Genomic DNA, 72089 nt, shown 5'->3' on the forward strand with positions numbered 1-72089 from the left:
AAAGTGGTTTCTGAGAATGATTCTGTCTAGTTTTTATACAAAGATATTTCAATTTCTAAGACTGGCCTCAAATCGCTTGAAATCTCCACTTGCAAATTCCACAAAAAGAGTGTTTCAAAACTGCTCTGTCTCAAGGAAGATTCAATTCTGTGAGTTGAATACACACAACACAAAGAAGTTACTGGGAATTCATCTGTCTAGCATTTAACTGAGAAATCCCGTTTCCAACGAAGGCCTCAAAGGGGTCCAAATATCCTCTTGCAAACTTAACAAACAGAGTGTTTCCAAACTGCTCTATGAAAAGAAAGGTGAAACTCTGTGAGTTGAACGCACACATCACAAAGTAGTTTCTGAGAATGATTCTGTCTGGTTTTTAAATGAAGATATTTCCTTTAATACAATTGGCCTCAAATCGCTTGAAATCTCCACTTGTAAAATCCACAAAAAGAGTGTTTCAAATCTGCTGTGTCTAAAGAAAGGTTCAACTCTGTGAGTTGAATACACACAACACAAAGAAGTTACTGGGAATTCATCTGTCTAGCATTTAAATGAGAAATCCCGTTTCCAACGAAGGCCTCAAAGTGGTCCAAATATCCTCTTGCAAACTTAACAAACAGAGTGTTTCCAAACTGCTCTATGAAAAGAAAGGTGAAACTCTGTGAGTTGAACGCACACATCACAAAGTGGTTTCTGAGAATGATTCTGTCTAGTTTTTATACAAAGATATTTCTATTTCTAAGACCGGCCTCAAATCGCTTGAAATCCCCACTTGCAAATTCCACAAAAAGAGTGTTTCCAAACTGCTCTGTCTCAAGGAAGATTCAATTCTGTGAGTTGAATACACACAACACAAAGAAGTTACTGGGAATTCATCTGTCTAGCATTTAACTGAGAAATCCCGTTTCCAACGAAGGCCTCAAAGGGGTCCAAATATCCTCTTGCAAACTTAACAAACAGAGCGTTTCCAAACTGCTCTATGAAAAGAAAGGTGAAACTCTGTGAGTTGAACGCACACATCACAAAGTAGTTTCTGAGAATGGTTCTGTCTAGTTTTTAAACGAAGATATTTCCTTTAATACAATTGGCCTCAAATCGCTTGAAATCTCCACCTGTAAAATCCACAAAAAGAGTGTTTCAAATCTGCTCTGTCTAAAGAAAGGTTCAACTCTGTCAGTTGAATACACACAACACAAAGAAGTTACTGAGAATTCATCTGTCTAGCTTTATATGAAGAAATCCCGTTCCCAACGAAGGCCTCAATGAGGTCTAAATATCCCCTTGCAGACTTAAGAAACAGAGTGTTTCCAAACTGCTCTATGAAAAGAAAGATTAAACTCTGTGAGTTGAACGCACACATCACAAACTGGTTACTGAGAATGATTCTGTCTAGTTTTTATACAAAGATATTTCGATTTCTAAGATTGGCCTCAAATCGCTTGAAATCTCCAATTGCAAATTCCACAAAAAGAGTGTTTCAAAACTGCTCTGTCTCAAGGAAGATTCAACTCTGTGAGTTGAATACACACAACACAAAGAAGTTACTGGGAATTCATCTGTCTAGCATTTAAATGAGAAATCCCGTTTCCAACGAAGGCCTCAAAGTGGTCCAAATATCCTCTTGCAAACTTAACAAACAGAGTGTTTCCAAACTGCTCTATGAAAAGAAAGGTGAAACTCTGTGAGTTGAACGCACACATCACAAAGTGGTTTCTGAGAATGATTCTGTCTAGTTTTTATACAAAGATATTTCTATTTCTAAGACCGGCCTCAAATCGCTTGAAATCTCCACTTGCAAATTCCACAAAAAGAGTGTTTCCAAACTGCTCTGTCTCAAGGAAGATTCAATTCTGTGAGTTGAATACACACAACACAAAGAAGTTACTGGGAATTCATCTGTCTAGCATTTAACTGAGAAATCCCGTTTCCAACGAAGGCCTCAAAGGGGTCCAAATATCCTCTTGCAAACTTAACAAACAGAGTCTTTCCAAACTGCTCTATGAAAAGAAAGGTGAAACTCTGTGAGTTGAACGCACTCATCATAAAGTAGTTTCTGAGAATGGTTCTGTCTAGTTTTTAAACGAAGATATTTCCTTTAATACAAGTGGCCTCAAATCGCTTGAAATCTACACTTGTAAAACCCACAAAAAGAGTGTTTCAAATCTGCTCTGTCTAAAGAAAGGTTCAACTCTGTGAGTTGAATACACACAACACAAAGAAGTTACTGAGAATTCATCTGTCTAGCTTTATATGAAGAAATCCCGTTTCCAACGAAGGCCTCAAGGAGGTCTAAATATCCCCTTGCAGACTTAAGAAACAGAGTGTTTCCAAACTGCTCTATGAAAAGAAAGTTTAAACTCTCTGAGTTGAACGCACACATCATAAAGAAGTTTCTGAGAATGATTCTGTCTAGTTTTTATACAAAGATATTTCAATTTCTAAGACTGGCCTCAAATCGCTTGAAATCTCCACTTGCAAATTCCACAAAAAGAGTGTTTCAAAACTGCTCTGTCTCAAGGAAGATTCAATTCTGTGAGTTGAATACACACAACACAAAGAAGTTACTGGGAATTCATCTGTCTAGCATTTAACTGAGAAATCCCGTTTCCAACGAAGGCCTCAAAGGGGTCCAAATATCCTCTTGCAAACTTAACAAACAGAGTGTTTCCAAACTGCTGTATGAAAAGAAAGGTGAAACTCTGTGAGTTGAACGCACACATCACAAAGTAGTTTCTGAGAATGATTCTGTCTAGTTTTTAAATGAAGATATTTCCTTTAATACAATTGGCCTCAAATCGCTTGAAATCTCCACTTGTAAAATCCACAAAAAGAGTGTTTCAAATCTGCTCTGTCTAAAGAAAGGTTCAACTCTGTGAGTTGAATACACACAACACAAAGAAGTTACTGAGAATTCATCTGTCTAGCTTTATATGAAGAAATCCCGTTTCCAACGAAGGCCTCAAAGAGTTTTAAATATCCCCTTGCAGACTTAAGAAACAGAGTGTTTCCAAACTGCTCTATGAAAAGAAAGTTTAAACTCTCTGTGTTGAATGCACACATCACAAAGTGGTTTCTGAGAATGATTCTGTCTGGTTTTTATACAAAGATATTTCGATTTCTAAGATTGGCCTCAAATCGGTTGAAATCTCCACTTGCAAATTCCACAAAAAGAGTGTTTCAAAACTGCTCTGTCTGAAGGAAGGGTCAACTCTGTGAGTTGAATACACACAACACAAAGAAGTTACTGGGAATTCATCTGTCTAGCATTTAACTGAGAAATCCCGTTTCCAACGAAGGCCTCAAAGGGGTCCAAATATCCTCTTGCAAACTTAACAAACAGAGTGTTTCCAAACTGCTCTATGAAAAGAAAGGTGAAACTCTGTGAGTTGAACGCACACATCACAAAGTAGTTTCTGAGAATGGTTCTGTCTAGTTTTTAAACGAAGATATTTACTTTAATACAATTGGCCTCAAATCGCTTGAAATCTCCACCTGTAAAATCCACAAAAAGAGTGTTTCAAATCTGCTCTGTCTAAAGAAAGGTTCAACTCTGTCAGTTGAATACACACAACACAAAGAAGTTACTGAGAATTCATCTGTCTAGCTTTATATGAAGAAATCCCGTTTCCAACGAAGGCCTCAAGGATGTCTAAATATCCCCTTGCAGACTTAAGAAACAGAGTGTTTCCAAACTGCTCTATGAAAAGAAAGATTAAACTCTGTGAGTTGAACGCACACATCACAAACTGGTTTCTGAGAATGATTCTGTCTAGTTTTTATACAAAGATATTTCGATTTCTAAGATTGGCCTCAAATCGCTTGAAATCTCCAATTGCAAATTCCACAAAAAGAGTGTTTCAAAACTGCTCTGTCTCAAGGAAGATTCAACTCTGTGAGTTGAATACACACAACACAAAGAAGTTACTGGGAATTCATCTGTCTAGCATTTAAATGAGAAATCCCGTTTCCAACGAAGGCCTCAAAGTGGTCCAAATATCCTCTTGCAAACTTAACAAACAGAGTGTTTCCAAACTGCTCTATGAAAAGAAAGGTGAAACTCTGTGAGTTGAACGCACACATCACAAAGTGGTTTCTGAGAATGATTCTGTCTAGTTTTTATACAAAGATATTTCAATTTCTAAGACCGGCCTCAAATCGCTTGAAATCTCCACTTGCAAATTCCACAAAAAGAGTGTTTCCAAACTGCTCTGTCTCAAGGAAGATTCAATTCTGTGAGTTGAATACACACAACAAAAAGAAGTTACTGGGAATTCATCTGTCTAGCATTTAACTGAGAAATCCCGTTTCCAACGAAGGCCTCAAAGTGGTCCAAATATCCTCTTGCAAACTTAACAAACAGAGTGTTTCCAAACTGCTCTATGAAAAGAAAGGTGAAACTCTGTGAGTTGAACGCACACATCACAAAGTAGTTTCTGAGAATGATTCTGTCTAGTTTTTAAATGAAGATATTTCCTTTAATACAATTGGCCTCAAATCGCTTGAAATCTCCACTTGTAAAATCCACAAAAAGAGTGTTTCAAATCTGCTCTGTCTAAAGAAAGGTTCAACTCTGTGAGTTGAATACACGCAACACAAAGAAGTTACTGAGAATTCATCTGTCTAGCTTTATATGAAGAAATCCCGTTTCCAACGAAGGCCTCAAAGAGTTTTAAATATCCCCTTGCAGACTTAAGAAACAGAGTGTTTCCAAACTGCTCTATGAAAAGAAAGTTTAAACTCTCTGTGTTGAATGCACACATCACAAAGTGGTTTCTAAGAATGATTCTGTCTGGTTTTTATACAAAGATATTTCGATTTCTAAGATTGGCCTCAAATCGCTTGAAATCTCCACTTGCAAATTCCACAAAAAGAGTGTTTCAAAACTGCTCTGTCTCAAGGAAGGTTCAACTCTGTGAGTTGAATACACACAACACAAAGAAGTTACTGGGAATTCATCTGTCTAGCATTTAACTGAGAAATCCCGTTTCCAACGAAGGCCTCAAAGGGGTCCAAATATCCTCTTGCAAACTTAACAAACAGAGTGTTTCCAAACTGCTCTATGAAAAGAAAGGTGAAACTCTGTGAGTTGAACGCACACATCACAAAGTAGTTTCTGAGAATGGTTCTGTCTAGTTTTTAAACGAAGATATTTACTTTAATACAATTGGCCTCAAATCGCTTGAAATCTCCACCTGTAAAATCCACAAAAAGAGTGTTTCAAATCTGCTCTGTCTAAAGAAAGGTTCAACTCTGTCAGTTGAATACACACAACACAAAGAAGTTACTGAGAATTCATCTGTCTAGCTTTATATGAAGAAATCCCGTTTCCAACGAAGGCCTCAAGGATGTCTAAATATCCCCTTGCAGACTTAAGAAACAGAGTGTTTCCAAACTGCTCTATGAAAAGAAAGATTAAACTCTGTGAGTTGAACGCACACATCACAAACTGGTTTCTGAGAATGATTCTGTCTAGTTTTTATACAAAGATATTTCGATTTCTAAGATTGGCCTCAAATCGCTTGAAATCTCCAATTGCAAATTCCACAAAAAGAGTGTTTCAAAACTGCTCTGTCTCAAGGAAGATTCAACTCTGTGAGTTGAATACACACAACACAAAGAAGTTACTGGGAATTCATCTGTCTAGCATTTAAATGAGAAATCCCGTTTCCAACGAAGGCCTCAAAGTGGTCCAAATATCCTCTTGCAAACTTAACAAACAGAGTGTTTCCAAACTGCTCTATGAAAAGAAAGGTGAAACTCTGTGAGTTGAACGCACACATCACAAAGTGGTTTCTGAGAATGATTCTGTCTAGTTTTTATACAAAGATATTTCAATTTCTAAGACCGGCCTCAAATCGCTTGAAATCTCCACTTGCAAATTCCACAAAAAGAGTGTTTCCAAACTGCTCTGTCTCAAGGAAGATTCAATTCTGTGAGTTGAATACACACAACAAAAAGAAGTTACTGGGAATTCATCTGTCTAGCATTTAACTGAGAAATCCCGTTTCCAACGAAGGCCTCAAAGTGGTCCAAATATCCTCTTGCAAACTTAACAAACAGAGTGTTTCCAAACTGCTCTATGAAAAGAAAGGTGAAACTCTGTGAGTTGAACGCACACATCACAAAGTAGTTTCTGAGAATGATTCTGTCTAGTTTTTAAATGAAGATATTTCCTTTAATACAATTGGCCTCAAATCGCTTGAAATCTCCACTTCTAAAATCCACAAAAAGAGTGTTTCAAATCTGCTCTGTCTAAAGAAAGGTTCAACTCTGTGAGTTGAATACACACAACACAAAGAAGTTACTGAGAATTCATCTGTCTAGCTTTATATGAAGAAATCCCGTTTCCAACGAAGGCCTCAAAGAGTTTTAAATATCCCCTTGCAGACTTAAGAAACAGAGTGTTTCCAAACTGCTCTATGAAAAGAAAGTTTAAACTCTCTGTGTTGAATGCACACATCACAAAGTGGTTTCTGAGAATGATTCTGTCTGGTTTTTATACAAAGATATTTCGATTTCTAAGATTGGCCTCAAATCGCTTGAAATCTCCACTTGCAAATTCCACAAAAAGAGTGTTTCAAAACTGCTCTGTCTCAAGGGAGGTTCAACTCTGTGAGTTGAATACACACAACACAAAGAAGTTACTGGGAATTCATCTGTCTAGCATTTAACTGAGAAATCCCGTTTCCAACGAAGGCCTCAAAGGGGTCCAAATATCCTCTTGCAAACTTAACAAACAGAGCGTTTCCAAACTGCTCTATGAAAAGAAAGGTGAAACTCTGTGAGTTGAACGCACACATCACAAAGTAGTTTCTGAGAATGGTTCTGTCTAGTTTTTAAACGAAGATATTTCCTTTAATACAATTGGCCTCAAATCGCTTGAAATCTCCACCTGTAAAATCCACAAAAAGAGTGTTTCAAATCTGCTCTGTCTAAAGAAAGGTTCAACTCTGTCAGTTGAATACACACAACACAAAGAAGTTACTGAGAATTCATCTGTCTAGCTTTATATGAAGAAATCCCGTTCCCAACGAAGGCCTCAATGAGGTCTAAATATCCCCTTGCAGACTTAAGAAACAGAGTGTTTCCAAACTGCTCTATGAAAAGAAAGATTAAACTCTGTGAGTTGAACGCACACATCACAAACTGGTTACTGAGAATGATTCTGTCTAGTTTTTATACAAAGATATTTCGATTTCTAAGATTGGCCTCAAATCGCTTGAAATCTCCAATTGCAAATTCCACAAAAAGAGTGTTTCAAAACTGCTCTGTCTCAAGGAAGATTCAACTCTGTGAGTTGAATACACACAACACAAAGAAGTTACTGGGAATTCATCTGTCTAGCATTTAAATGAGAAATCCCGTTTCCAACGAAGGCCTCAAAGTGGTCCAAATATCCTCTTGCAAACTTAACAAACAGAGTGTTTCCAAACTGCTCTATGAAAAGAAAGGTGAAACTCTGTGAGTTGAACGCACACATCACAAAGTGGTTTCTGAGAATGATTCTGTCTAGTTTTTATACAAAGATATTTCTATTTCTAAGACCGGCCTCAAATCGCTTGAAATCTCCACTTGCAAATTCCACAAAAAGAGTGTTTCCAAACTGCTCTGTCTCAAGGAAGATTCAATTCTGTGAGTTGAATACACACAACACAAAGAAGTTACTGGGAATTCATCTGTCTAGCATTTAACTGAGAAATCCCGTTTCCAACGAAGGCCTCAAAGGGGTCCAAATATCCTCTTGCAAACTTAACAAACAGAGTCTTTCCAAACTGCTCTATGAAAAGAAAGGTGAAACTCTGTGAGTTGAACGCACTCATCATAAAGTAGTTTCTGAGAATGGTTCTGTCTAGTTTTTAAACGAAGATATTTCCTTTAATACAAGTGGCCTCAAATCGCTTGAAATCTACACTTGTAAAACCCACAAAAAGAGTGTTTCAAATCTGCTCTGTCTAAAGAAAGGTTCAACTCTGTGAGTTGAATACACACAACACAAAGAAGTTACTGAGAATTCATCTGTCTAGCTTTATATGAAGAAATCCCGTTTCCAACGAAGGCCTCAAGGAGGTCTAAATATCCCCTTGCAGACTTAAGAAACAGAGTGTTTCCAAACTGCTCTATGAAAAGAAAGTTTAAACTCTCTGAGTTGAACGCACACATCATAAAGAAGTTTCTGAGAATGATTCTGTCTAGTTTTTATACAAAGATATTTCAATTTCTAAGACTGGCCTCAAATCGCTTGAAATCTCCACTTGCAAATTCCACAAAAAGAGTGTTTCAAAACTGCTCTGTCTCAAGGAAGATTCAATTCTGTGAGTTGAATACACACAACACAAAGAAGTTACTGGGAATTCATCTGTCTAGCATTTAACTGAGAAATCCCGTTTCCAACGAAGGCCTCAAAGGGGTCCAAATATCCTCTTGCAAACTTAACAAACAGAGTGTTTCCAAACTGCTGTATGAAAAGAAAGGTGAAACTCTGTGAGTTGAACGCACACATCACAAAGTAGTTTCTGAGAATGATTCTGTCTAGTTTTTAAATGAAGATATTTCCTTTAATACAATTGGCCTCAAATCGCTTGAAATCTCCACTTGTAAAATCCACAAAAAGAGTGTTTCAAATCTGCTCTGTCTAAAGAAAGGTTCAACTCTGTGAGTTGAATACACACAACACAAAGAAGTTACTGAGAATTCATCTGTCTAGCTTTATATGAAGAAATCCCGTTTCCAACGAAGGCCTCAAAGAGTTTTAAATATCCCCTTGCAGACTTAAGAAACAGAGTGTTTCCAAACTGCTCTATGAAAAGAAAGTTTAAACTCTCTGTGTTGAATGCACACATCACAAAGTGGTTTCTGAGAATGATTCTGTCTGGTTTTTATACAAAGATATTTCGATTTCTAAGATTGGCCTCAAATCGCTTGAAATCTCCACTTGCAAATTCCACAAAAAGAGTGTTTCAAAACTGCTCTGTCTCAAGGGAGGTTCAACTCTGTGAGTTGAATACACACAACACAAAGAAGTTACTGGGAATTCATCTGTCTAGCATTTAACTGAGAAATCCCGTTTCCAACGAAGGCCTCAAAGGGGTCCAAATATCCTCTTGCAAACTTAACAAACAGAGTGTTTCCAAACTGCTCTATGAAAAGAAAGGTGAAACTCTGTGAGTTGAACGCACACATCACAAAGTAGTTTCTGAGAATGGTTCTGTCTAGTTTTTAAACGAAGATATTTCCTTTAATACAATTGGCCTCAAATCGCTTGAAATCTCCACTTGTAAAATCCACAAAAAGAGTGTTTCAAATCTGCTCTGTCTAAAGAAAGGCTCAACTCTGTGAGTTGAATACACACAACACAAAGAAGTTACTGAGAATTCATCTGTCTAGCTTTATATGAAGAAACCCCGTTTCCAACGAAGGCCTCAAGGAGGTCTAAATATCCCCTTGCAGACTTAAGAAACAGAGTGTTTCCAAGCTGCTCTATGAAAAGAAAGGTTAAACTCTGTGAGTTGAACGAAGACATCACAAAGTGGTTTCTGAGAATGATTCTGTCTAGTTTTTATACAAAGATATTTCAATTTCTAAGACTGGCCTCAAATCGCTTGAAATCTCCACTTGCAAATTCCACAAAAAGAGTGTTTCAAAACTGCTCTGTCTCAAGGAAGATTCAATTCTGTGAGTTGAATACACACAACACAAAGAAGTTACTGGGAATTCATCTGTCTAGCATTTAACTGAGAAATCCCGTTTCCAACGAAGGCCTCAAAGGGGTCCAAATATCCTCTTGCAAACTTAACAAACAGAGTGTTTCCAAACTGCTCTATGAAAAGAAAGGTGAAACTCTGTGAGTTGAACGCACACATCACAAAGTAGTTTCTGAGAATGATTCTGTCTGGTTTTTAAATGAAGATATTTCCTTTAATACAATTGGCCTCAAATCGCTTGAAATCTCCACTTGTAAAATCCACAAAAAGAGTGTTTCAAATCTGCTGTGTCTAAAGAAAGGTTCAACTCTGTGAGTTGAATACACACAACACAAAGAAGTTACTGGGAATTCATCTGTCTAGCATTTAAATGAGAAATCCCGTTTCCAACGAAGGCCTCAAAGTGGTCCAAATATCCTCTTGCAAACTTAACAAACAGAGTGTTTCCAAACTGCTCTATGAAAAGAAAGGTGAAACTCTGTGAGTTGAACGCACACATCACAAAGTGGTTTCTGAGAATGATTCTGTCTAGTTTTTATACAAAGATATTTCTATTTCTAAGACCGGCCTCAAATCGCTTGAAATCCCCACTTGCAAATTCCACAAAAAGAGTGTTTCCAAACTGCTCTGTCTCAAGGAAGATTCAATTCTGTGAGTTGAATACACACAACACAAAGAAGTTACTGGGAATTCATCTGTCTAGCATTTAACTGAGAAATCCCGTTTCCAACGAAGGCCTCAAAGGGGTCCAAATATCCTCTTGCAAACTTAACAAACAGAGCGTTTCCAAACTGCTCTATGAAAAGAAAGGTGAAACTCTGTGAGTTGAACGCACACATCACAAAGTAGTTTCTGAGAATGGTTCTGTCTAGTTTTTAAACGAAGATATTTCCTTTAATACAATTGGCCTCAAATCGCTTGAAATCTCCACCTGTAAAATCCACAAAAAGAGTGTTTCAAATCTGCTCTGTCTAAAGAAAGGTTCAACTCTGTCAGTTGAATACACACAACACAAAGAAGTTACTGAGAATTCATCTGTCTAGCTTTATATGAAGAAATCCCGTTCCCAACGAAGGCCTCAATGAGGTCTAAATATCCCCTTGCAGACTTAAGAAACAGAGTGTTTCCAAACTGCTCTATGAAAAGAAAGATTAAACTCTGTGAGTTGAACGCACACATCACAAACTGGTTACTGAGAATGATTCTGTCTAGTTTTTATACAAAGATATTTCGATTTCTAAGATTGGCCTCAAATCGCTTGAAATCTCCAATTGCAAATTCCACAAAAAGAGTGTTTCAAAACTGCTCTGTCTCAAGGAAGATTCAACTCTGTGAGTTGAATACACACAACACAAAGAAGTTACTGGGAATTCATCTGTCTAGCATTTAAATGAGAAATCCCGTTTCCAACGAAGGCCTCAAAGTGGTCCAAATATCCTCTTGCAAACTTAACAAACAGAGTGTTTCCAAACTGCTCTATGAAAAGAAAGGTGAAACTCTGTGAGTTGAACGCACACATCACAAAGTGGTTTCTGAGAATGATTCTGTCTAGTTTTTATACAAAGATATTTCTATTTCTAAGACCGGCCTCAAATCGCTTGAAATCTCCACTTGCAAATTCCACAAAAAGAGTGTTTCCAAACTGCTCTGTCTCAAGGAAGATTCAATTCTGTGAGTTGAATACACACAACACAAAGAAGTTACTGGGAATTCATCTGTCTAGCATTTAACTGAGAAATCCCGTTTCCAACGAAGGCCTCAAAGGGGTCCAAATATCCTCTTGCAAACTTAACAAACAGAGTCTTTCCAAACTGCTCTATGAAAAGAAAGGTGAAACTCTGTGAGTTGAACGCACTCATCATAAAGTAGTTTCTGAGAATGGTTCTGTCTAGTTTTTAAACGAAGATATTTCCTTTAATACAAGTGGCCTCAAATCGCTTGAAATCTACACTTGTAAAACCCACAAAAAGAGTGTTTCAAATCTGCTCTGTCTAAAGAAAGGTTCAACTCTGTGAGTTGAATACACACAACACAAAGAAGTTACTGAGAATTCATCTGTCTAGCTTTATATGAAGAAATCCCGTTTCCAACGAAGGCCTCAAGGAGGTCTAAATATCCCCTTGCAGACTTAAGAAACAGAGTGTTTCCAAACTGCTCTATGAAAAGAAAGTTTAAACTCTCTGAGTTGAACGCACACATCATAAAGAAGTTTCTGAGAATGATTCTGTCTAGTTTTTATACAAAGATATTTCAATTTCTAAGACTGGCCTCAAATCGCTTGAAATCTCCACTTGCAAATTCCACAAAAAGAGTGTTTCAAAACTGCTCTGTCTCAAGGAAGATTCAATTCTGTGAGTTGAATACACACAACACAAAGAAGTTACTGGGAATTCATCTGTCTAGCATTTAACTGAGAAATCCCGTTTCCAACGAAGGCCTCAAAGGGGTCCAAATATCCTCTTGCAAACTTAACAAACAGAGTGTTTCCAAACTGCTGTATGAAAAGAAAGGTGAAACTCTGTGAGTTGAACGCACACATCACAAAGTAGTTTCTGAGAATGATTCTGTCTAGTTTTTAAATGAAGATATTTCCTTTAATACAATTGGCCTCAAATCGCTTGAAATCTCCACTTGTAAAATCCACAAAAAGAGTGTTTCAAATCTGCTCTGTCTAAAGAAAGGTTCAACTCTGTGAGTTGAATACACACAACACAAAGAAGTTACTGAGAATTCATCTGTCTAGCTTTATATGAAGAAATCCCGTTTCCAACGAAGGCCTCAAAGAGTTTTAAATATCCCCTTGCAGACTTAAGAAACAGAGTGTTTCCAAACTGCTCTATGAAAAGAAAGTTTAAACTCTCTGTGTTGAATGCACACATCACAAAGTGGTTTCTGAGAATGATTCTGTCTGGTTTTTATACAAAGATATTTCGATTTCTAAGATTGGCCTCAAATCGGTTGAAATCTCCACTTGCAAATTCCACAAAAAGAGTGTTTCAAAACTGCTCTGTCTGAAGGAAGGGTCAACTCTGTGAGTTGAATACACACAACACAAAGAAGTTACTGGGAATTCATCTGTCTAGCATTTAACTGAGAAATCCCGTTTCCAACGAAGGCCTCAAAGGGGTCCAAATATCCTCTTGCAAACTTAACAAACAGAGTGTTTCCAAACTGCTCTATGAAAAGAAAGGTGAAACTCTGTGAGTTGAACGCACACATCACAAAGTAGTTTCTGAGAATGGTTCTGTCTAGTTTTTAAACGAAGATATTTACTTTAATACAATTGGCCTCAAATCGCTTGAAATCTCCACCTGTAAAATCCACAAAAAGAGTGTTTCAAATCTGCTCTGTCTAAAGAAAGGTTCAACTCTGTCAGTTGAATACACACAACACAAAGAAGTTACTGAGAATTCATCTGTCTAGCTTTATATGAAGAAATCCCGTTTCCAACGAAGGCCTCAAGGATGTCTAAATATCCCCTTGCAGACTTAAGAAACAGAGTGTTTCCAAACTGCTCTATGAAAAGAAAGATTAAACTCTGTGAGTTGAACGCACACATCACAAACTGGTTTCTGAGAATGATTCTGTCTAGTTTTTATACAAAGATATTTCGATTTCTAAGATTGGCCTCAAATCGCTTGAAATCTCCAATTGCAAATTCCACAAAAAGAGTGTTTCAAAACTGCTCTGTCTCAAGGAAGATTCAACTCTGTGAGTTGAATACACACAACACAAAGAAGTTACTGGGAATTCATCTGTCTAGCATTTAAATGAGAAATCCCGTTTCCAACGAAGGCCTCAAAGTGGTCCAAATATCCTCTTGCAAACTTAACAAACAGAGTGTTTCCAAACTGCTCTATGAAAAGAAAGGTGAAACTCTGTGAGTTGAACGCACACATCACAAAGTGGTTTCTGAGAATGATTCTGTCTAGTTTTTATACAAAGATATTTCAATTTCTAAGACCGGCCTCAAATCGCTTGAAATCTCCACTTGCAAATTCCACAAAAAGAGTGTTTCCAAACTGCTCTGTCTCAAGGAAGATTCAATTCTGTGAGTTGAATACACACAACAAAAAGAAGTTACTGGGAATTCATCTGTCTAGCATTTAACTGAGAAATCCCGTTTCCAACGAAGGCCTCAAAGTGGTCCAAATATCCTCTTGCAAACTTAACAAACAGAGTGTTTCCAAACTGCTCTATGAAAAGAAAGGTGAAACTCTGTGAGTTGAACGCACACATCACAAAGTAGTTTCTGAGAATGATTCTGTCTAGTTTTTAAATGAAGATATTTCCTTTAATACAATTGGCCTCAAATCGCTTGAAATCTCCACTTGTAAAATCCACAAAAAGAGTGTTTCAAATCTGCTCTGTCTAAAGAAAGGTTCAACTCTGTGAGTTGAATACACGCAACACAAAGAAGTTACTGAGAATTCATCTGTCTAGCTTTATATGAAGAAATCCCGTTTCCAACGAAGGCCTCAAAGAGTTTTAAATATCCCCTTGCAGACTTAAGAAACAGAGTGTTTCCAAACTGCTCTATGAAAAGAAAGTTTAAACTCTCTGTGTTGAATGCACACATCACAAAGTGGTTTCTAAGAATGATTCTGTCTGGTTTTTATACAAAGATATTTCGATTTCTAAGATTGGCCTCAAATCGCTTGAAATCTCCACTTGCAAATTCCACAAAAAGAGTGTTTCAAAACTGCTCTGTCTCAAGGAAGGTTCAACTCTGTGAGTTGAATACACACAACACAAAGAAGTTACTGGGAATTCATCTGTCTAGCATTTAACTGAGAAATCCCGTTTCCAACGAAGGCCTCAAAGGGGTCCAAATATCCTCTTGCAAACTTAACAAACAGAGTGTTTCCAAACTGCTCTATGAAAAGAAAGGTGAAACTCTGTGAGTTGAACGCACACATCACAAAGTAGTTTCTGAGAATGGTTCTGTCTAGTTTTTAAACGAAGATATTTACTTTAATACAATTGGCCTCAAATCGCTTGAAATCTCCACCTGTAAAATCCACAAAAAGAGTGTTTCAAATCTGCTCTGTCTAAAGAAAGGTTCAACTCTGTCAGTTGAATACACACAACACAAAGAAGTTACTGAGAATTCATCTGTCTAGCTTTATATGAAGAAATCCCGTTTCCAACGAAGGCCTCAAGGATGTCTAAATATCCCCTTGCAGACTTAAGAAACAGAGTGTTTCCAAACTGCTCTATGAAAAGAAAGATTAAACTCTGTGAGTTGAACGCACACATCACAAACTGGTTTCTGAGAATGATTCTGTCTAGTTTTTATACAAAGATATTTCGATTTCTAAGATTGGCCTCAAATCGCTTGAAATCTCCAATTGCAAATTCCACAAAAAGAGTGTTTCAAAACTGCTCTGTCTCAAGGAAGATTCAACTCTGTGAGTTGAATACACACAACACAAAGAAGTTACTGGGAATTCATCTGTCTAGCATTTAAATGAGAAATCCCGTTTCCAACGAAGGCCTCAAAGTGGTCCAAATATCCTCTTGCAAACTTAACAAACAGAGTGTTTCCAAACTGCTCTATGAAAAGAAAGGTGAAACTCTGTGAGTTGAACGCACACATCACAAAGTGGTTTCTGAGAATGATTCTGTCTAGTTTTTATACAAAGATATTTCAATTTCTAAGACCGGCCTCAAATCGCTTGAAATCTCCACTTGCAAATTCCACAAAAAGAGTGTTTCCAAACTGCTCTGTCTCAAGGAAGATTCAATTCTGTGAGTTGAATACACACAACAAAAAGAAGTTACTGGGAATTCATCTGTCTAGCATTTAACTGAGAAATCCCGTTTCCAACGAAGGCCTCAAAGTGGTCCAAATATCCTCTTGCAAACTTAACAAACAGAGTGTTTCCAAACTGCTCTATGAAAAGAAAGGTGAAACTCTGTGAGTTGAACGCACACATCACAAAGTAGTTTCTGAGAATGATTCTGTCTAGTTTTTAAATGAAGATATTTCCTTTAATACAATTGGCCTCAAATCGCTTGAAATCTCCACTTGTAAAATCCACAAAAAGAGTGTTTCAAATCTGCTCTGTCTAAAGAAAGGTTCAACTCTGTGAGTTGAATACACACAACACAAAGAAGTTACTGAGAATTCATCTGTCTAGCTTTATATGAAGAAATCCCGTTTCCAACGAAGGCCTCAAAGAGTTTTAAATATCCCCTTGCAGACTTAAGAAACAGAGTGTTTCCAAACTGCTCTATGAAAAGAAAGTTTAAACTCTCTGTGTTGAATGCACACATCACAAAGTGGTTTCTGAGAATGATTCTGTCTGGTTTTTATACAAAGATATTTCGATTTCTAAGATTGGCCTCAAATCGCTTGAAATCTCCACTTGCAAATTCCACAAAAAGAGTGTTTCAAAACTGCTCTGTCTCAAGGGAGGTTCAACTCTGTGAGTTGAATACACACAACACAAAGAAGTTACTGGGAATTCATCTGTCTAGCATTTAACTGAGAAATCCCGTTTCCAACGAAGGCCTCAAAGGGGTCCAAATATCCTCTTGCAAACTTAACAAACAGAGCGTTTCCAAACTGCTCTATGAAAAGAAAGGTGAAACTCTGTGAGTTGAACGCACACATCACAAAGTAGTTTCTGAGAATGGTTCTGTCTAGTTTTTAAACGAAGATATTTCCTTTAATACAATTGGCCTCAAATCGCTTGAAATCTCCACCTGTAAAATCCACAAAAAGAGTGTTTCAAATCTGCTCTGTCTAAAGAAAGGTTCAACTCTGTCAGTTGAATACACACAACACAAAGAAGTTACTGAGAATTCATCTGTCTAGCTTTATATGAAGAAATCCCGTTCCCAACGAAGGCCTCAATGAGGTCTAAATATCCCCTTGCAGACTTAAGAAACAGAGTGTTTCCAAACTGCTCTATGAAAAGAAAGATTAAACTCTGTGAGTTGAACGCACACATCACAAACTGGTTACTGAGAATGATTCTGTCTAGTTTTTATACAAAGATATTTCGATTTCTAAGATTGGCCTCAAATCGCTTGAAATCTCCAATTGCAAATTCCACAAAAAGAGTGTTTCAAAACTGCTCTGTCTCAAGGAAGATTCAACTCTGTGAGTTGAATACACACAACACAAAGAAGTTACTGGGAATTCATCTGTCTAGCATTTAAATGAGAAATCCCGTTTCCAACGAAGGCCTCAAAGTGGTCCAAATATCCTCTTGCAAACTTAACAAACAGAGTGTTTCCAAACTGCTCTATGAAAAGAAAGGTGAAACTCTGTGAGTTGAACGCACACATCACAAAGTGGTTTCTGAGAATGATTCTGTCTAGTTTTTATACAAAGATATTTCTATTTCTAAGACCGGCCTCAAATCGCTTGAAATCTCCACTTGCAAATTCCACAAAAAGAGTGTTTCCAAACTGCTCTGTCTCAAGGAAGATTCAATTCTGTGAGTTGAATACACACAACACAAAGAAGTTACTGGGAATTCATCTGTCTAGCATTTAACTGAGAAATCCCGTTTCCAACGAAGGCCTCAAAGGGGTCCAAATATCCTCTTGCAAACTTAACAAACAGAGTCTTTCCAAACTGCTCTATGAAAAGAAAGGTGAAACTCTGTGAGTTGAACGCACTCATCATAAAGTAGTTTCTGAGAATGGTTCTGTCTAGTTTTTAAACGAAGATATTTCCTTTAATACAAGTGGCCTCAAATCGCTTGAAATCTACACTTGTAAAACCCACAAAAAGAGTGTTTCAAATCTGCTCTGTCTAAAGAAAGGTTCAACTCTGTGAGTTGAATACACACAACACAAAGAAGTTACTGAGAATTCATCTGTCTAGCTTTATATGAAGAAATCCCGTTTCCAACGAAGGCCTCAAGGAGGTCTAAATATCCCCTTGCAGACTTAAGAAACAGAGTGTTTCCAAACTGCTCTATGAAAAGAAAGTTTAAACTCTCTGAGTTGAACGCACACATCATAAAGAAGTTTCTGAGAATGATTCTGTCTAGTTTTTATACAAAGATATTTCAATTTCTAAGACTGGCCTCAAATCGCTTGAAATCTCCACTTGCAAATTCCACAAAAAGAGTGTTTCAAAACTGCTCTGTCTCAAGGAAGATTCAATTCTGTGAGTTGAATACACACAACACAAAGAAGTTACTGGGAATTCATCTGTCTAGCATTTAACTGAGAAATCCCGTTTCCAACGAAGGCCTCAAAGGGGTCCAAATATCCTCTTGCAAACTTAACAAACAGAGTGTTTCCAAACTGCTGTATGAAAAGAAAGGTGAAACTCTGTGAGTTGAACGCACACATCACAAAGTAGTTTCTGAGAATGATTCTGTCTAGTTTTTAAATGAAGATATTTCCTTTAATACAATTGGCCTCAAATCGCTTGAAATCTCCACTTGTAAAATCCACAAAAAGAGTGTTTCAAATCTGCTCTGTCTAAAGAAAGGTTCAACTCTGTGAGTTGAATACACACAACACAAAGAAGTTACTGAGAATTCATCTGTCTAGCTTTGTATGAAGAAATCCCGTTTCCAACGAAGGCCTCAAAGAGTTTTAAATATCCCCTTGCAGACTTAAGAAACAGAGTGTTTCCAAACTGCTCTATGAAAAGAAAGTTTAAACTCTCTGTGTTGAATGCACACATCACAAAGTGGTTTCTGAGAATGATTCTGTCTGGTTTTTATACAAAGATATTTCGATTTCTAAGATTGGCCTCAAATCGGTTGAAATCTCCACTTGCAAATTCCACAAAAAGAGTGTTTCAAAACTGCTCTGTCTGAAGGAAGGGTCAACTCTGTGAGTTGAATACACACAACACAAAGAAGTTACTGGGAATTCATCTGTCTAGCATTTAACTGAGAAATCCCGTTTCCAACGAAGGCCTCAAAGGGGTCCAAATATCCTCTTGCAAACTTAACAAACAGAGTGTTTCCAAACTGCTCTATGAAAAGAAAGGTGAAACTCTGTGAGTTGAACGCACACATCACAAAGTAGTTTCTGAGAATGGTTCTGTCTAGTTTTTAAACGAAGATATTTACTTTAATACAATTGGCCTCAAATCGCTTGAAATCTCCACCTGTAAAATCCACAAAAAGAGTGTTTCAAATCTGCTCTGTCTAAAGAAAGGTTCAACTCTGTCAGTTGAATACACACAACACAAAGAAGTTACTGAGAATTCATCTGTCTAGCTTTATATGAAGAAATCCCGTTTCCAACGAAGGCCTCAAGGATGTCTAAATATCCCCTTGCAGACTTAAGAAACAGAGTGTTTCCAAACTGCTCTATGAAAAGAAAGATTAAACTCTGTGAGTTGAACGCACACATCACAAACTGGTTTCTGAGAATGATTCTGTCTAGTTTTTATACAAAGATATTTCGATTTCTAAGATTGGCCTCAAATCGCTTGAAATCTCCAATTGCAAATTCCACAAAAAGAGTGTTTCAAAACTGCTCTGTCTCAAGGAAGATTCAACTCTGTGAGTTGAATACACACAACAAAAAGAAGTTACTGGGAATTCATCTGTCTAGCATTTAACTGAGAAATCCCGTTTCCAACGAAGGCCTCAAAGTGGTCCAAATATCCTCTTGCAAACTTAACAAACAGAGTGTTTCCAAACTGCTCTATGAAAAGAAAGGTGAAACTCTGTGAGTTGAACGCACACATCACAAAGTAGTTTCTGAGAATGATTCTGTCTAGTTTTTAAATGAAGATATTTCCTTTAATACAATTGGCCTCAAATCGCTTGAAATCTCCACTTGTAAAATCCACAAAAAGAGTGTTTCAAATCTGCTCTGTCTAAAGAAAGGTTCAACTCTGTGAGTTGAATACACACAACACAAAGAAGTTACTGAGAATTCATCTGTCTAGCTTTATATGAAGAAATCCCGTTTCCAACGAAGGCCTCAAAGAGTTTTAAATATCCCCTTGCAGACTTAAGAAACACAGTGTTTCCAAACTGCTCTATGAAAAGAAAGTTTAAACTCTCTGTGTTGAATGCACACATCACAAAGTGGTTTCTAAGAATGATTCTGTCTGGTTTTTATACAAAGATATTTCGATTTCTAAGATTGGCCTCAAATCGCTTGAAATCTCCACTTGCAAATTCCACAAAAAGAGTGTTTCAAAACTGCTCTGTCTCAAGGAAGGTTCAACTCTGTGAGTTGAATACACACAACACAAAGAAGTTACTGGGAATTCATCTGTCTAGCATTTAACTGAGAAATCCCGTTTCCAACGAAGGCCTCAAAGGGGTCCAAATATCCTCTTGCAAACTTAACAAACAGAGTGTTTCCAAACTGCTCTATGAAAAGAAAGGTGAAACTCTGTGAGTTGAACGCACACATCACAAAGTAGTTTCTGAGAATGGTTCTGTCTAGTTTTTAAACGAAGATATTTACTTTAATACAATTGGCCTCAAATCGCTTGAAATCTCCACCTGTAAAATCCACAAAAAGAGTGTTTCAAATCTGCTCTGTCTAAAGAAAGGTTCAACTCTGTCAGTTGAATACACACAACACAAAGAAGTTACTGAGAATTCATCTGTCTAGCTTTATATGAAGAAATCCCGTTTCCAACGAAGGCCTCAAGGATGTCTAAATATCCCCTTGCAGACTTAAGAAACAGAGTGTTTCCAAACTGCTCTATGAAAAGAAAGATTAAACTCTGTGAGTTGAACGCACACTTCACAAACTGGTTTCTGAGAATGATTCTGTCTAGTTTTTATACAAAGATATTTCGATTTCTAAGATTGGCCTCAAATCGCTTGAAATCTCCAATTGCAAATTCCACAAAAAGAGTGTTTCAAAACTGCTCTGTCTCAAGGAAGATTCAACTCTGTGAGTTGAATACACACAACACAAAGAAGTTACTGGGAATTCATCTGTCTAGCATTTAAATGAGAAATCCCGTTTCCAACGAAGGCCTCAAAGTGGTCCAAATATCCTCTTGCAAACTTAACAAACAGAGTGTTTCCAAACTGCTCTATGAAAAGAAAGGTGAAACTCTGTGAGTTGAACGCACACATCACAAAGTGGTTTCTGAGAATGATTCTGTCTAGTTTTTATACAAAGATATTTCAATTTCTAAGACCGGCCTCAAATCGCTTGAAATCTCCACTTGCAAATTCCACAAAAAGAGTGTTTCCAAACTGCTCTGTCTCAAGGAAGATTCAATTCTGTGAGTTGAATACACACAACAAAAAGAAGTTACTGGGAATTCATCTGTCTAGCATTTAACTGAGAAATCCCGTTTCCAACGAAGGCCTCAAAGTGGTCCAAATATCCTCTTGCAAACTTAACAAACAGAGTGTTTCCAAACTGCTCTATGAAAAGAAAGGTGAAACTCTGTGAGTTGAACGCACACATCACAAAGTAGTTTCTGAGAATGATTCTGTCTAGTTTTTAAATGAAGATATTTCCTTTAATACAATTGGCCTCAAATCGCTTGAAATCTCCACTTGTAAAATCCACAAAAAGAGTGTTTCAAATCTGCTCTGTCTAAAGAAAGGTTCAACTCTGTGAGTTGAATACACACAACACAAAGAAGTTACTGAGAATTCATCTGTCTAGCTTTATATGAAGAAATCCCGTTTCCAACGAAGGCCTCAAAGAGTTTTAAATATCCCCTTGCAGACTTAAGAAACAGAGTGTTTCCAAACTGCTCTATGAAAAGAAAGTTTAAACTCTCTGTGTTGAATGCACACATCACAAAGTGGTTTCTAAGAATGATTCTGTCTGGTTTTTATACAAAGATATTTCGATTTCTAAGATTGGCCTCAAATCGCTTGAAATCTCCACTTGCAAATTCCACAAAAAGAGTGTTTCAAAACTGCTCTGTCTCAAGGGAGGTTCAACTCTGTGAGTTGAATACACACAACACAAAGAAGTTACTGGGAATTCATCTGTCTAGCATTTAACTGAGAAATCCCGTTTCCAACGAAGGCCTCAAAGGGGTCCAAATATCCTCTTGCAAACTTAACAAACAGAGTGTTTCCAAACTGCTCTATGAAAAGAAAGGTGAAACTCTGTGAGTTGAACGCACACATCACAAAGTAGTTTCTGAGAATGGTTCTGTCTAGTTTTTAAACGAAGATATTTCCTTTAATACAATTGGCCTCAAATCGCTTGAAATCTCCACTTGTAAAATCCACAAAAAGAGTGTTTCAAATCTGCTCTGTCTAAAGAAAGGCTCAACTCTGTGAGTTGAATACACACAACACAAAGAAGTTACTGAGAATTCATCTGTCTAGCTTTATATGAAGAAACCCCGTTTCCAACGAAGGCCTCAAGGAGGTCTAAATATCCCCTTGCAGACTTAAGAAACAGAGTGTTTCCAAGCTGCTCTATGAAAAGAAAGGTTAAACTCTGTGAGTTGAACGAAGACATCACAAAGTGGTTTCTGAGAATGATTCTGTCTAGTTTTTATACAAAGATATTTCAATTTCTAAGACTGGCCTCAAATCGCTTGAAATCTCCACTTGCAAATTCCACAAAAAGAGTGTTTCAAAACTGCTCTGTCTCAAGGAAGATTCAATTCTGTGAGTTGAATACACACAACACAAAGAAGTTACTGGGAATTCATCTGTCTAGCATTTAACTGAGAAATCCCGTTTCCAACGAAGGCCTCAAAGGGGTCCAAATATCCTCTTGCAAACTTAACAAACAGAGTGTTTCCAAACTGCTCTATGAAAAGAAAGGTGAAACTCTGTGAGTTGAACGCACACATCACAAAGTAGTTTCTGAGAATGATTCTGTCTGGTTTTTAAATGAAGATATTTCCTTTAATACAATTGGCCTCAAATCGCTTGAAATCTCCACTTGTAAAATCCACAAAAAGAGTGTTTCAAATCTGCTGTGTCTAAAGAAAGGTTCAACTCTGTGAGTTGAATACACACAACACAAAGAAGTTACTGGGAATTCATCTGTCTAGCATTTAACTGAGAAATCCCGTTTCCAACGAAGGCCTCAAAGGGGTCCAAATATCCTCTTGCAAACTTAACAAACAGAGTGTTTCCAAACTGCTCTATGAAAAGAAAGGTGAAACTCTGTGAGTTGAACGCACACATCACAAAGTAGTTTCTGAGAATGATTCTGTCTAGTTTTTAAATGAAGATATTTCCTTTAATACAATTGGCCTCAAATCGCTTGAAATCTCCACTTGTAAAATCCACAAAAAGAGTGTTTCAAATCTGCTCTGTCTAAAGAAAGGTTCAACTCTGTGAGTTGAATACACACAACACAAAGAAGTTACTGAGAATTCATCTGTCTAGCTTTATATGAAGAAATCCCGTTTCCAACGAAGGCCTCAAAGAGTTTTAAATATCCCCTTGCAGACTTAAGAAACAGAGTGTTTCCAAACTGCTCTATGAAAAGAAAGTTTAAACTCTCTGTGTTGAATGCACACATCACAAAGTGGTTTCTGAGAATGATTCTGTCTGGTTTTTATACAAAGATATTTCGATTTCTAAGATTGGCCTCAAATCGGTTGAAATCTCCACTTGCAAATTCCACAAAAAGAGTGTTTCAAAACTGCTCTGTCTGAAGGAAGGGTCAACTCTGTGAGTTGAGTACACACAACACAAAGAAGTTACTGGGAATTCATCTGTCTAGCATTAAACTGAGAAATCCCGTTTCCAACGAAGGCCTCAAAGGGGTCCAAATATCCTCTTGCAAACTTAACAAACAGAGTGTTTCCAAACTGCTCTATGAAAAGAAAGGTGAAACTCTGTGAGTTGAACGCACACATCACAAAGTAGTTTCTGAGAATGGTTCTGTCTAGTTTTTAAACGAAGATATTTCCTTTAATACAATTGGCCTCAAATCGCTTGAAATCTCCACCTTTAAAATCCACAAAAAGAGTGTTTCAAATCTGCTCTGTCTAAAGAAAGGTTCAACTCTGTCAGTTGAATACACACAACACAAAGAAGTTACTGAGAATTCATCTGTCTAGCTTTATATGAAGAAATCCCGTTTCCAACGAAGGCCTCAAGGATGTCTAAATATCCCCTTGCAGAATTGAGAAACAGAGTGTTTCCAAACTGCTCTATGAAAAGAAAGATTAAACTCTGTGAGTTGAACACACACATCACAAACTGGTTTCTGAGAATGATTCTGTCTAGTTTTTATACAAAGATATTTCGATTTCTAAGATTGGCCTCAAATCGCTTGAAATCTCCAATTGCAAATTCCACAAAAAGAGTGTTTCAAAACTGCTCTGTCTCAAGGAAGATTCAACTCTGTGAGTTGAATACACACAACACAAAGAAGTTACTGGGAATTCATCTGTCTAGCATTTAACTGAGAAATCCCGTTTCCAACGAAGGCCTCAAAGTGGTCCAAATATCCTCTTGCAAACTTGACAAACAGAGTGTTTCCAAACTGCTCTATGAAAAGAAAGGTGAAACTCTGTGAGTTGAACGCACACATCACAAAGTGGTTTCTGAGAATGATTCTGTCTAGTTTTTATACAAAGATATTTCAATTTCTAAGACCGGCCTCAAATCGCTTGAAATCTCCACTTGCAAATTCCACAAAAAGAGTGTTTCCAAACTGCTCTGTCTCAAGGAAGATTCAATTCTGTGAGTTGAATACACACAACACAAAGAAGTTACTGGGAATTCATCTATCTAGCATTTAACTGAGAAATCCCGTTTCCAACGAAGGCCTCAAAGGGGTCCAAATATCCCCTTGCAAACTTAACAAACAGAGTCTTTCCAAACTGCTCTATGAAAAGAAAGGTGAAACTCTGTGAGTTGAACGCACTCATCATAAAGTAGTTTCTGAGAATGGTTCTGTCTAGTTTTTAAACGAAGATATTTCCTTTAATACAAGTGGCCTAAAATCGCTTGAAATCTCCACTTGTAAAACCCACAAAAAGAGTGTTTCAAATCTGCTCTGTCTAAAGAAAGGTTCAACTCTGTGAGTTCAATACACACAACACAAAGAAGTTACTGAGAATTCATCTGTCTAGCTTTATATGAAGAAATCCCGTTTCCAACGAAGGCCTCAAGGAGGTCTAAATATCCCCTTGCAGACTTAAGAAACAGAGTGTTTCCAAACTGCTCTATGAAAAGAAAGTTTAAACTCTCTGAGTTGAACGCACACATCATAAAGAAGTTTCTGAGAATGATTCTGTCTAGTTTTTATACAAAGATATTTCAATTTCTAAGACTGGCCTCAAATCGCTTGAAATCTCCACTTGCAAATTCCACAAAAAGAGTGTTTCAAAACTGCTCTGTCTCAAGGAAGATTCAATTCTGTGAGTTGAATACACACAACACAAAGAAGTTACTGGGAATTCATCTGTCTAGCATTTAACTGAGAAATCCCGTTTCCAACGAAGGCCTCAAAGTGGTCCAAATATCTTCTTGCAAACTTAACAAACAGAGTGTTTCCAAACTGCTCTATGAAAAGAAAGGTGAAACTCTGTGAGTTGAACGCACACATCACAAAGTAGTTTCTGAGAATGATTCTGTCTAGTTTTTAAATGAAGATATTTCCTTTAATACAATTGGCCTCAAATCGCTTGAAATCTCCACTTGTAAAATCCACAAAAAGAGTGTTTCAAATCTGCTCTGTCTAAAGAAAGGTTCAACTCTGTCAGTTGAATACACACAACCCAAAGAAGTTACTGAGAATTCATCTGTCTAGCTTTATATGAAGAAATCCCGTTTCCAACGAAGGCCTCAAAGAGTTTTAAATATCCCCTTGCAGACTTAAGAAACAGAGTGTTTCCAAACTGCTCTATGAAAAGAAAGTTTAAACTCTCTGTGTTGAATGCACACATCACAAAGTGGTTTCTGAGAATGATTCTGTCTGGTTTTTATACAAAGATATTTCGATTTCTAAGATTGGCCTCAAATCGCTTGAAATCTCCACTTGCAAATTCCACAAAAAGAGTGTTTCAAAACTGCTCTGTCTCAAGGAAGGTTCAACTCTGTGAGTTGAATACACACAACACAAAGAAGTTACTGGGAATTCATCTGTCTAGCATTTAACTGAGAAATCCCGTTTCCAACGAAGGCCTCAAAGGGGTCCAAATATCCTCTTGCAAACTTAACAAACAGAGTGTTTCCAAACTGCTCTATGAAAAGAAAGGTGAAACTCTGTGAGTTGAACGCACACATCACAAAGTAGTTTCTGAGAATGGTTCTGTCTAGTTTTTAAACGAAGATATTTACTTTAATACAATTGGCCTCAAATCGCTTGAAATCTCCACCTGTAAAATCCACAAAAAGAGTGTTTCAAATCTGCTCTGTCTAAAGAAAGGTTCAACTCTGTCAGTTGAATACACACAACACAAAGAAGTTACTGAGAATTCATCTGTCTAGCTTTATATGAAGAAATCCCGTTTCCAACGAAGGCCTCAAGGATGTCTAAATATCCCCTTGCAGACTTAAGAAACAGAGTGTTTCCAAACTGCTCTATGAAAAGAAAGATTAAACTCTGTGAGTTGAACGCACACATCACAAACTGGTTTCTGAGAATGATTCTGTCTAGTTTTTATACAAAGATATTTCGATTTCTAAGATTGGCCTCAAATCGCTTGAAATCTCCAATTGCAAATTCCACAAAAAGAGTGTTTCAAAACTGCTCTGTCTCAAGGAAGATTCAACTCTGTGAGTTGAATACACACAACACAAAGAAGTTACTGGGAATTCATCTGTCTAGCATTTAAATGAGAAATCCCGTTTCCAACGAAGGCCTCAAAGTGGTCCAAATATCCTCTTGCAAACTTAACAAACAGAGTGTTTCCAAACTGCTCTATGAAAAGAAAGGTGAAACTCTGTGAGTTGAACGCACACATCACAAAGTGGTTTCTGAGAATGATTCTGTCTAGTTTTTATACAAAGATATTTCAATTTCTAAGACTGGCCTCAAATCGCTTGAAATCTCCACTTGTAAAATCCACAAAAAGAGTGTTTCAAATCTGCTGTGTCTAAAGAAAGGTTCAACTCTGTGAGTTGAATACACACAACACAAAGAAGTTACTGGGAATTCATCTGTCTAGCATTTAACTGAGAAATCCCGTTTCCAACGAAGGCCTCAAAGGGGTCCAAATATCCTCTTGCAAACTTAACAAACAGAGTGTTTCCAAACTGCTCTATGAAAAGAAAGGTGAAACTCTGTGAGTTGAACGCACACATCACAAAGTGGTTTCTGAGAATGATTCTGTCTAGTTTTTATACAAAGATATTTCAATTTCTAAGACTGGCCTCAAATCGCTTGAAATCTCCAGTTGCAAATTCCACAAAAAGAGTGTTTCAAAACTGCTCTGTCTCAAGGAAGATTCAATTCTGTGAGTTGAATACACACAACACAAAGAAGTTACTGGGAATTCATCTGTCTAGCATTTAACTGAGAAATCCCGTTTCCAACGAAGGCCTCAAAGGGGTCCCAATATCCTCTTGCAAACTTAACAAACAGAGTGTTTCCAAACTGCTCTATGAAAAGAAAGGTGAAACTCTGTGAGTTGAACGCACACATCACAAAGTGGTTTCTGAGAATGATTCTGTCTAGTTTTTATACAAAGATATTTCAATTTCTAAGACCGGCCTCATATCGCTTGAAATCTCCACTTGCAAATTCCACAAAGAGAGTGTTTCCAAACTGCTCTGTCTCAAGGAAGATTCAATTCTGTGAGTTGAATACACACAACACAAAGAAGTTACTGGGAATTCATCTGTCTAGCATTTAACTGAGAAATCCCGTTTCCAACGAAGGCCTCAAAGTGGACCAAATATCCTCTTGCAAACTTAACAGAGTGTTTCCAAACTGCTCTATGAAAAGAAAGGTGAAACTCTGTGAGTTGAACGCACACATCACAAAGTAGTTTCTGAGAATGATTCTGTCTAGTTTTTAAATGAAGATATTTCCTTTAATACAATTGGCCTCAAATCGCTTGAAATCTCCACTTGTAAAATCCACAAAAAGAGTGTTTCAAATCTGCTCTGTCTAAAGAAAGGTTCAACTCTGTGAGTTGAATACACACAACACAAAGAAGTTACTGAGAATTCATCTGTCTAGCTTTATATGAAGAAATCCCGTTTCCAACGAAGGCCTCAAGGAGTTTTAAATATCCCCTTGCAGACTTAAGAAACAGAGTGTTTCCAAACTGCTCTATGAAAAGAAAGGTTTAACTCTGTGAGTTGAATGCACACATCACAAAGTGATTTCTGAGAATGATTCTGTCTGGTTTTTATACAAAGATATTTCGATTTCTAAGATTGGCCTCAAATCGCTTGAAATCTCCAGTTGCAAATTCCACAAAAAGAGTGTTTCAAAACTGCTCTGTCTGAAGGAAGGTTCAACTCTGTGAGTTGAATACACACAACACAAAGAAGTTACTGGGAATTCATCTGTCTAGCATTTAACTGAGAAATCCCGTTTCCAACGAAGGCCTCAAAGGGGTCCAAATATCCTCTTGCAAACTTAACAAACAGAGTGTTTCCAAACTGCTCTATGAAAAGAAAGGTGAAACTCTGTGAGTTGAACGCACACATCACAAAGTAGTTTCTGAGAATGGTTCTGTCTAGTTTTTAAACGAAGATATTTCCTTTAATACAATTGGCCTCAAATCGCTTGAAATCTCCACCTGTAAAATCCACAAAAAGAGTGTTTCAAATCTGCTCTGTCTAAAGAAAGGTTCAACTCTGTCAGTTGAATACACACAACACAAAGAAGTTACTGAGAATTCATCTGTCTAGCTTTATATGAAGAAATCCCGTTTCCAACGAAGGCCTCAATGAGGTCTAAATATCCCCTTGCAGACTTAAGAAACAGAGTGTTTCCAAACTGCTCTATGAAAAGAAAGTTTAAACTCTCTGAGTTGAATGCACACATCACAAAGTGGTTTCTGAGAATGATTCTGTCTGGTTTTTATACAAAGATATTTCGATTTCTAAGATTGGCCACAAATCGCTTGAAATCTCCACTTGCAAATTCCACAAAAAGAGTGTTTCAAAACTGCTCTGTCTAAAGGAAGGTTCAACTCTGTGAGTTGAATACACACAACACAAAGAAGTTACTGGGAATTCATCTATCTAGCATTTAACTGAGAAATCCCGTTTCCAACGAAGGCCTCAAAGGGGTCCAAATATCCTCTTGCAAACTTAACAGAGTGTTTCCAAACTGCTCTATGAAAAGAAAGGTGAAACTCTGTGAGTTGAACGCACACATCACAAAGTAGTTTCTGAGAATGATTCTGTCTGGTTTTTAAATGAAGATATTTCCTTTAATACAATTCGCCTCAAATCGCTTGAAATCTCCACTTGTAAAATCCACAAAAAGAGTGTTTCAAATCTGCTCTGTCTAAAGAAAGGTTCAACTCTGTGAGTTGAATACACACAACACAAAGAAGTTACTGGGAATTCATCTGTCTAGCATTTAACTGAGAAATCCCGTTTCCAACGAAGGCCTCAAAGGGGTCCAAATATCCTCTTGCAAACTTAACAAACAGAGTGTTTCCAAACTGCTCTATGAAAAGAAAGGTGAAACTCTGTGAGTTGAACGCACACATCACAAAGTAGTTTCTGAGAATGATTCTGTCTAGTTTTTAAATGAAGATATTTCCTTTAATACAATTGGCCTCAAATCGCTTGAAATCTCCACTTGTAAAATCCACAAAAAGAGTGTTTCAAATCTGCTCTGTCTAAAGAAAGGTTCAACTCTGTGAGTTGAATACACACAACACAAAGAAGTTACTGAGAATTCATCTGTCTAGCTTTATATGAAGAAATCCCGTTTCCAACGAAGGCCTCAAAGAGTTTTAAATATCCCCTTGCAGACTTAAGAAACAGAGTGTTTCCAAACTGCTCTATGAAAAGAAAGTTTAAACCCTCTGTGTTGAATGCACACATCACAAAGTGGTGTCTGAGAATGATTCTGTCTGGTTTTTATACAAAGATATTTCGATTTCTAAGATTGGCCTCAAATCGGTTGAAATCTCCACTTGCAAATTCCACAAAAAGAGTGTTTCAAAACTGCTCTGTCTGAAGGAAGGGTCAACTCCGTGAGTTGAATACACACAACACAAAGAAGTTACTGGGAATTCATCTGTCTAGCATTTAACTGAGAATTCCCGTTTCCAACGAAGGCCTCAAAGGGGTCCAAATATCCTCTTGCAAACTTAACAAACAGAGTGTTTCCAAACTGCTCTATGAAAAGAAAGGTGAAACTCTGTGAGTTGAACGCACACATCACAAAGTAGTTTCTGAGAATGGTTCTGTCTAGTTTTTAAACGAAGATATTTCCTTTAATACAATTGGCCTCAAATCGCTTGAAATCTCCACCTGTAAAATCCACAAAAAGAGTGTTTCAAATCTGCTCTGTCTAAAGAAAGGTTCAACTCTGTCAGTTGAATACACACAACACAAAGAAGTTACTGAGAATTCATCTGTCTAGCTTTATATGAAGAAATCCCGTTTCCAACGAAGGCCTCAATGAGGTCTAAATATCCCCTTGCAGACTTAAGAAACAGAGTGTTTCCAAACTGCTCTATGAAAAGAAAGTTTAAACTCTCTGAGTTGAATGCACACATCACAAAGTGGTTTCTGAGAATGATTCTGTCTGGTTTTTATACAAAGATATTTCGATTTCTAAGATTGGCCACAAATCGCTTGAAATCTCCACTTGCAAATTCCACAAAAAGAGTGTTTCAAAACTGCTCTGTCTAAAGGAAGGTTCAACTCTGTGAGTTGAATACACACAACACAAAGAAGTTACTGGGAATTCATCTATCTAGCATTTAACTGAGAAATCCCGTTTCCAACGAAGGCCTCAAAGGGGTCCAAATATCCCCTTGCAAACTTAACAAACAGAGTCTTTCCAAACTGCTCTATGAAAAGAAAGGTGAAACTCTGTGAGTTGAACGCACTCATCATAAAGTAGTTTCTGAGAATGGTTACGTCTAGTTTTTAAACGAAGATATTTCCTTTAATACAAGTGGCCACAAATCGCTTGAAATCTCCACTTGTAAAACCCACAAAAAGAGTGTTTCAAATCTGCTCTGTCTAAAGAAAGGTTCAACTCTGTGAGTTCAATACACACAACACAAAGAAGTTACTGAGAATTCATCTGTCTAGCTTTATATGACGAAATCCCGTTTCCAACGAAGGCCTCAAGGAGGTCTAAATATCCCCTTGCAGACTTAAGAAACAGAGTGTTTCCAAACTGCTCTATGAAAAGAAAGTTTAAACTCTCTGAGTTGAACGCACACATCATAAAGAAGTTTCTGAGAATGATTCTGTCTAGTTTTTATACAAAGATATTTCGATTTCTAAGACTGGCCTCAAATCGCTTGAAATCTCCACTTGCAAATTCCACAAAAAGAGTGTTTCAAAACTGCTCTGTCTCAAGGAAGATTCAACTCTGTGAGTTGAATACACACAACACAAAGAAATTACTGGGAATTCATCTGTCTAGCATTTAACTGAGAAATCCCGTTTCCAACGAAGGCCTCAAAGTGGTCCAAATATCCTCTTGCAAACTTAACAAACAGAGTGTTTCCAAACTGCTCTATGAAAAGAAAGGTGAAACTCTGTGAGTTGAACGCACACATCACAAAGTGGTTTCTGAGAATGATTCTGTCTAGTTTTTATACAAAGATATTTCAATTTCTAAGACTGGCCTCAAATCGCTTGAAATCTCCAGTTGCAAATTCCACAAAAAGAGTGTTTCAAAACTGCTCTGTCTCAAGGAAGCTTCAATTCTGTGAGTTGAATACACACAAAACAAAGAAGTTACTGGGAATTCATCTGTCTAGCATTTAACTGAGAAATCCCGTTTCCAACGAAGGCCTCAAAGGGGTCCCAATATCCTCTTGCAAACTTAACAAACAGAGTGTTTCCAAACTGCTCTATGAAAAGAAAGGTGAAACTCTGTGAGTTGAACGCACACATCACAAAGTGGTTTCTGAGAATGATTCTGTCTAGTTTTTATACAAAGATATTTCAACTTCTAAGACCGGCCTCATATCGCTTGAAATCTAAACTTGCAAATTCCACAAAGAGAGTGTTTCCAAACTGCTCTGTCTGAAGGAAGGGTCAACTCCGTGAGTTGAATACACACAACACAAAGAAGTTACTGGGAATTCATCTGTCTAGCATTTAACTGAGAAATCCCGTTTCCAACGAAGGCCTCAAAGGGGTCCAAATATCCTCTTGCAAACTTAACAAACAGAGTGTTTCCAAACTGCTCTATGAAAAGAAAGGTGAAACTCTGTGAGTTGAACGCACACATCACAAAGTAGTTTCTGAGAATGGTTCTGTCTAGTTTTTAAACGAAGATATTTCCTTTAATACAATTGGCCTCAAATCGCTTGAAATCTCCACCTGTAAAATCCACAAAAAGAGTGTTTCAAATCTGCTCTGTCTAAAGAAAGGTTCAACTCTGTCAGTTGAATACACACAACACAAAGAAGTTACTGAGAATTCATCTGTCTAGCTTTATATGAAGAAATCCCGTTTCCAACGAAGGCCTCAATGAGGTCTAAATATCCCCTTGCAGACTTAAGAAACAGAGTGTTTCCAAACTGCTCTATGAAAAGAAAGTTTAAACTCTCTGAGTTGAATGCACACATCACAAAGTGGTTTCTGAGAATGATTCTGTCTGGTTTTTATACAAAGATATTTCGATTTCTAAGATTGGCCACAAATCGCTTGAAATCTCCACTTGCAAATTCCACAAAAAGAGTGTTTCAAAACTGCTCTGTCTAAAGGAAGGTTCAACTCTGTGAGTTGAATACACACAACACAAAGAAGTTACTGGGAATTCATCTATCTAGCATTTAACTGAGAAATCCCGTTTCCAACGAAGGCCTCAAAGGGGTCCAAATATCCCCTTGCAAACTTAACAAACAGAGTCTTTCCAAACTGCTCTATGAAAAGAAAGGTGAAACTCTGTGAGTTGAACGCACTCATCATAAAGTAGTTTCTGAGAATGGTTACGTCTAGTTTTTAAACGAAGATATTTCCTTTAATACAAGTGGCCACAAATCGCTTGAAATCTCCACTTGTAAAACCCACAAAAAGAGTGTTTCAAATCTGCTCTGTCTAAAGAAAGGTTCAACTCTGTGAGTTCAATACACACAACACAAAGAAGTTACTGAGAATTCATCTGTCTAGCTTTATATGACGAAATCCCGTTTCCAACGAAGGCCTCAAGGAGGTCTAAATATCCCCTTGCAGACTTAAGAAACAGAGTGTTTCCAAACTGCTCTATGAAAAGAAAGTTTAAACTCTCTGAGTTGAACGCACACATCATAAAGAAGTTTCTGAGAATGATTCTGTCTAGTTTTTATGCAAAGATATTTCGATTTCTAAGACTGGCCTCAAATCGCTTGAAATCTCCACTTGCAAATTCCACAAAAAGAGTGTTTCAAAACTGCTCTGTCTCAAGGAAGATTCAACCCTGTGAGTTGAATACACACAACACAAAGAAGTTACTGGGAATTCATCTGTCTAGCATTTAACTGAGAAATCCCGTTTCCAACGAAGGCCTCAAAGTGGTCCAAATATCCTCTTGCAAACTTAACAAACAGAGTGTTTCCAAACTGCTCTATGAAAAGAAAGGTGAAACTCTGTGAGTTGAACGCACACATCACAAAGTGGTTTCTGAGAATGATTCTGTCTAGTTTTTATACAAAGATATTTCAATTTCTAAGACTGGCCTCAAATCGCTTGAAATCTCCAGTTGCAAATTCCACAAAAAGAGTGTTTCAAAACTGCTCTGTCTCAAGGAAGATTCAATTCTGTGAGTTGAATACACACAACACAAAGAAGTTACTGGGAATTCATCTGTCTAGCATTTAACTGAGAAATCCCGTTTCCAACGAAGGCCTCAAAGGGGTCCCAATATCCTCTTGCAAACTTAACAAACAGAGTGTTTCCAAACTGCTCTATGAAAAGAAAGGTGAAACTCTGTGAGTTGAACGCACACATCACAAAGTGGTTTCTGAGAATGATTCTGTCTAGTTTTTATACAAAGATATTTCAATTTCTAAGACCGGCCTCATATCGCTTGAAATCTCCACTTGCAAATTCCACAAAGAGAGTGTTTCCAAACTGCTCTGTCTCAAGGAAGATTCAATTCTGTGAGTTGAATACACACAACACAAAGAAGTTACTGGGAATTCATCTGTCTAGCATTTAACTGAGAAATCCCGTTTCCAACGAAGGCCTCAAAGTGGACCAAATATCCTCTTGCAAACTTAACAAACAGAGTGTTTCCAAACTGCTCTATGAAAAGAAAGGTGAAACTCTGTGAGTTGAACGCACACATCACAAAGTAGTTTCTGAGAATGATTCTGTCTAGTTTTTAAATGAAGATATTTCCTTTAATACAATTGGCCTCAAATCGCTTGAAATCTCCACTTGTAAAATCCACAAAAAGAGTGTTTCAAATCTGCTCTGTCTAAAGAAAGGTTCAACTCTGTGAGTTGAATACACACAACACAAAGAAGTTACTGAGAATTCATCTGTCTAGCTTTATATGAAGAAATCCCGTTTCCAACGAAGGCCTCAAGGAGTTTTAAATATCCCCTTGCAGACTTAAGAAACAGAGTGTTTCCAAACTGCTCTATGAAAAGAAAGGTTTAACTCTGTGAGTTGAATGCACACATCACAAAGTGATTTCTGAGAATGATTCTGTCTGGTTTTTATACAAAGATATTTCGATTTCTAAGATTGGCCTCAAATCGCTTGAAATCTCCAGGTGCAAATTCCACAAAAAGAGTGTTTCAAAACTGCTCTGTCTGAAGGAAGGTTCAACTCTGTGAGTTGAATACACACAACACAAAGAAGTTACTGGGAATTCATCTGTCTAGCATTTAACTGAGAAATCCCGTTTCCAACGAAGGCCTCAAAGGGGTCCAAATATCCTCTTGCAAACTTAACAAACAGAGTGTTTCCAAACTGCTCTATGAAAAGAAAGGTGAAACTCTGTGAGTTGAACGCACACATCACAAAGTAGTTTCTGAGAATGGTTCTGTCTAGTTTTTAAACGAAGATATTTCCTTTAATACAATTGGCCTCAAATCGCTTGAAATCTCCACCTGTAAAATCCAGAAAAAGAGTGTTTCAAATCTGCTCTGTCTAAAGAAAGGTTCAACTCTGTCAGTTGAATACACACAACACAAAGAAGTTACTGAGAATTCATCTGTCTAGCTTTATATGAAGAAATCCCGTTTCCAACGAAGGCCTCAAAGAGTTTTAAATATCCCCTTGCAGACTTAAGAAACAGAGTGTTTCCAAACTGCTCTATGAAAAGAAAGTTTAAACTCTCTGTGTTGAACGCACACATCACAAAGTGCTTTCTGAGAATGATTCCGTCTGGTTTTTATACAAAGATATTTCGATTTCTAAGATTGGCCTCAAATCGGTTGAAATCTCCACTTGCAAATTCCACAAAAAGAGTGTTTCAAAACTGCTCTGTCTGAAGGAAGGGTCAACTCTGTGAGTTGAATACACACAACACAAAGAAGTTACTGGGAATTCATCTGTCTAGCATTTAACTGAGAAATCCCGTTTCCAACGAAGGCCTCAAAGGGGTCCAAATATCCTCTTGCAAACTTAACAAACAGAGTGTTTCCAAACTGCTCTATGAAAAGAAAGGTGAAACTCTGTGAGTTGAACGCACACATCACAAAGTAGTTTCTGAGAATGGTTCTGTCCAGTTTTTAAACGAAGATATTTCCTTTAATACAATTGGCCTCAAATCGCTTGAAATCTCCACCTGTAAAATCCACAAAAAGAGTGTTTCAAATCTGCTCTGTCTAAAGAAAGGTTCAACTCTGTCAGTTGAATACACACAACACAAAGAAGTTACTGAGAATTCATCTGTCTAGCTTTATATGAAGAAATCCCGTTTCCAACGAAGGCCTCAAGGATGTCTAAATATCCCCTTGCAGACTTAAGAAACAGAGTGTTTCCAAACTGCTCTATGAAAAGAAAGATTAAACTCTGTGAGTTGAACGCACACATCACAAACTGGTTTCTGAGAATGATTCTGTCTAGTTTTTATACAAAGATATTTCGATTTCTAAGATTGGCCTCAAATCGCTTGAAATCTCCACTTGCAAATTCCACAAAAAGAGTGTTTCAAAACTGCTCTGTCTCAAGGAAGATTCAACTCTGTGAGTTGAATACACACAACACAAAGAAGTTACTGGGAATTCATCTGTCTAGCATTTAAATGAGAAATCCCGTTTCCAACGAAGGCCTCAAAGTGGTCCAAATATCCTCTTGCAAACTTAACAAACAGAGTGTTTCCAAACTGCTCTATGAAAAGAAAGGTGAATCTCTGTGAGTTGAACGCACACATCACAAAGTAGTTTCTGAGAATGGTTCTGTCTATTTTTTAAACGAAGATATTTCCTTTAATACAATTGGCCTCAAATCGCTTGAAATCTCCGGTTGTAAAATCCACAAAAAGTGTGTTTCAAATCTGCTCTGTCTAAAGAAAGGTTCAACTCTGTGGGTTGAATACACACAACACAAAGAAGTTACTGAGAATTCATCTGTCTAGCTTTATATGAAGAAATCCCGTTTCCAACGAAGGCCTCAAAGAGTTTTAAATATCCCCTTGCAGACTTAAGAAACAGAGTGTTTCCAAACTGCTCTATGAAAAGAAAGTTTAAACTCTCTGTGTTGAATGCACACATCACAAAGTGGTGTCTGAGAATGATTCTGTCTGGTTTTTATACAAAGATATTTCGATTTCTAAGATTGGCCTCAAATCGGTTGAAATCTCCACTTGCAAATTCCACAAAAAGAGTGTTTCAAAACTGCTCTGTCTGAAGGAAGGGTCAACTCCGTGAGTTGAATACACACAACACAAAGAAGTTACTGGGAATTCATCTGTCTAGCATTTAACTGAGAAATCCCGTTTCCAACGAAGGCCTCAAAGGGGTCCAAATATCCTCTTGCAAACTTAACAAACAGAGTGTTTCCAAACTGCTCTATGAAAAGAAAGGTGAAACTCTGTGAGTTGAACGCACACATCACAAAGTAGTTTCTGAGAATGGTTCTGTCTAGTTTTTAAACGAAGATATTTCCTTTAATACAATTGGCCTCAAATCGCTTGAAATCTCCACCTGTAAAATCCACAAAAAGAGTGTTTCAAATCTGCTCTGTCTAAAGAAAGGTTCAACTCTGTCAGTTAAATACACACAACACAAAGAAGTTACTGAGAATTCATCTGTCTAGCTTTATATGAAGAAATCCCGTTTCCAACGAAGGCCTCAATGAGGTCTAAATATCCCCTTGCAGACTTAAGAAACAGAGTGTTTCCAAACTGCTCTATGAAAAGAAAGTTTAAACTCTCTGAGTTGAATGCACACATCACAAAGTGGTTTCTGAGAATGATTCTGTCTGGTTTTTATACAAAGATATTTCGATTTCTAAGATTGGCCACAAATCGCTTGAAATCTCCACTTGCAAATTCCACAAAAAGAGTGTTTCAAAACTGCTCTGTCTAAAGGAAGGTTCAACTCTGTGAGTTGAATACACACAACACAAAGAAGTTACTGGGAATTCATCTATCTAGCATTTAACTGAGAAATCCCGTTTCCAACGAAGGCCTCAAAGGGGTCCAAATATCCCCTTGCAAACTTAACAAACAGAGTCTTTCCAAACTGCTCTATGAAAAGAAAGGTGAAACTCTGTGAGTTGAACGCACTCATCATAAAGTAGTTTCTGAGAATGGTTACGTCTAGTTTTTAAACGAAGATATTTCCTTTAATACAAGTGGCCACAAATCGCTTGAAATCTCCACTTGTAAAACCCACAAAAAGAGTGTTTCAAATCTGCTCTGTCTAAAGAAAGGTTCAACTCTGTGAGTTCAATACACACAACACAAAGAAGTTACTGAGAATTCATCTGTCTAGCTTTATATGACGAAATCCCGTTTCCAACGAAGGCCTCAAGGAGGTCTAAATATCCCCTTGCAGACTTAAGAAACAGAGTGTTTCCAAACTGCTCTATGAAAAGAAAGTTTAAACTCTCTGAGTTGAACGCACACATCATAAAGAAGTTTCTGAGAATGATTCTGTCTAGTTTTTATGCAAAGATATTTCGATTTCTAAGACTGGCCTCAAATCGCTTGAAATCTCCACTTGCAAATTCCACAAAAAGAGTGTTTCAAAACTGCTCTGTCTCAAGGAAGATTCAACTCTGTGAGTTGAATACACACAACACAAAGAAGGTACTGGGAATTCATCTGTCTAGCATTTAACTGAGAAATCCCGTTTCCAACGAAGGCCTCAAAGTGGTCCAAATATCCTCTTGCAAACTTAACAAACAGAGTGTTTCCAAACTGCTCTATGAAAAGAAAGGTGAAACTCTGTGAGTTGAACGCACACATCACAAAGTGGTTTCTGAGAATGATTCTGTCTAGTTTTTATACAAAGATATTTCAATTTCTAAGACTGGCCTCAAATCGCTTGAAATCTCCAGTTGCAAATTCCACAAAAAGAGTGTTTCAAAACTGCTCTGTCTCAGGGAAGATTCAATTCTGTGAGTTGAATACACACAACACAAAGAAGTTACTGGGAATTCATCTGTCTAGCATTTAACTGAGAAATCCCGTTTCCAACGAAGGCCTCAAAGTGGTCCAAATATCCTCTTGCAAACTTAACAAACAGAGTGTTTCCAAACTGCTCTATGAAAAGAAAGGTGAAACTCTGTGAGTTGAACGCACACATCACAAAGTAGTTTCTGAGAATGATTCTGTCTAGTTTTTAAATGAAGATATTTCCTTTAATACAATTGGCCTCAAATCGCTTGAAATCTCCACTTGTAAAATCCACAAAATGAGTGTTTCAAATCTGCTCTGTCTAAAGGAAGGTTCAACTCTGTGAGTTGAATACACACAACACAAAGAAGTTACTGAGAATTCATCTGTCTAGCTTTATATGAAGAAATCCCGTTTCCAACGAAGGCCTCAAGGAGTTTTAAATATCCCCTTGCAGACTTAAGAAACAGAGTGTTTCCAAACTGCTCTATGAAAAGAAAGGTTTAACTCTGTGAGTTGAATGCACACATCACAAAGTGGTTTCTGAGAATGATTCTGTCTGGTTTTTATACAAAGATATTTCGATTTCTAAGATTGGCCTCAAATCGCTTGAAATCTCCAGTTGCAAATTCCACAAAAAGAGTGTTTCAAAACTGCTCTGTCTGAAGGAAGGTTCAACTCTGTGAGTTGAATACACACAACACAAAGAAGTTACTGGGAATTCATCTGTCTAGCATTTAACTGAGAAATCCCGTTTCCAACGAAGGCCTCAAAGGGGTCCAAATATCCTCTTGCAAACTTAACAAACAGAGTGTTTCCAAACTGCTCTATGAAAAGAAAGGTGAAACTCTGTGAGTTGAACGCACACATCACAAAGTAGTTTCTGAGAATGGTTCTGTCTAGTTTTTAAACGAAGATATTTCCTTTAATACAATTGGCCTCAAATCGCTTGAAATCTCCACCTGTAAAATCCACAAAAAGAGTGTTTCAAATCTGCTCTGTCTAAAGAAAGGTTCAACTCTGTCAGTTGAATACACACAACACAAAGAAGTTACTGAGAATTCATCTGTCTAGCTTTATATGAAGAAATCCCGTTTCCAACGAAGGCCTCAATGAGGTCTAAATATCCCCTTGCAGACTTAAGAAACAGAGTGTTTCCAAACTGCTCTATGAAAAGAAAGTTTAAACTCTCTGAGTTGAATGCACACATCACAAAGTGGTTTCTGAGAATGATTCTGTCTGGTTTTTATACAAAGATATTTCGATTTCTAAGATTGGCCACAAATCGCTTGAAATCTCCACTTGCAAATTCCACAAAAAGAGTGTTTCAAAACTGCTCTGTCTAAAGGAAGGTTCAACTCTGTGAGTTGAATACACACAACACTAAGAAGTTACTGGGAATTCATCTATCTAGCATTTAACTGAGAAATCCCGTTTCCAACGAAGGCCTCAAAGGGGTCCAAATATCCCCTTGCAAACTTAACAAACAGAGTCTTTCCAAACTGCTCTATGAAAAGAAAGGTGAAACTCTGTGAGTTGAACGCACTCATCATAAAGTAGTTTCTGAGAATGGTTACGTCTAGTTTTTAAACGAAGATATTTCCTTTAATACAAGTGGCCACAAATCGCTTGAAATCTCCACTTGTAAAACCCACAAAAAGAGTGTTTCAAATCTGCTCTGTCTAAAGAAAGGTTCAACTCTGTGAGTTCAATACACACAACACAAAGAAGTTACTGAGAATTCATCTGTCTAGCTTTATATGAAGAAATCCCGTTTCCAACGAAGGCCTCAAGGAGGTCTAAATATCCCCTTGCAGACTTAAGAAACAGAGTGTTTCCAAACTGCTCTATGAAAAGAAAGTTTAAACTCTCTGAGTTGAACGCACACATCATAAAGAAGTTTCTGAGAATGATTCTGTCTAGTTTTTATACAAAGATATTTCGATTTCTAAGACTGGCCTCAAATCGCTTGAAATCTCCACTTGCAAATTCCACAAAAAGAGTGTTTCAAAACTGCTCTGTCTCAAGGAAGATTCAACTCTGTGAGTTGAATACACACAACACAAAGAAGTTACTGGGAATTCATCTGTCTAGCATTTAACTGAGAAATCCCGTTTCCAACGAAGGCCTCAAAGTGGTCCAAATATCCTCTTGCAAACTTAACAAACAGAGTGTTTCCAAACTGCTCTATGAAAAGAAAGGTGAAACTCTGTGAGTTGAACGCACACATCACAAAGTGGTTTCTGAGAATGATTCTGTCTAGTTTTTATACAAAGATATTTCAATTTCTAAGACTGGCCTCAAATCGCTTGAAATCTCCAGTTGCAAATTCCACAAAAAGAGTGTTTCAAAACTGCTCTGTCTCAAGGAAGATTCAATTCTGTGAGTTGAATACACACAACACAAAGAAGTTACTGGGAATTCATCTGTCTAGCATTTAACTGAGAAATCCCGTTTCCAACGAAGGCCTCAAAGGGGTCCAAATATCCTCTTGCAAACTTAACAAACAGAGTGTTTCCAAACTGCTCTATGAAAAGAAAGGTGAAACTCTGTGAGTTGAACGCACACATCACAAAGTAGTTTCTGAGAATGATTCTGTCTGGTTTTTAAATGAAGATATTTCCTTTAATACAATTGGCCTCAAATCGCTTGAAATCTCCACTTGTAAAATCCACAAAAAGAGTGTTTCAAATCTGCTCTGTCTAAAGAAAGGTTCAACTCTGTGAGTTGAATACACACAACACAAAGAAGTTACTGGGAATTCATCTGTCTAGCATTTAACTGAGAAATCCCGTTTCCAACGAAGGCCTCAAAGGGGTCCAAATATCCTCTTGCAAACTTAACAAACAGAGTGTTTCCAAACTGCTCTATGAAAAGAAAGGTGAAACTCTGTGAGTTGAACGCACACATCACAAAGTAGTTTCTGAGAATGATTCTGTCTAGTTTTTAAATGAAGATATTTCCTTTAATACAATTGGCCTCAAATCGCTTGAAATCTCCACTTGTAAAATCCACAAAAAGAGTGTTTCAAATCTGCTCTGTCTAAAGAAAGGTTCAACTCTGTGAGTTGAATACACACAACACAAAGAAGTTACTGAGAATTCATCTGTCTAGCTTTATATGAAGAAATCCCGTTTCCAACGAAGGCCTCAAAGAGTTTTAAATATCCCCTTGCAGACTTAAGAAACAGAGTGTTTCCAAACTGCTCTATGAAAAGAAAGTTTAAACCCTCTGTGTTGAATGCACACATCACAAAGTGGTGTCTGAGAATGATTCTGTCTGGTTTTTATACAAAGATATTTCGATTTCTAAGATTGGCCTCAAATCGGTTGAAATCTCCACTTGCAAATTCCACAAAAAGAGTGTTTCAAAACTGCTCTGTCTGAAGGAAGGGTCAACTCCGTGAGTTGAATACACACAACACAAAGAAGTTACTGGGAATTCATCTGTCTAGCATTTAACTGAGAAATCCCGTTTCCAACGAAGGCCTCAAAGGGGTCCAAATATCCTCTTGCAAACTTAACAAACAGAGTGTTTCCAAACTGCTCTATGAAAAGAAAGGTGAAACTCTGTGAGTTGAACGCACACATCACAAAGTAGTTTCTGAGAATGGTTCTGTCGAGTTTTTAAACGAAGATATTTCCTTTAATACAATTGGCCTCAAATCGCTTGAAATCTCCACCTGTAAAATCCACAAAAAGAGTGTTTCAAATCTGCTCTGTCTAAAGAAAGGTTCAACTCTGTCAGTTGAATACACACAACACAAAGAAGTTACTGAGAATTCATCTGTCTAGCTTTATATGAAGAAATCCCGTTTCCAACGAAGGCCTCAATGAGGTCTAAATATCCCCTTGCAGACTTAAGAAACAGAGTGTTTCCAAACTGCTCTATGAAAAGAAAGTTTAAACTCTCTGAGTTGAATGCACACATCACAAAGTGGTTTCTGAGAATGATTCTGTCTGGTTTTTATACAAAGATATTTCGATTTCTAAGATTGGCCACAAATCGCTTGAAATCTCCACTTGCAAATTCCACAAAAAGAGTGTTTCAAAACTGCTCTGTCTAAAGGAAGGTTCAACTCTGTGAGTTGAATACACACAACACTAAGAAGTTACTGGGAATTCATCTATCTAGCATTTAACTGAGAAATCCCGTTTCCAACGAAGGCCTCAAAGGGGTCCAAATATCCCCTTGCAAACTTAACAAACAGAGTCTTTCCAAACTGCTCTATGAAAAGAAAGGTGAAACTCTGTGAGTTGAACGCACTCATCATAAAGTAGTTTCTGAGAATGGTTACGTCTAGTTTTTAAACGAAGATATTTCCTTTAATACAAGTGGCCACAAATCGCTTGAAATCTCCACTTGTAAAACCCACAAAAAGAGTGTTTCAAATCTGCTCTGTCTAAAGAAAGGTTCAACTCTGTGAGTTCAATACACACAACACAAAGAAGTTACTGAGAATTCATCTGTCTAGCTTTATATGAAGAAATCCCGTTTCCAACGAAGGCCTCAAGGAGGTCTAAATATCCCCTTGCAGACTTAAGAAACAGAGTGTTTCCAAACTGCTCTATGAAAAGAAAGTTTAAACTCTCTGAGTTGAACGCACACATCATAAAGAAGTTTCTGAGAATGATTCTGTCTAGTTTTTATACAAAGATATTTCGATTTCTAAGACTGGCCTCAAATCGCTTGAAATCTCCACTTGCAAATTCCACAAAAAGAGTGTTTCAAAACTGCTCTGTCTCAAGGAAGATTCAACTCTGTGAGTTGAATACACACAACACAAAGAAGTTACTGGGAATTCATCTGTCTAGCATTTAACTGAGAAATCCCGTTTCCAACGAAGGCCTCAAAGTGGTCCAAATATCCTCTTGCAAACTTAACAAACAGAGTGTTTCCAAACTGCTCTATGAAAAGAAAGGTGAAACTCTGTGAGTTGAACGCACACATCACAAAGTGGTTTCTGAGAATGATTCTGTCTAGTTTTTATACAAAGATATTTCAATTTCTAAGACTGGCCTCAAATCGCTTGAAATCTCCAGTTGCAAATTCCACAAAAAGAGTGTTTCAAAACTGCTCTGTCTCAAGGAAGATTCAATTCTGTGAGTTGAATACACACAACACAAAGAAGTTACTGGGAATTCATCTGTCTAGCATTTAACTGAGAAATCCCGTTTCCAACGAAGGCCTCAAAGGGGTCCAAATATCCTCTTGCAAACTTAACAAACAGAGTGTTTCCAAACTGCTCTATGAAAAGAAAGGTGAAACTCTGTGAGTTGAACGCACACATCACAAAGTAGTTTCTGAGAATGATTCTGTCTGGTTTTTAAATGAAGATATTTCCTTTAATACAATTGGCCTCAAATCGCTTGAAATCTCCACTTGTAAAATCCACAAAAAGAGTGTTTCAAATCTGCTGTGTCTAAAGAAAGGTTCAACTCTGTGAGTTGAATACACACAACACAAAGAAGTTACTGGGAATTCATCTGTCTAGCATTTAACTGAGAAATCCCGTTTCCAACGAAGGCCTAAAAGGGGTCCAAATATCCTCTTGCAAACTTAACAAACAGAGTGTTTCCAAACTGCTCTATGAAAAGAAAGGTGAAACTCTGTGAGTTGAACGCACACATCACAAAGTAGTTTCTGAGAATGATTCTGTCTAGTTTTTAAATGAAGATATTTCCTTTAATACAATTGGCCTCAAATCGCTTGAAATCTCCACTTGTAAAATCCACAAAAAGAGTGTTTCAAATCTGCTCTGTCTAAAGAAAGGTTCAACTCTGTGAGTTGAATACACACAACACAAAGAAGTTACTGAGAATTCATCTGTCTAGCTTTATATGAAGAAATCCCGTTTCCAACGAAGGCCTCAAAGAGTTTTAAATATCCCCTTGCAGACTTAAGAAACAGAGTGTTTCCAAACTGCTCTATGAAAAGAAAGTTTAAACCCTCTGTGTTGAATGCACACATCACAAAGTGGTGTCTGAGAATGATTCTGTCTGGTTTTTATACAAAGATATTTCGATTTCTAAGATTGGCCTCAAATCGGTTGAAATCTCCACTTGCAAATTCCACAAAAAGAGTGTTTCAAAACTGCTCTGTCTGAAGGAAGGGTCAACTCCGTGAGTTGAATACACACAACACAAAGAAGTTACTGGGAATTCATCTGTCTAGCATTTAACTGAGAAATCCCGTTTCCAACGAAGGCCTCAAAGGGGTCCAAATATCCTCTTGCAAACTTAACAAACAGAGTGTTTCCAAACTGCTCTATGAAAAGAAAGGTGAAACTCTGTGAGTTGAACGCACACATCACAAAGTAGTTTCTGAGAATGGTTCTGTCGAGTTTTTAAACGAAGATATTTCCTTTAATACAATTGGCCTCAAATCGCTTGAAATCTCCACCTGTAAAATCCACAAAAAGAGTGTTTCAAATCTGCTCTGTCTAAAGAAAGGTTCAACTCTGTCAGTTGAATACACACAACACAAAGAAGTTACTGAGAATTCATCTGTCTAGCTTTATATGAAGAAATCCCGTTTCCAACGAAGGCCTCAATGAGGTCTAAATATCCCCTTGCAGACTTAAGAAACAGAGTGTTTCCAAACTGCTCTATGAAAAGAAAGTTTAAACTCTCTGAGTTGAATGCACACATCACAAAGTGGTTTCTGAGAATGATTCTGTCTGGTTTTTATACAAAGATATTTCGATTTCTAAGATTGGCCACAAATCGCTTGAAATCTCCACTTGCAAATTCCACAAAAAGAGTGTTTCAAAACTGCTCTGTCTAAAGGAAGGTTCAACTCTGTGAGTTGAATACACACAACACAAAGAAGTTACTGGGAATTCATCTATCTAGCATTTAACTGAGAAATCCCGTTTCCAACGAAGGCCTCAAAGGGGTCCAAATATCCCCTTGCAAACTTAACAAACAGAGTCTTTCCAAACTGCTCTATGAAAAGAAAGGTGAAACTCTGTGAGTTGAACGCACTCATCATAAAGTAGTTTCTGAGAATGGTTACGTCTAGTTTTTAAACGAAGATATTTCCTTTAATACAAGTGGCCACAAATCGCTTGAAATCTCCACTTGTAAAACCCACAAAAATAGTGTTTCAAATCTGCTCTGTCTAAAGAAAGGTTCAACTCTGTGAGTTCAATAAACACAACACAAAGAAGTTACTGAGAATTCATCTGTCTAGCTTTATATGACGAAATCCCGTTTCCAACGAAGGCCTCAAGGAGGTCTAAATATCCCCTTGCAGACTTAAGAAACAGAGTGTTTCAAAACTGCTCTATGAAAAGAAAGTTTAAACTCTCTGAGTTGAACGCACACATCATAAAGAAGTTTCTGAGAATGATTCTGTCTAGTTTTTATACAAAGATATTTCGATTTCTAAGACTGGCCTCAAATCGCTTGAAATCTCCACTTGCAAATTCCACAAAAAGAGTGTTTCAAAACTGCTCTGTCTCAAGGAAGATTCAACTCTGTGAGTTGAATACACACAACACAAAGAAGTTACTGGGAATTCATCTGTCTAGCATTTAACTGAGAAATCCCGTTTCCAACGAAGGCCTCAAAGTGGTCCAAATATCCTCTTGCAAACTTAACAAACAGAGTGTTTCCAAACTGCTCTATGAAAAGAAAGGTGAAACTCTGTGAGTTGAACGCACACATCACAAAGTGGTTTCTGAGAATGATTCTGTCTAGTTTTTATACAAAGATATTTCAATTTCTAAGACTGGCCTCAAATCGCTTGAAATCTCCAGTTGCAAATTCCACAAAAAGAGTGTTTCAAAACTGCTCTGTCTCAAGGAAGCTTCAATTCTGTGAGTTGAATACACACAAAACAAAGAAGTTACTGGGAATTCATCTGTCTAGCATTTAACTGAGAAATCCCGTTTCCAACGAAGGCCTCAAAGGGGTCCCAATATCCTCTTGCAAACTTAACAAACAGAGTGTTTCCAAACTGCTCTATGAAAAGAAAGGTGAAACTCTGTGAGTTGAACGCACACATCACAAAGTGGTTTCTGAGAATGATTCTGTCTAGTTTTTATACAAAGATATTTCAACTTCTAAGACCGGCCTCATATCGCTTGAAATCTAAACTTGCAAATTCCACAAAGAGAGTGTTTCCAAACTGCTCTGTCTCAAGGAAGATTCAATTCTGTGAGTTGAATACACACAACACAAAGAAGTTACTGGGAATTCATCTATCTAGCATTTAACTGAGAAATCCCGTTTCCAACGAAGGCCTCAAAGTGGTCCAAATATCCTCTTGCAAACTTAACAAACAGAGTGTTTCCAAACTGCTCTATGAAAAGAAAGGTGAAACTCTGTGAGTTGAACGCACACATCACAAAGTAGTTTCTGAGAATGCTTCTGTCTAGTTTTTAAATGAAGATATTTCCTTTAATACAATTGGCCTCAAATCGCTTGAAATCTCCACTTGTAAAATCCACAAAAAGAGTGTTTCAAATCTGCTCTGTCTAAAGAAAGGTTCAGCTCTGTGAGTTGAATACACACAACACAAAGAAGTTACTGAGAATTCATCTGTCTAGCTTTATATGAAGAAATCCCGTTTCCAACGAAGGCCTCAAAGAGTTTTAAATATCCCCTTGCAGACTTAAGAAACAGAGTGTTTCCAAACTGCTCTATGAAAAGAAAGGTTTAACTCTGTGAGTTGAATGCACACATCACAAAGTGGTTTCTGAGAATGATTCTGTCTGGTTTTTATACAAAGATATTTCGATTTCTAAGATTGGCCTCAAATCGCTTGAAATCTCCAGGTGCAAATTCCACAAAAAGAGTGTTTCAAAACTGCTCTGTCTGAAGGAAGGTTCAACTCTGTGAGTTGAATACACACAACACAAAGAAGTTACTGGGAATTCATCTGTCTAGCATTTAACTGAGAAATCCCGTTTCCAACGAAGGCCTCAAAGGGGTCCAAATATCCTCTTGCAAACTTAACAAACAGAGTGTTTCCAAACTGCTCTATGAAAAGAAAGGTGAAACTCTGTGAGTTGAACGCACACATCACAAAGTAGTTTCTGAGAATGGTTCTGTCTAGTTTTTAAACGAAGATATTTCCTTTAATACAATTGGCCTCAAATCGCTTGAAATCTCCACCTGTAAAATCCACAAAAAGAGTGTTTCAAATCTGCTCTGTCTAAAGAAAGGTTCAACTCTGTCAGTTGAATACACACAACACAAAGAAGTTACTGAGAATTCATCTGTCTAGCTTTATATGAAGAAATCCCGTTTCCAACGAAGGCCTCAAAGAGTTTTAAATATCCCCTTGCAGACTTAAGAAACAGAGTGTTTCCAAACTGCTCTGTGAAAAGAAAGTTTAAACTCTCTGTGTTGAACGCACACATCACAAAGTGGTTTCTGAGAATGATTCTGTCTGGTTTTTATACAAAGATATTTCGATTTCTAAGATTGGCCTCAAATCGGTTGAAATCTCCACTTGCAAATTCCACAAAAAGAGTGTTTCAAAACTGCTCTGTCTGAAGGAAGGGTCAACTCTGTGAGTTGAATACACACAACACAAAGAAGTTACTGGGAATTCATCTGTCTAGCATTTAACTGAGAAATCCCGTTTCCAACGAAGGCCTCAAAGGGGTCCAAATATCCTCTTGCAAACTTAACAAACAGAGTGTTTCCAAACTGCTCTATGAAAAGAAAGGTGAAACTCTGTGAGTTGAACGCACACATCACAAAGTAGTTTCTGAGAATGGTTCTGTCTAGTTTTTAAACGAAGATATTTCCTTTAATACAATTGGACTCAAATCGCTTGAAATCTCCACCTGTAAAATCCACAAAAAGAGTGTTTCAAATCTGCTCTGTCTAAAGAAAGGTTCAACTCTGTCAGTTGAATACACACAACACAAAGAAGTTACTGAGAATTCATCTGTCTAGCTTTATATGAAGAAATCCCGTTTCCAACGAAGGCCTCAAGGATGTCTAAATATCCCCTTGCAGACTTAAGAAACAGAGTGTTTCCAAACTGCTCTATGAAAAGAAAGATTAAACTCTGTGAGTTGAACGCACACATCACAAACTGGTTTCTGAGAATGATTCTGTCTAGTTTTTATACAAAGATATTTCGATTTCTAAGATTGGCCTCAAATCGCTTGAAATCTCCAATTGCAAATTCCACAAAAAGAGTGTTTCAAAACTGCTCTGTCTCAAGGAAGATTCAACTCTGTGAGTTGAATACACACAACACAAAGAAGTTACTGGGAATTCATCTGTCTAGCATTTAAATGAGAAATCCCGTTTCCAACGAAGGCCTCAAAGTGGTCCAAATATCCTCTTGCAAACTTAACAAACAGAGTGTTTCCAAACTGCTCTATGAAAAGAAAGGTGAATCTCTGTGAGTTGAACGCACACATCACAAAGTAGTTTCTGAGAATGGTTCTGTCTATTTTTTAAACGAAGATATTTCCTTTAATACAATTGGCCTCAAATCGCTTGAAATCTCCAGTTGTAAAATCCACAAAAAGTGTGTTTCAAATCTGCTCTGTCTAAAGAAAGGTTCAACTCTGTGGGTTGAATACACACAACACAAAGAAGTTACTGAGAATTCATCTGTCTAGCTTTATATGAAGAAATCCCGTTTCCAACGAAGGCCTCAAGGAGGTCTAAATATCCCCTTGCAGACTTAAGAAACAGAGTGTTTCCAAACTGCTCTATGAAAAGAAAGTTGAAACTCTCTGTGTTGAATGCACCCATCACAAAGTGGTTTCTGAGAATGATTCTGTCTGGTTTTTATACAAAGATATTTCGATTTCTAAGATTGGCCTCAAATCGCTTGAAATCTCCACTTGCAAATTCCACAAAAAGAGTGTTTCAAAACTGCTCTGTCTAAAGGAAGGTTCAATTCTGTGAGTTGAATACACACAACACAAAGAAGTTACTGGGAATTCATCTGTCTAGGATTTAACTGAGAAATCCCGTTTCCAACGAAGGCCTCAAAGGGGTCCAAATATCCCCTTGCAAACTTAACAAACAGAGTCTTTCCAAACTGCTCTATGAAAAGAAAGGTGAAACTCTGTGAGTTGAACGCACACATCATAAAGAAGTTTCTGAGAATGGTTCTGTCTAGTTTTTAAACGAAGATATCTCCTTTAATACAATTGGCCTCAAATCGCTTGAAATCTCCACTTGTAAAATCCACAAAAAGAGTGTTTCAAATCTGCTCTGTGTAAAGAAAGGTTCAACTCTGTGAGTTGAATACACACAACACAAAGAAGTTACTGAGAATTCATCTGTCTAGCTTTATATGGAGAAATCAAGTTTCCAACGAAGGCCTCAAGGAGGTCTAAGTATCTCCTTGCAGACTTAAGAAACAGAGTGTTTCCAAACTGCTCTATGAAAAGAAAGGTTAAACTCTGTGAGTTGAACGCACACATCAAAAACTGGTTTCTGAGAATGATTCTGTCTAGTTTTTATACAAAGATATTTCGATTTCTAAGACTGGCCTCAAATCGCTTGAAATCTCCACTTGCAAATTCCACAAAAAGAGTGTTTCAAAACTGCTCTGTCTCAAGGAAGATTCAATTCTGTGAGTTGAATACACACAACACAAAGAAGTTACTGGGAATTCATCTGTCTAGCATTTAACTGAGAAATCCCGTTTCCAACGAAGGCCTCAAAGTGGTCCAAATATCCTCTTGCAAACTTAACAAACAGAGTGTTTCCAAACTGCTCTATGAAAAGAAAGGGGAAACTCTGTGAGTTGAACGCACACATCACAAAGTAGTTTCTGAGAATGATTCTGTCTAGTTTTTAAATGAAGATATTTCCTTTAATACAATTGGCCTCAAATCGCTTGAAATCTCCACTTGTAAAATCCACAAAAAGAGTGTTTCAAATCGGCTCTGTCTAAAGAAAGGTTCAACTCTGTGAGTTGAATACACACAACACAAAGAAGTTACTGAGAATTCATCTGTCTAGCTTTATATGAAGAAATCCCGTTTCCAACGAAGGCCTCAAAGAGTTTTAAATATCCCCTTGCAGACTTAAGAAACAGAGTGTTTCCAAACTGCTCTATGAAAAGAAAGTTTAAACTCTCTGTGTTGAATGCACACATCACAAAGTGGTTTCTGAGAATGATTCTGTCTGGTTTTTATACAAAGATATTTCGATTTCTAAGATTGGCCTCAAATCGGTTGAAATCTCCACTTGCAAATTCCACAAAAAGAGTGTTTCAAAACTGCTCTGTCTGAAGGAAGGGTCAACTCTGTGAGTTGAATACACACAACACAAAGAAGTTACTGGGAATTCATCTGTCTAGCATTTAACTGAGAAATCCCGTTTCCAACGAAGGCCTCAAAGTGGTCCAAATATCCTCTTGCAAACTTAACAAACAGAGTGTTTCCAAACTGCTCTATGAAAAGAAAGGTGAAACTCTGTGAGTTGAACGCACACATCACAAAGTGGTTTCTGAGAATGATTCTGTCTAGTTTTTATACAAAGATATTTCAATTTCTAAGACTGGCCTCAAATCGCTTGAAATCTCCACTTGCAAATTCCACAAAAAGAGTGTTTCAAAACTGCTCTGTCTCAAGGAAGATTCAATTCTGTGAGTTGAATACACACAACACAAAGAAGTTACTGGGAATTCATCTGTCTAGCATTTAACTGAGAAATCCCGTTTCCAACGAAGGCCTCAAAGGGGTCCAAATATCCTCTTGCAAACTTAACAAACAGAGTGTTTCCAAACTGCTCTATGAAAAGAAAGGTGAAACTCTGTGAGTTGAACGCACACATCACAAAGTAGTTTCTGAGAATGATTCTGTCTGGTTTTTAAATGAAGATATTTCCTTTAATACAATTGGCCTCAAATCGCTTGAAATCTCCACTTGTAAAATCCACAAAAAGAGTGTTTCAAATCTGCTCTGTCTAAAGAAAGGTTCAACTCTGTGAGTTGAATACACACAACACAAAGAAGTTACTGGGAATTCATCTGTCTAGCATTTAACTGAGAAATCCCGTTTCCAACGAAGGCCTCAAAGGGGTCCAAATATCCTCTTGCAAACTTAACAAACAGAGTGTTTCCAAACTGCTCTATGAAAAGAAAGGTGAAACTCTGTGAGTTGAACGCACACATCACAAAGTAGTTTCTGAGAATGATTCTGTCTAGTTTTTAAATGAAGATATTTCCTTTAATACAATTGGCCTCAAATCGCTTGAAATCTCCACTTGTAAAATCCACAAAAAGAGTGTTTCAAATCTGCTCTGTCTAAAGAAAGGTTCAACTCTGTGAGTTGAATACACACAACACAAAGAAGTTACTGAGAATTCATCTGTCTAGCTTTATATGAAGAAATCCCGTTTCCAACGAAGGCCTCAAAGAGTTTTAAATATCCCCTTGCAGACTTAAGAAACAGAGTGTTTCCAAACTGCTCTATGAAAAGAAAGTTTAAACCCTCTGTGTTGAATGCACACATCACAAAGTGGTGTCTGAGAATGATTCTGTCTGGTTTTTATACAAAGATATTTCGATTTCTAAGATTGGCCTCAAATCGGTTGAAATCTCCACTTGCAAATTCCACAAAAAGAGTGTTTCAAAACTGCTCTGTCTGAAGGAAGGGTCAACTCCGTGAGTTGAATACACACAACACAAAGAAGTTACTGGGAATTCATCTGTCTAGCATTTAACTGAGAAATCCCGTTTCCAACGAAGGCCTCAAAGGGGTCCAAATATCCTCTTGCAAACTTAACAAACAGAGTGTTTCCAAACTGCTCTATGAAAAGAAAGGTGAAACTCTGTGAGTTGAACGCACACATCACAAAGTAGTTTCTGAGAATGGTTCTGTCGAGTTTTTAAACGAAGATATTTCCTTTAATACAATTGGCCTCAAATCGCTTGAAATCTCCACCTGTAAAATCCACAAAAAGAGTGTTTCAAATCTGCTCTGTCTAAAGAAAGGTTCAACTCTGTCAGTTGAATACACACAACACAAAGAAGTTACTGAGAATTCATCTGTCTAGCTTTATATGAAGAAATCCCGTTTCCAACGAAGGCCTCAATGAGGTCTAAATATCCCCTTGCAGACTTAAGAAACAGAGTGTTTCCAAACTGCTCTATGAAAAGAAAGTTTAAACTCTCTGAGTTGAATGCACACATCACAAAGTGGTTTCTGAGAATGATTCTGTCTGGTTTTTATACAAAGATATTTCGATTTCTAAGATTGGCCACAAATCGCTTGAAATCTCCACTTGCAAATTCCACAAAAAGAGTGTTTCAAAACTGCTCTGTCTAAAGGAAGGTTCAACTCTGTGAGTTGAATACACACAACACTAAGAAGTTACTGGGAATTCATCTATCTAGCATTTAACTGAGAAATCCCGTTTCCAACGAAGGCCTCAAAGGGGTCCAAATATCCCCTTGCAAACTTAACAAACAGAGTCTTTCCAAACTGCTCTATGAAAAGAAAGGTGAAACTCTGTGAGTTGAACGCACTCATCATAAAGTAGTTTCTGAGAATGGTTACGTCTAGTTTTTAAACGAAGATATTTCCTTTAATACAAGTGGCCACAAATCGCTTGAAATCTCCACTTGTAAAACCCACAAAAAGAGTGTTTCAAATCTGCTCTGTCTAAAGAAAGGTTCAACTCTGTGAGTTCAATACACACAACACAAAGAAGTTACTGAGAATTCATCTGTCTAGCTTTATATGAAGAAATCCCGTTTCCAACGAAGGCCTCAAGGAGGTCTAAATATCCCCTTGCAGACTTAAGAAACAGAGTGTTTCCAAACTGCTCTATGAAAAGAAAGTTTAAACTCTCTGAGTTGAACGCACACATCATAAAGAAGTTTCTGAGAATGATTCTGTCTAGTTTTTATACAAAGATATTTCGATTTCTAAGACTGGCCTCAAATCGCTTGAAATCTCCACTTGCAAATTCCACAAAAAGAGTGTTTCAAAACTGCTCTGTCTCAAGGAAGATTCAACTCTGTGAGTTGAATACACACAACACAAAGAAGTTACTGGGAATTCATCTGTCTAGCATTTAACTGAGAAATCCCGTTTCCAACGAAGGCCTCAAAGTGGTCCAAATATCCTCTTGCAAACTTAACAAACAGAGTGTTTCCAAACTGCTCTATGAAAAGAAAGGTGAAACTCTGTGAGTTGAACGCACACATCACAAAGTGGTTTCTGAGAATGATTCTGTCTAGTTTTTATACAAAGATATTTCAATTTCTAAGACTGGCCTCAAATCGCTTGAAATCTCCAGTTGCAAATTCCACAAAAAGAGTGTTTCAAAACTGCTCTGTCTCAAGGAAGATTCAATTCTGTGAGTTGAATACACACAACACAAAGAAGTTACTGGGAATTCATCTGTCTAGCATTTAACTGAGAAATCCCGTTTCCAACGAAGGCCTCAAAGGGGTCCAAATATCCTCTTGCAAACTTAACAAACAGAGTGTTTCCAAACTGCTCTATGAAAAGAAAGGTGAAACTCTGTGAGTTGAACGCACACATCACAAAGTAGTTTCTGAGAATGATTCTGTCTGGTTTTTAAATGAAGATATTTCCTTTAATACAATTGGCCTCAAATCGCTTGAAATCTCCACTTGTAAAATCCACAAAAAGAGTGTTTCAAATCTGCTGTGTCTAAAGAAAGGTTCAACTCTGTGAGTTGAATACACACAACACAAAGAAGTTACTGGGAATTCATCTGTCTAGCATTTAACTGAGAAATCCCGTTTCCAACGAAGGCCTAAAAGGGGTCCAAATATCCTCTTGCAAACTTAACAAACAGAGTGTTTCCAAACTGCTCTATGAAAAGAAAGGTGAAACTCTGTGAGTTGAACGCACACATCACAAAGTAGTTTCTGAGAATGATTCTGTCTAGTTTTTAAATGAAGATATTTCCTTTAATACAATTGGCCTCAAATCGCTTGAAATCTCCACTTGTAAAATCCACAAAAAGAGTGTTTCAAATCTGCTCTGTCTAAAGAAAGGTTCAACTCTGTGAGTTGAATACACACAACACAAAGAAGTTACTGAGAATTCATCTGTCTAGCTTTATATGAAGAAATCCCGTTTCCAACGAAGGCCTCAAAGAGTTTTAAATATCCCCTTGCAGACTTAAGAAACAGAGTGTTTCCAAACTGCTCTATGAAAAGAAAGTTTAAACCCTCTGTGTTGAATGCACACATCACAAAGTGGTGTCTGAGAATGATTCTGTCTGGTTTTTATACAAAGATATTTCGATTTCTAAGATTGGCCTCAAATCGGTTGAAATCTCCACTTGCAAATTCCACAAAAAGAGTGTTTCAAAACTGCTCTGTCTGAAGGAAGGGTCAACTCTGTGAGTTGAATACACACAACACAAAGAAGTTACTGGGAATTCATCTGTCTAGCATTTAACTGAGAAATCCCGTTTCCAACGAAGGCCTCAAAGGGGTCCAAATATCCTCTTGCAAACTTAACAAACAGAGTGTTTCCAAACTGCTCTATGAAAAGAAAGGTGAAACTCTGTGAGTTGAACGCACACATCACAAAGTAGTTTCTGAGAATGGTTCTGTCTAGTTTTTAAACGAAGATATTTCCTTTAATACAATTGGCCTCAAATCGCTTGAAATCTCCACCTGTAAAATCCACAAAAAGAGTGTTTCAAATCTGCTCTGTCTAAAGAAAGGTTCAACTCTGTCAGTTGAATACACACAACACAAAGAAGTTACTGAGAATTCATCTGTCTAGCTTTATATGAAGAAATCCCGTTTCCAACGAAGGCCTCAAGGATGTCTAAATATCCCCTTGCAGACTTAAGAAACAGAGTGTTTCCAAACTGCTCTATGAAAAGAAAGATTAAACTCTGTGAGTTGAACGCACACATCACAAACTGGTTTCTGAGAATGATTCTGTCTAGTTTTTATACAAAGATATTTCGATTTCTAAGATTGGCCTCAAATCGCTTGAAATCTCCAATTGCAAATTCCACAAAAAGAGTGTTTCAAAACTGCTCTGTCTCAAGGAAGATTCAACTCTGTGAGTTGAATACACACAACACAAAGAAGTTACTGGGAATTCATCTGTCTAGCATTTAAATGAGAAATCCCGTTTCCAACGAAGGCCTCAAAGTGGTCCAAATATCCTCTTGCAAACTTAACAAACAGAGTGTTTCCAAACTGCTCTATGAAAAGAAAGGTGAATCTCTGTGAGTTGAACGCACACATCACAAAGTAGTTTCTGAGAATGGTTCTGTCTATTTTTTAAACGAAGATATTTCCTTTAATACAATTGGCCTCAAATCGCTTGAAATCTCCAGTTGTAAAATCCACAAAAAGTGTGTTTCAAATCTGCTCTGTCTAAAGAAAGGTTCAACTCTGTGGGTTGAATACACACAACACAAAGAAGTTACTGAGAATTCATCTGTCTAGCTTTATATGAAGAAATCCCGTTTCCAACGAAGGCCTCAAGGAGGTCTAAATATCCCCTTGCAGACTTAAGAAACAGAGTGTTTCCAAACTGCTCTATGAAAAGAAAGTTGAAACTCTCTGTGTTGAATGCACCCATCACAAAGTGGTTTCTGAGAATGATTCTGTCTGGTTTTTATACAAAGATATTTCGATTTCTAAGATTGGCCTCAAATCGCTTGAAATCTCCACTTGCAAATTCCACAAAAAGAGTGTTTCAAAACTGCTCTGTCTAAAGGAAGGTTCAATTCTGTGAGTTGAATACACACAACACAAAGAAGTTACTGGGAATTCATCTGTCTAGGATTTAACTGAGAAATCCCGTTTCCAACGAAGGCCTCAAAGGGGTCCAAATATCCCCTTGCAAACTTAACAAACAGAGTCTTTCCAAACTGCTCTATGAAAAGAAAGGTGAAACTCTGTGAGTTGAACGCACACATCATAAAGAAGTTGCTGAGAATGGTTCTGTCTAGTTTTTAAACGAAGATATCTCCTTTAATACAATTGGCCTCAAATCGCTTGAAATCTCCACTTGTAAAATCCACAAAAAGAGTGTTTCAAATCTGCTCTGTGTAAAGAAAGGTTCAACTCTGTGAGTTGAATACACACAACACAAAGAAGTTACTGAGAATTCATCTGTCTAGCTTTATATGGAGAAATCAAGTTTCCAACGAAGGCCTCAAGGAGGTCTAAGTATCTCCTTGCAGACTTAAGAAACAGAGTGTTTCCAAACTGCTCTATGAAAAGAAAGGTTAAACTCTGTGAGTTGAACGCACACATCAAAAACTGGTTTCTGAGAATGATTCTGTCTAGTTTTTATACAAAGATATTTCGATTTCTAAGACTGGCCTCAAATCGCTTGAAATCTCCACTTGCAAATTCCACAAAAAGACTGTTTCAAAACTGCTCTGTCTCAAGGAAGATTCAATTCTGTGAGTTGAATACACACAACACAAAGAAGTTACTGGGAATTCATCTGTCTAGCATTTAACTGAGAAATCCCGTTTCCAACGAAGGCCTCAAAGTGGTCCAAATATCCTCTTGCAAACTTAACAAACAGAGTGTTTCCAAACTGCTCTATGAAAAGAAAGGGGAAACTCTGTGAGTTGAACGCACACATCACAAAGTAGTTTCTGAGAATGATTCTGTCTAGTTTTTAAATGAAGATATTTCCTTTAATACAATTGGCCTCAAATCGCTTGAAATCTCCACTTGTAAAATCCACAAAAAGAGTGTTTCAAATCGGCTCTGTCTAAAGAAAGGTTCAACTCTGTGAGTTGAATACACACAACACAAAGAAGTTACTGAGAATTCATCTGTCTAGCTTTATATGAAGAAATCCCGTTTCCAACGAAGGCCTCAAAGAGTTTTAAATATCCCCTTGCAGACTTAAGAAACAGAGTGTTTCCAAACTGCTCTATGAAAAGAAAGTTTAAACTCTCTGTGTTGAATGCACACATCACAAAGTGGTTTCTGAGAATGATTCTGTCTGGTTTTTATACAAAGATATTTCGATTTCTAAGATTGGCCTCAAATCGGTTGAAATCTCCACTTGCAAATTCCACAAAAAGAGTGTTTCAAAACTGCTCTGTCTGAAGGAAGGGTCAACTCTGTGAGTTGAATACACACAACACAAAGAAGTTACTGGGAATTCATCTGTCTAGCATTTAACTGAGAAATCCCGTTTCCAACGAAGGCCTCAAAGGGGTCCAAATATCCTCTTGCAAACTTAACAAACAGAGTGTTTCCAAACTGCTCTATGAAAAGAAAGGTGAAACTCTGTGAGTTGAACGCACACATCACAAAGTAGTTTCTGAGAATGGTTCTGTCTAGTTTTTAAACGAAGATATTTCCTTTAATACAATTGGCCCCAAATCGCTTGAAATCTCCACCTGTAAAATCCAAAAAAACAGTGTTTCAAATCTGCTCTGTCTAAAGAAAGGTTCAACTCTGTCAGTTGAATACACACAACACAAAGAAGTTACTGAGAATTCATCTGTCTAGCTTTATATGAAGAAATCCCGTTTCCAACGAAGGCCTCAAGGATGTCTAAATATCCCCTTGCAGACTTAAGAAACAGAGTGTTTCCAAACTGCTCTATGAAAAGAAAGATTAAACTCTGTGAGTTGAACGCACACATCACAAACTGGTTTCTGAGAATGATTCTGTCTAGTTTTCATACAAAGGTATTTCGATTTCTAAGACTGGCCTCAAATCGCTTGAAATCTCCAATTGCAAATTCCACAAAAAGAGTGTTTCAAAACTGCTCTGTCTCAAGGAAGATTCAACTCTGTGAGTTGAATACACACAACACAAAGAAGTTACTGGGAATTCATCTGTCTAGCTTTATATGAAGAAATCCCGTTTCCAACGAAGGCCTCAAAGTGGTCCAAATATCCCCTTGCAGACTTAAGAAACAGAGTGTTTCCAAACTGCTCTATGAAAAGAAAGTTTAAACTCTCTGAGTTGAATGCACACATCACAAAGTGGTTTCTGAGAATGATTCTGTCTGGTTTTTATACAAAGATATTTCGATTTCTAAGATTGGCCACAAATCTCTTGAAATCTCCACTTGCAAATTCCACAAAAAGAGTGTTTCAAAACTGCTCTGTCTAAAGGAAGGTTCAACTCTGTGAGTTGAATACACACAACACAAAGAAGTTACTGGGAATTCATCTATCTAGCATTTAACTGAGAAATCCCGTTTCCAACGAAGGCCTCAAAGGGGTCCAAATATCCCCTTGCAAACTTAACAAACAGAGTCCTTCCAAACTGCTCTATGAAAAGAAAGGTGAAACTCTGTGAGTTGAACGCACTCATCATAAAGTAGTTTCTGAGAATGGTTACGTCTAGTTTTTAAAGGAAGATATTTCCTTTAATACAAGTGGCCACAAATCGCTTGAAATCTCCACTTGTAAAACCCACAAAAAGAGTGTTTCAAATCTGCTCTGTCTAAAGAAAGGTTCAACTCTGTGAGTTCAATACACACAACACAAAGAAGTTACTGAGTATTCATCTGTCTAGCTTTATATGAAGAAATCCCGTTTCCAACGAAGGCCTCAAGGAGGTCTAAATATCCCCGTGCAGACTTAAGAAACAGAGTGTTTCCAAACTGCTCTATGAAAAGAAAGTTTAAACTCTCTGAGTTGAACGCACACATCATAAGGAAGTTTCTGAGAATGATTCTGTCTAGTTTTTATACAAAGATATTTCGATTTCTAAGACTGGCCTCAAATCGCTTGAAATCTCCACTTGCAAATTCCACAAAAAGAGTGTTTCAAAACTGCTCTGTCTCAAGGAAGATTCAACTCTGTGAGTTGAATACACACAACACAAAGAAGTTACTGGGAATTCATCTGTCTAGCATTTAACTGAGAAATCCCGTTTCCAACGAAGGCCTCAAAGTGGTCCAAATATCCTCTTGCAAACTTAACAAACAGAGTGTTTCCAAACTGCTCTATGAAAAGAAAGGTGAAACTCTGTGAGTTGAACGCACACATCACAAAGTGGTTTCTGAGAATGATTCTGTCTAGTTTTTATACAAAGATATTTCAATTTCTAAGACTGGCCTCAAATCGCTTGAAATCTCCAGTTGCAAATTCCACAAAAAGAGTGTTTCAAAACTGCTCTGTCTCAAGGAAGATTCAATTCTGTGAGTTGAATACACACAACACAAAGAAGTTACTGGGAATTCATCTGTCTAGCATTTAACTGAGAAATCCCGTTTCCAACGAAGGCCTCAAAGTGGTCCAAATATCCTCTTGCAAACTTAACAAACAGAGTGTTTCCAAACTGCTCTATGAAAAGAAAGGTGAAACTCTGTGAGTTGAACGCACACATCACAAAGTAGTTTCTGAGAATGATTCTGTCTAGTTTTTAAATGAAGATATTTCCTTTAATACAATTGGCCTCAAATCGCTTGAAATCTCCACTTTTAAAATCCACAAAAAGAGTGTTTCAAATCTGCTCTGTCTAAAGAAAGGTTCAACTCTGTGAGTTGAATACACACAACACAAAGAAGTTACTGAGAATTCATCTGTCTAGCTTTATATGAAGAAATCCCGTTTCCAACGAAGGCCTCAAAGAGTTTTAAATATCCCCTTGCAGACTTAAGAAACAGAGTGTTTCCAAACTGCTCTATGAACAGAAAGTTTAAACTCTCTGTGTTGAACGCACACATCACAAAGTGGTTTCTGAGAATGATTCTGTCTGGTTTTTATACAAAGATATTTCGATTTCTAAGATTGGCCTCAAATCGCTTGAAATCTCCACTTGCAAATTCCACAAAAAGAGTGTTTCAAAACTGCTCTGTCTGAAGGAAGGTTCAACCCTGTGAGTTGAATACACACAACACAAAGAAGTTACTGGGAATTCATCTGTCTAGCATTTAACTGAGAAATCCCGTTTCCAACGAAGGCCTCAAAGGGGTCCAAATATCCTCTTGCAAACTTAACAAACAGAGTGTTTCCAAACTGCTCTATGAAAAGAAAGGTGAATCTCTGTGAGTTGAACGCACACATCACAAAGTAGTTTCTGAGAATGGTTCTGTCTATTTTTTAAACGAAGATATTTCCTTTAATACAATTGGCCTCAAATCGCTTGAAATCTCCAGTTGTAAAATCCACAAAAAGTGTGTTTCAAATCTGCTCTGTCTAAAGAAAGGTTCAAATCTGTGGGTTGAATACACACAACACAAAGAAGTTACTGAGAATTCATCTGTCTAGCTTTTTATGAAGAAATCCCGTTTCCAACGAAGGCCTCAAGGAGGTCTAAATATCCCCTTGCAGACTTAAGAAACAGAGTGTTTCCAAACTGCTCTATGAAAAGAAAGTTTAAACTCTCTGTGTTGAATGCACCCATCACAAAGTGGTTTCTGAGAATGATTCTGTCTGGTTTTTATACAAAGATATTTCGATTTCTAAGATTGGCCTCAAATCGCTTGAAATCTCCACTTGCAAATTCCACAAAAAGAGTGTTTCAAAACTGCTCTGTCTAAAGGAAGGTTCAATTCTGTGAGTTGAATACACACAACACAAAGAAGTTACTGGGAATTCATCTGTCTAGGATTTAACTGAGAAACCCCGTTTCCAACGAAGGCCTCAAAGGGGTCCAAATATCCCCTTGCAAACTTAACAAACAGAGTCTTTCCAAACTGCTCTATGAAAAGAAAGGTGAAACTCTGTGAGTTGAACGCACACATCATAAAGAAGTTGCTGAGAATGGTTCTGTCTAGTTTTTAAACGAAGATATCTCCTTTAATACAATTGGCCTCAAATCGCTTGAAATCTCCACTTGTAAAATCCACAAAAAGAGTGTTTCAAATCTGCTCTGTGTAAAGAAAGGTTCAACTCTGTGAGTTGAATACACACAACACAAAGAAGTTACTGAGAATTCATCTGTCTAGCTTTATATGGAGAAATCAAGTTTCCAACGAAGGCCTCAAGGAGGTCTAAGTATCTCCTTGCAGACTTAAGAAACAGAGTGTTTCCAAACTGCTCTATGAAAAGAAAGGTTAAACTCTGTGAGTTGAACGCACACATCACAAAGTGGTTTCTGAGAATGATTCTGTCTAGTTTTTATACAAAGATATTTCGATTTCTAAGACTGGCCTCAAATCGCTTGAAATCTCCACTTGCAAATTCCACAAAAAGAGTGTTTCAAAACTGCTCTGTCTCAAGGAAGATTCAATTCTGTGAGTTGAATACACACAACACAAAGAAGTTACTGGGAATTCATCTGTCTAGCATTTAACTGAGAAATCCCGTTTCCAACGAAGGCCTCAAAGTGGTCCAAATATCCTCTTGCAAACTTAACAAACAGAGTGTTTCCAAACTGCTCTATGAAAAGAAAGGGGAAACTCTGTGAGTTGAACGCACACATCACAAAGTAGTTTCTGAGAATGATTCTGTCTAGTTTTTAAATGAAGATATTTCCTTTAATACAATTGGCCTCAAATCGCTTGAAATCTCCACTTGTAAAATCCACAAGAAGAGTGTTTCAAATCTGCTCTGTCTAAAGAAAGGTTCAACTCTGTGAGTTGAATACACACAACACAAAGAAGTTACTGAGAATTCATCTGTCTAGCTTTATATGAAGAAATCCCGTTTCCAACGAAGGCCTCAAAGAGTTTTAAATATCCCCTTGCAGACTTAAGAAACAGAGCGTTTCCAAACTGCTCTATAAAAAGAAAGTTTAAACTCTCTGTGTTGAATGCACACATCACAAAGTGGTTTCTGAGAATGATTCTGTCTGGTTTTTATACAAAGATATTTCGATTTCTAAGATTGGCCTCAAATCGGTTGAAATCTCCACTTGCAAATTCCACAAAAAGAGTGTTTCAAAACTGCTCTGTCTGAAGGAAGGGTCAACTCTGTGAGTTGAATACACACAACACAAAGAAGTTACTGGGAATTCATCTGTCTAGCATTTAACTGAGAAATCCCGTTTCCAACGAAGGCCTCAAAGGGGTCCAAATATCCTCTTGCAAACTTAACAAACAGAGTGTTTCCAAACTGCTCTATGAAAAGAAAGGTGAAACTCTGTGAGTTGAACGCACACATCACAAAGTAGTTTCTGAGAATGGTTCTGTCTAGTTTTTAAACGAAGATATTTCCTTTAATACAATTGGCCTCAAATCGCTTGAAATCTCCACCTGTAAAATCCACAAAAAGAGTGTTTCAAATCTGCTCTGTCTAAAGAAAGGTTCAACTCTGTCAGTTGAATACACACAACACAAAGAAGTTACTGAGAATTCATCTGTCTAGCTTTATATGAAGAAATCCCGTTTCCAACGAAGGCCTCAAGGAGGTCTAAATATCCCCTTGCAGACTTAAGAAACAGAGTGTTTCCAAACTGCTCTATGAAAAGAAAGATTAAACTCTGTGAGTTGAACGCACACATCACAAACTGGTTTCTGAGAATGATTCTGTCTAGTTTTTATAGAAAGATATTTCGATTTCTAAGATTGGCCTCAAATCGCTTGAAATCTCCAATTGCAAATTCCACAAAAAGAGTGTTTCAAAACTGCTCTGTCTCAAGGAAGATTCAACTCTGTGAGTTGAATACACACAACACAAAGAAGTTACTGGGAATTCATCTGTCTAGCATTTAAATGAGAAATCCCGTTTCCAACGAAGGCCTCAAAGTGGTCCAAATATCCTCTTGCAAACTTAACAAACAGAGTGTTTCCAAACTGCTCTATGAAAAGAAAGGTGAAACTCTGTGAGTTGAACGCACACATCACAAAGTGGTTTCTGAGAATGATTCTGTCTAGTTTTTAAATGAAGATATTTCCTTTAATACAATTGTCCTCAAATCGCTTGAAATCTCCACTTGTAAAATCCACAAAAAGAGTGTTTCAAATCTGCTCTGTCTAAAGAAAGGTTCAACTCTGTGAGTTCAATACACACAACACAAAGAAGTTACTGAGAATTCATCTGTCTAGCTTTATATAAGAAATACCGTTTCCAACGAAGGCCTCAAAGAGGTTTAAATATCCCCTTGCAGACTTAAGAAACAGAGTGTTTCCAAACTGCTCTATGAAAAGAAAGGTTTAACTCTGTGAGTTGAATGCACACATCACAAAGTGGTTTCTGAGAATGATTCTGTCTGGTTTTTATAAAAAGATATTTCGATTTCTAAGATTGGCCTCAATTCGCTTGAAATCTCCACTTGTAAAACCCACAAAAAGAGTGTTTCAAATCTGCTCTGTCTAAAGAAAGGTTCAACTCTGTGAGTTGAATACACACAACACAAAGAAGTTACTGGGAATTCATCTGTCTAGCATTTAACTGAGAAATCCCGTTTCCAACGAAGGCCTCAAAGTGGTCCAAATATCCTCTTGCAAACTTAACAGAGTTTTTCCAAACTGCTCTATGAAAAGAAAGGTGCAACTCTGTGAGTTGAACGCTCACATCACAAAGTAGTTACTGAGAATGGTTCTGTCTAGTTTTTAAACGAAGATATTTCCTTTTATACAATTGGCCTCAAATCGCTTGAAATCTCCACTTGTAAAATCCACAAAAAGAGTGTTTCAAATCTGCTCTGTCTAAAGAAAGGTTCAACTCTGTGAGTTGAATACACACAACACAAAGAAGTTACTGAGAATTCATCTGTCTAGCTTTATATGAAGAAATCCCGTTTCCAACGAAGGCCTCAAGGAGGTCTAAATATCCCCTTGCAGACTTAAGAAACAGACTGTTTCCAAACTGATCTATGAAAAGAAAGATTAAACTCTGTGAGTTGAACGCACACATCAAAAACTGGTTTCTGAGAATGATTCTGTCTAGTTTTTATACAAAGATATTTCGATTTCTAAGACTGGCCTCAAATCGCTTGAAATCTCCACTTGCAAATTCCACAAAAAGAGTGTTTCAAAACTGCTCTGTCTCAAGGAAGATTCAACTCTGTGAGTTGAATACACACAACACAAAGAAGTTACTGGGAATTCATCTGTCTAGCATTTAACTGAGAAATCCCGTTCCCAACGAAGGCCTCAAAGTGGTCCAAATATTCTCTTGCAAACTTAACAAACAGAGTGTTTCCAAACTGCTCTATGAAAAGAAAGGTGAAACTCTGTGGGTTGAACGCACACATCACAAAGTAGTTTCTGAGAATGATTCTGTTTAGTTTTTAAATGAAGATATTTCCTTTAATACAATTGGCCTCAAATCGCTTGAAATCTCCAATTGTAAAATCCACAAAAAGAGTGTTTCAAATCTGCTCTGTCTAAAGAAAGGTTCAACTCTGTGAGTTGAATACACACAACACAAAGAAGTTACTGAGAATTCATCTGTCTAGCTTTATATGAAGAAATCCCGTTTCCAACGAAGGCCTCAAAGAGGTTTAAATATCCCGTTGCAGACTTAAGAAACAGAGTATTTCCAAACTGCTCTATGAAAAGAAAGGTTTAACTCTGTGAGTTGAATGCACACATCACAAAGTGGTTTCTGAGAATGATTCTGTCTGGTTTTTATACAAAGATATTTCGATTTCTAAGATTGGCCTCAAATCGCTTGAAATCTCCACTTGTAAAACCCACAAAAAGAGTGTTTCAAATCTGCTCTGTCTAAAGAAAGGTTCAACTCTGTGAGTTGAATACACACAACACAAAGAAGTTACTGGGAATTCATCTGTCTAGCATTTAACTGAGAAATCCCGTTTCCAACGAAGGCCTCAAAGTGGTCCAAATATCCCCTTGCAGACTTAAGAAACAGAGTGTTTCCAAACTGCTCTATGAAAAGAAAGTTTAAACTCTCTGAGTTGAATGCACACATCACAAAGTGGTTTCTGAGAATGATTCTGTCTGGTTTTTATACAAAGATATTTCGATTTCTAAGATTGGCCACAAATCGCTTGAAATCTCCACTTGCAAATTCCACAAAAAGAGTGTTTCAAAACTGCTCTGTCTAAAGGAAGGTTCAACTCTGTGAGTTGAATACACACAACACAAAGAAGTTACTGGGAATTCATCTATCTAGCATTTAACTGAGAAATCCCGTTTCCAACGAAGGCCTCAAAGGGGTCCAAATATCCCCTTGCAAACTTAACAAACAGAGTCTTTTCAAACTGCTCTATGAAAAGAAAGGTGAAACTCTGTGAGTTGAACGCACTCATCATAAAGTAGTTTCTGAGAATGGTTACGTCTAGTTTTTAAACGAAGATATTTCCTTTAATACAAGTGGCCACAAATCGCTTGAAATCTCCACTTGTAAAACCCACAAAAAGAGTGTTTCAAATCTGCTCTGCCTAAAGAAAGGTTCAACTCTGTGAGTTCAATACACACAACACAAAGAAGTTACTGAGAATTCATCTGTCTAGCTTTATATGAAGAAATCCCGTTTCCAACGAAGGCCTCAAGGAGGTCTAAATATCCCCTTGCAGACTTCAGAAACAGAGTGTTTCCAAACTGCTCTATGAAAAGAAAGTTTAAACTCTCTGAGTTGAACGCACACATCATAAAGAAGTTTCTGAGAATGATTCTGTCTAGTTTTTATACAAAGATATTTCGATTTCTAAGACTGGCCTCAAATCGCTTGAAATCTCCACTTGCAAATTCCACAAAAAGAGTGTTTCAAAACTGCTCTGTCTCAAGGAAGATTCAACTCTGTGAGTTGAATACACACAACACAAAGAAGTTACTGGGAATTCATCTGTCTAGCATTTAACTGAGAAATCCCGTTTCCAACGAAGGCCTCAAAGTGGTCCAAATATCCTCTTGCAAACTTAACAAACAGAGTGTTTCCAAACTGCTCTATGAAAAGAAAGGTGAAACTCTGTGAGTTGAACGCACACATCACAAAGTGGTTTCTGAGAATGATTCTATCTAGTTTTTATACAAAGATATTTCAATTTCTAAGACTGGCCTCAAATCGCTTGAAATCTCCAGTTGCAAATTCCACAAAAAGAGTGTTTCAAAACTGCTCTGTCTCAAGGAAGATTCAATTCTGTGAGTTGAATACACACAACACAAAGAAGTTACTGGGAATTCATCTGTCTAGCATTTAACTGAGAAATCCCGTTTCCAACGAAGGCCTCAAAGTGGTCCAAATATCCTCTTGCAAACTTAACAAACAGAGTGTTTCCAATCTGCTCTATGAAAAGAAAGGTGAAACTCTGTGAGTTGAACGCACACATCACAAAGTAGTTTCTGAGAATGATTCTGTCTAGTTTTTAAATGAAGATATTTCCTTTAATACAATTGGCCTCAAATCGCTTGAAATCTCCAATTGTAAAATCCACAAAAAGAGTGTTTCAAGTCTGCTCTGTCTAAAGAAAGGTTCAACTCTGTGAGTTGAATACACACAACACAAAGAAGTTACTGAGAATTCATCTGTCTAGCTTTATATGAAGAAATCCCGTTTCCAACGAAGGCCTCAAAGAGTTTTAAATATCCCCTTGCAGACTTAAGAAACAGAGTGTTTCCAAACTGCTCTATGAAAAGAAAGGTTTAACTCTGTGAGTTGAATGCACACATCACAAAGTGGTTTCTGAGAATGATTCTGTCTAGTTTTTAAATGAAGATATTTCCTTTAATACAATTGGCCTCAAATCGCTTGAAATCTCCAATTGTAAAATCCACAAAAAGAGTGTTTCAAATCTGCTCTGTCTAAAGAGAGGTTCAACTCTGTGAGTTGAATACACACAACACAAAGAAGTTACTGAGAATTCATCTGTCTGGCTTTATATGAAGAAATCTCGTTTCCAACAAAGGCCTCAAGGAGGTCTAAATATCCCCTTGCAGACTTAAGAAACAGAGTGTTTCCAAACTGCTCTATGAAAAGAAAGGTAAACTCTGTGAGCTGAATGCACACATCACAAAGTGGTTTCTGAGAATGATTCTGTCTGGTTTTTATACAAAGATATTTTGATTTCTAAGATTGGCCTCAAATCGCTTGAAATCTCCAGTTGCAAATTCCACAAAAAGAGTGTTTCAAAACTGCTCTGTCTGAAGGAAGGGTCAACTCTGTGAGTTGAATACACACAACACAAAGAAGTTACTGGGAATTCATCTGTCTAGCATTTAACTGAGAAATCCCTTTTCCAACGAAGGCCTCAAAGGGGTCCAAATATCCTCTTGCAAACTTAACAAACAGAGTGTTTCCAAACTGCTCTGTGAAAAGAAAGGTGAAACTCTGGGAGTTGAACGCACACATCACAAAGTAGTTTCTGAGAATGGTTCTGTCTAGTTTTTAAACGAAGATATTTCCTTTAATACAATTGGCCTCAAATCGCTTGAAATCTCCACCGGTAAAATCCACAAAAAGAGTGTTTCAAATCTGCTCTGTCTAAAGAAAGGTTCAACTCTGTGAGTTGAATACACACAACACAAAGAAGTTACTGAGAATTCATCTGTCTAGCTTTATATGAAGAAATCCCGTTTCCAACGAAGGCCTTAAGGAGGTCTAAATATCCCCTTGCAGACTTAAGAAACAGACTGTTTCCAAACTGATCTATGAAAAGAAAGATTAAACTCTGTGAGTTGAACGCACACATCAAAAACTGGTTTCTGAGAATGATTCTGTCTAGTTTTTATACAAAGATATTTCGATTTCTAAGATTGGCCTCAAATCGCTTGAAATCTCCACTTGCAAATTCCACAAAAAGAGTGTTTCAAAACTGCTCTGTCTCAAGGAAGATTCAACTCTGTGAGTTGAATACACACAACACAAAGAAGTTACTGGGAATTCATCTGTCTAGCATTTAACTGAGAAATCCCGTTTCCAACGAAGGCCTCAAAGTGGTCCAAATATTCTCTTGCAAACTTAACAAACAGAGTGTTTCCAAACTGCTCTATGAAAAGAAAGGTGAAACTCTGTGGGTTGAACGCACACATCACAAAGTAGTTTCTGAGAATGATTCTGTTTAGTTTTTAAATGAAGATATTTCCTTTAATACAATTGGCCTCAAATCGCTTGAAATCTCCAATTGTAAAATCCACAAAAAGAGTGTTTCAAATCTGCTCTGTCTAAAGAAAGGTTCAACTCTGTGACTTGAATACACACAACACAAAGAAGTTACTGAGAATTCATCTGTCTAGCTTTATATGAAGAAATCCCGTTTCCAACGAAGGCCTCAAAGAGGTTTAAATATCCCGTTGCAGACTTAAGAAACAGAGTGTTTCCAAACTGCTCTATGAAAAGAAAGGTTTAACTCTGTGAGTTGAATGCACACATCACAAAGTGGTTTCTGAGAATGATTCTGTCTGGTTTTTATACAAAGATATTTCGATTTCTAAGATTGGCCTCAAATCGCTTGAAATCTCCACTTGTAAAACCCACAAAAAGAGTGTTTCAAATCTCCTCTGTCTAAAGAAAGGTTCAACTCTGTGAGTTGAATACACACAACACAAAGAAGTTACTGGGAATTCATCTGTCTAGCATTTAACTGAGAAATCCCGTTTCCAACGAAGGCCTCAAAGTGGTCCAAATATCCCCTTGCAGACTTAAGAAACAGAGTGTTTCCAAACTGCTCTATGAAAAGAAAGTTTAAACTCTCTGAGTTGAATGCACACATCACAAAGTGGTTTCTGAGAATGATTCTGTCTAGTTTTTATACAAAGATATTTCGATTTCTAAGATTGGCCACAAATCGCTTGAAATCTCCACTTGCAAATTCCACAAAAAGAGTGTTTCAAAACTGCTCTGTCTAAAGGAAGGTTCAACTCTGTGAGTTGAATACACACAACACTAAGAAGTTACTGGGAATTCATCTATCTAGCATTTAACTGAGAAATCCCGTTTCCAACGAAGGCCTCAAAGGGGTCCAAATATCCCCTTGCAAACTTAACAAACAGAGTCTTTCCAAACTGCTCTATGAAAAGAAAGGTGAAACTCTGTGAGTTGAACGCACTCATCATAAAGTAGTTTCTGAGAATGGTTACGTCTAGTTTTTAAACGAAGATATTTCCTTTAATACAAGTGGCCACAAATCGCTTGAAATCTCCACTTGTAAAACCCACAAAAAGAGTGTTTCAAATCTGCTCTGTCTAAAGAAAGGTTCAACTCTGTGAGTTCAATACACACAACACAAAGAAGTTACTGAGAATTCATCTGTCTAGCTTTATATGAAGAAATCCCGTTTCCAACGAAGGCCTCAAGGAGGTCTAAATATCCCCTTGCAGACTTAAGAAACAGAGTGTTTCCAAACTGCTCTATGAAAAGAAAGTTTAAACTCTCTGAGTTGAACGCACACATCATAAAGAAGTTTCTGAGAATGATTCTGTCTAGTTTTTATACAAAGATATTTCGATTTCTAAGACTGGCCTCAAATCGCTTGAAATCTCCACTTGCAAATTCCACAAAAAGAGTGTTTCAAAACTGCTCTGTCTCAAGGAAGATTCAACTCTGTGAGTTGAATACACACAACACAAAGAAGTTACTGGGAATTCATCTGTCTAGCATTTAACTGAGAAATCCCGTTTCCAACGAAGGCCTCAAAGTGGTCCAAATATCCTCTTGCAAACTTAACAAACAGAGTGTTTCCAAACTGCTCTATGAAAAGAAAGGTGAAACTCTGTGAGTTGAACGCACACATCACAAAGTGGTTTCTGAGAATGATTCTGTCTAGTTTTTATACAAAGATATTTCAATTTCTAAGACTGGCCTCAAATCGCTTGAAATCTCCAGTTGCAAATTCCACAAAAAGAGTGTTTCAAAACTGCTCTGTCTCAAGGAAGATTCAATTCTGTGAGTTGAATACACACAACACAAAGAAGTTACTGGGAATTCATCTGTCTAGCATTTAACTGAGAAATCCCGTTTCCAACGAAGGCCTCAAAGGGGTCCAAATATCCTCTTGCAAACTTAACAAACAGAGTGTTTCCAAACTGCTCTATGAAAAGAAAGGTGAAACTCTGTGAGTTGAACGCACACATCACAAAGTAGTTTCTGAGAATGATTCTGTCTGGTTTTTAAATGAAGATATTTCCTTTAATACAATTGGCCTCAAATCGCTTGAAATCTCCACTTGTAAAATCCACAAAAAGAGTGTTTCAAATCTGCTGTGTCTAAAGAAAGGTTCAACTCTGTGAGTTGAATACACACAACACAAAGAAGTTACTGGGAATTCATCTGTCTAGCATTTAACTGAGAAATCCCGTTTCCAACGAAGGCCTAAAAGGGGTCCAAATATCCTCTTGCAAACTTAACAAACAGAGTGTTTCCAAACTGCTCTATGAAAAGAAAGGTGAAACTCTGTGAGTTGAACGCACACATCACAAAGTAGTTTCTGAGAATGATTCTGTCTAGTTTTTAAATGAAGATATTTCCTTTAATACAATTGGCCTCAAATCGCTTGAAATCTCCACTTGTAAAATCCACAAAAAGAGTGTTTCAAATCTGCTCTGTCTAAAGAAAGGTTCAACTCTGTGAGTTGAATACACACAACACAAAGAAGTTACTGAGAATTCATCTGTCTAGCTTTATATGAAGAAATCCCGTTTCCAACGAAGGCCTCAAAGAGTTTTAAATATCCCCTTGCAGACTTAAGAAACAGAGTGTTTCCAAACTGCTCTATGAAAAGAAAGTTTAAACCCTCTGTGTTGAATGCACACATCACAAAGTGGTGTCTGAGAATGATTCTGTCTGGTTTTTATACAAAGATATTTCGATTTCTAAGATTGGCCTCAAATCGGTTGAAATCTCCACTTGCAAATTCCACAAAAAGAGTGTTTCAAAACTGCTCTGTCTGAAGGAAGGGTCAACTCCGTGAGTTGAATACACACAACACAAAGAAGTTACTGGGAATTCATCTGTCTAGCATTTAACTGAGAAATCCCGTTTCCAACGAAGGCCTCAAAGGGGTCCAAATATCCTCTTGCAAACTTAACAAACAGAGTGTTTCCAAACTGCTCTATGAAAAGAAAGGTGAAACTCTGTGAGTTGAACGCACACATCACAAAGTAGTTTCTGAGAATGGTTCTGTCGAGTTTTTAAACGAAGATATTTCCTTTAATACAATTGGCCTCAAATCGCTTGAAATCTCCACCTGTAAAATCCACAAAAAGAGTGTTTCAAATCTGCTCTGTCTAAAGAAAGGTTCAACTCTGTCAGTTGAATACACACAACACAAAGAAGTTACTGAGAATTCATCTGTCTAGCTTTATATGAAGAAATCCCGTTTCCAACGAAGGCCTCAATGAGGTCTAAATATCCCCTTGCAGACTTAAGAAACAGAGTGTTTCCAAACTGCTCTATGAAAAGAAAGTTTAAACTCTCTGAGTTGAATGCACACATCACAAAGTGGTTTCTGAGAATGATTCTGTCTGGTTTTTATACAAAGATATTTCGATTTCTAAGATTGGCCACAAATCGCTTGAAATCTCCACTTGCAAATTCCACAAAAAGAGTGTTTCAAAACTGCTCTGTCTAAAGGAAGGTTCAACTCTGTGAGTTGAATACACACAACACAAAGAAGTTACTGGGAATTCATCTATCTAGCATTTAACTGAGAAATCCCGTTTCCAACGAAGGCCTCAAAGGGGTCCAAATATCCCCTTGCAAACTTAACAAACAGAGTCTTTCCAAACTGCTCTATGAAAAGAAAGGTGAAACTCTGTGAGTTGAACGCACTCATCATAAAGTAGTTTCTGAGAATGGTTACGTCTAGTTTTTAAACGAAGATATTTCCTTTAATACAAGTGGCCACAAATCGCTTGAAATCTCCACTTGTAAAACCCACAAAAATAGTGTTTCAAATCTGCTCTGTCTAAAGAAAGGTTCAACTCTGTGAGTTCAATAAACACAACACAAAGAAGTTACTGAGAATTCATCTGTCTAGCTTTATATGACGAAATCCCGTTTCCAACGAAGGCCTCAAGGAGGTCTAAATATCCCCTTGCAGACTTAAGAAACAGAGTGTTTCAAAACTGCTCTATGAAAAGAAAGTTTAAACTCTCTGAGTTGAACGCACACATCATAAAGAAGTTTCTGAGAATGATTC

The sequence above is a fragment of the Pan troglodytes genome, chromosome 8, assembly GCF_028858775.2.
Source record: "Pan troglodytes isolate AG18354 chromosome 8, NHGRI_mPanTro3-v2.0_pri, whole genome shotgun sequence".
NCBI lineage: Eukaryota > Metazoa > Chordata > Mammalia > Primates > Hominidae > Pan > Pan troglodytes.